General features: G+C 30.0%; 7 protein-coding genes and 1 long non-coding RNA gene across 11 annotated transcripts in view; 4 read left to right on the top strand and 4 right to left on the bottom strand.

The window, feature by feature from the left end:
• The window catches only part of LOC101497211 (integrin-linked protein kinase 1-like), an 8,956-nt gene extending 8,282 nt beyond the window's left edge, over positions 1-674 (bottom strand). Inside the window, exons 1-2 of the mRNA XM_004504146.4 lie at positions 510-674; positions 1-345 (exon numbers count right to left, since the gene is read on the bottom strand). Of these exons, the coding sequence (XP_004504203.1) occupies positions 1-314 (314 nt within the window). The 5' untranslated portion in view covers positions 315-345; positions 510-674. The remainder of the gene's footprint in view (positions 346-509) is intronic.
• A 9,198-nt stretch (positions 675-9,872) lies between these two features.
• LOC101496881 (protein CHROMOSOME TRANSMISSION FIDELITY 7-like) lies at positions 9,873-12,408 on the bottom strand. The gene is made up of 5 exons (XM_004504145.4): positions 11,935-12,408; positions 11,551-11,640; positions 11,403-11,471; positions 10,689-11,029; positions 9,873-10,274 (listed from the first exon to the last, which is right to left on the bottom strand). The coding sequence occupies exons 1-5, from the start codon at positions 12,313-12,315 to the stop codon at positions 10,079-10,081; spliced, it is 1,077 nt and encodes a 358-aa protein (XP_004504202.1). The 5' UTR covers positions 12,316-12,408; the 3' UTR covers positions 9,873-10,078.
• A 2,628-nt stretch (positions 12,409-15,036) lies between these two features.
• On the top strand, positions 15,037-37,151 carry LOC101496557 (acetolactate synthase small subunit 1, chloroplastic-like). 3 transcript variants are annotated; one of them, XM_073370086.1, is made up of 12 exons: positions 15,037-15,369; positions 29,730-29,943; positions 30,083-30,166; positions 30,284-30,352; positions 33,625-33,708; positions 33,837-33,989; positions 34,500-34,586; positions 35,871-35,975; positions 36,060-36,182; positions 36,351-36,503; positions 36,648-36,713; positions 36,838-37,151. In XM_073370086.1, the coding sequence occupies exons 1-12, from the start codon at positions 15,164-15,166 to the stop codon at positions 36,919-36,921; spliced, it is 1,428 nt and encodes a 475-aa protein (XP_073226187.1). In that variant the 5' UTR covers positions 15,037-15,163; the 3' UTR covers positions 36,922-37,151. The 3 variants fall into 3 exon arrangements, with proteins under 3 accessions (XP_073226187.1, XP_073226186.1, XP_004504201.1); XM_073370085.1 differs by lacking the exons at positions 29,730-29,943; positions 30,083-30,166; positions 30,284-30,352 and adding exons at positions 15,512-15,725; positions 15,879-15,962; positions 16,080-16,148 and having other exon boundaries at positions 15,040-15,369; XM_004504144.4 differs by lacking the exon at positions 15,037-15,369 and adding an exon at positions 29,304-29,587.
• LOC101508152 (acetolactate synthase small subunit 1, chloroplastic-like) lies at positions 18,765-22,077 on the top strand. Its single transcript, XM_027336105.2, has 6 exons — positions 18,765-18,916; positions 20,073-20,177; positions 20,293-20,415; positions 21,277-21,429; positions 21,574-21,639; positions 21,764-22,077. Exons 1-6 carry the CDS (start codon positions 18,812-18,814, stop codon positions 21,845-21,847), a joined length of 636 nt encoding a protein of 211 aa, XP_027191906.2. The 5' UTR covers positions 18,765-18,811; the 3' UTR covers positions 21,848-22,077.
• Positions 23,196-27,991, top strand: LOC140920960 (uncharacterized). Its single transcript, XR_012163735.1, has 2 exons — positions 23,196-24,692; positions 26,848-27,991. It is a non-coding gene; the product is annotated as an uncharacterized lncRNA (long non-coding RNA).
• A 4,184-nt stretch (positions 37,152-41,335) lies between the features above and the next one.
• Positions 41,336-48,288, bottom strand: GDI (GDP dissociation inhibitor). The gene is given in 13 exon segments (NM_001279149.1): positions 41,336-41,779; positions 42,539-42,613; positions 42,708-42,918; positions 44,969-45,093; positions 45,353-45,454; positions 45,917-45,979; positions 46,090-46,170; positions 46,305-46,416; positions 47,171-47,343; positions 47,455-47,562; positions 47,714-47,797; positions 47,871-47,933; positions 48,044-48,288. Coding segments are annotated over 13 exon segments (1,335 nt in total). The 5' UTR covers positions 48,131-48,288; the 3' UTR covers positions 41,336-41,728.
• Positions 48,289-51,781: 3,493 nt separating this feature from the next.
• On the top strand, positions 51,782-54,606 carry LOC101495897 (ubiquitin-like domain-containing CTD phosphatase). Its single transcript, XM_004504142.4, has 7 exons — positions 51,782-52,142; positions 52,235-52,379; positions 52,468-52,582; positions 52,952-53,015; positions 53,178-53,343; positions 53,906-54,181; positions 54,277-54,606. The coding sequence occupies exons 1-6, from the start codon at positions 51,877-51,879 to the stop codon at positions 54,149-54,151; spliced, it is 1,002 nt and encodes a 333-aa protein (XP_004504199.1). The 5' UTR covers positions 51,782-51,876; the 3' UTR covers positions 54,152-54,181; positions 54,277-54,606.
• A 1,200-nt stretch (positions 54,607-55,806) lies between these two features.
• Positions 55,807-59,598, bottom strand: LOC101495568 (uncharacterized protein At4g06598-like). Of its 2 annotated transcripts, XM_073369970.1 has the most exons (5): positions 59,419-59,598; positions 57,970-58,723; positions 57,408-57,487; positions 57,172-57,294; positions 55,807-56,511 (listed from the first exon to the last, which is right to left on the bottom strand). In XM_073369970.1, the coding sequence occupies exons 2-5, from the start codon at positions 58,704-58,706 to the stop codon at positions 56,300-56,302; spliced, it is 1,152 nt and encodes a 383-aa protein (XP_073226071.1). In that variant the 5' UTR covers positions 58,707-58,723; positions 59,419-59,598; the 3' UTR covers positions 55,807-56,299. The 2 variants fall into 2 exon arrangements, with proteins under 2 accessions (XP_073226071.1, XP_073226070.1); XM_073369969.1 differs by lacking the exon at positions 59,419-59,598 and having other exon boundaries at positions 57,970-58,737.
• Between the last annotated feature and the right edge of the window lie 6,284 nt (positions 59,599-65,882).

Here is a 65,882-nt window from a genome sequence, read left to right as displayed (position 1 = left end):
AGATCAATGCTATTAACATCGATGCCTTCGTTAAGCAAATCTTCAACACCCTTAACGTCACCACGGCAAGCCATAAATAGAAGTTGCATGGTGGAGTCGAGATTCTCCGGCACGGTGAGTTCAGTCTGGTCTTCACTCGTACTTCTCCGGATCGGATCAAGCGATGATTGACGGCCGAAGCTGAATCGGAGATTGTTCCGGCGCGGATCGAGCGAAGCCTGACGCGTGAATTGACGGCTCAGCGTCTTTCGTAACGAGCCGGAAGAGAATTGGCGCGAGATGCCGCGCTTCAATTGCGCGGCAATGTTTTCCATGGCGGAGATCCAATATAACGGAGGAAGCTATCTACATGTTCATCATATGTTAATTAATAATTGAATCAACAAATAACATAAATAAATAAATAAATAAATATAAAAATGAATTATGAGATTTTAATTATATTGATTGATGGAATATTATATTTGTTGAAGATGAAATGAAAATTAAGAGGAAGAAGAATAAAGTACCTTAGACAACGAGGCATGAGAATGAGAATACAGCGACGGTGCTGTATCCCACACATTTGCGGGAAAAAAGCCGTTTATCTCTCTTTATTTGTTTTCTTTTTTCTTTTTTGATATATTGCCAAGTGCGATGCTTTCGTGTTTTTGCCGCGATTAGATTATACAATAGGTGTAAGAGGATATAGGTCGTTAATCTTGACTTGATTCAACTCGTCACTATTTCTTTTTTAATTTAATTATATTCTATGAAGGAGAGAAAAGATAAGTTAGGAAACGCGAGTATTTTATTTTATTTAATTATGGAAGCTGATGGGACAATATTAGAAATAATGAGTGGATCAATCATCCATTCGTATTTACTCGGTCACATGAGTCGCATTACTTTCCGACAAATAAATAAATAAATAAATAAAATATAAACTATGCTAAAAGTAGAAAAAATTTGTTAAAAAATAATGTTTGAATTACTAAAAGTTAAAAAACATAAACTTGAAAGCAAATTTTCTACCATTTGAGTAATTAACATGGGTATATATTAATTTTTTTCATAAAATATTTATACCACTAGCACAAGTTTTAGTTCAGTTGGAGTATTGTTAGGTGCAAAAATAAGTAAAGAGGAATGCGTGTTCCAAGGTCCAGATCAAGTGGACACGTTAAGGAGTGTAAGTAGAAATGACAAAATTCAGAGGTCTTCTTCAAATGAATAGTGAGTTAAACATGTGGCCTTGATACATTTATATCAAAGGATAGCAAAAATAATTTATTAATATATGTTCTTAAAGCGCGTAATTACAAGATTCAGAGGTCTTCTTCAAATGAATAGTGAGTGCACATGTGCCCTTGATAGATATATTAAAGAATAGCAAAAGTAAATTATTATAATATATGTCTTTGACATTTTACACTTTTCAAGACAATCATATTTTTGTGATAATTTGAAATTTTTGTTAGTTTGTTATTGAATAGATATAATAGATTTATATTTTTATTAAAATGTTTATTATAGATTACACGAGAAAAAATGTAACTTAATTTGGGGTAGATGAGTAAGTATAATTAATGTACTTGAAAAACAAATCCGAGTGTTAAAAAAGTGACAATAAAATATTTTAGAGGGTCTTATATTTTAAGATATATTTAATATTTTTTATATTATTTTTTTTTATGATATCGATAATATTTTATTTTCTCATATAATATATTTATCTTTATCTCTTTAAGTCTTAGTTCAATTGTAAAATGTTGATATTATTAAGTTGGACGTCCTTTTTAGGTTTGAATCTAAACCTCATAGTTGTATAAATTAATTATAGTATAATTTGTCATCTCTTCTAAGATTAAAAAATATATATTTATCTGTAATAAATAACTAAGGATATTATTGACAAATTACTAATTAATATTGTATTGAACTTTGAAAACTTCAAATAAATAGAAATATATTTTTTCTGTAAATATGACAATAAAAAAGGAACGGTTGGCTAAGTAAATTTAATGTGTCAAATTTCTATGTAGATGTTACAAAAATACCATCTATATAGTCCTTTAAGTTTTTATTGACAAATACCGATATTATTAGATTAGACATTTTATCTGAGATTCGAATTTATAATCTCCCATTTGTGTGAGTTAATTACGATAGAATTTATCATTTATTCAAAAATAAAAAAATACCATCTATATATAAATGTATTTAATTTGTCTTTTTATTTTTCAAAATAAATTAAAAGTATTAATAAAAAAATATATTTAAAATAACAATAATAAATGTACATACATACTAATTAGGGTCACATCATTTTCTCACATGATTATTCTAATTAGGGACAAACATATTGCATCTATTTCGAGATATAAGCACAGAAGATAAATCTCCATAAATATAAGTTATCTTTTAAGTTTATTTTTTTATCTTATAAAATATGATAAAATTTATTATAATTAATTCACACAACTGTGATGTCTCGAGTTTAAATCTGTAACAAGTTTAATCTAACAATATCGATATTTATAAATTGAGTTAGACTTAAAGACAATTCATCTTTTAATTTACTAAATGTATTTAATAATTTATTGTTATTTTTCTAAACATATACATAATTAATCCTATTATATTTTATTTATTTATAGATGAAATAATAAATATATAAATAAATAAATAAAAGTTTACATATAAGCGAAGTCTCAATTCAAACATGAAATATGTTTTCAACCTAACAATATTAATATTTTCGATTGAGGTAACCTTAAAATAGACACATTTAGTTATATAGAAGAAAAACACTGAATTGCTACATAAAATAAACACAGCTATCTCATTGAAGAAAAACCATGCCAATCAATTATTATTTGCAATTCATCAATACGTTTTTATTTTAGTTTGTCAAAAGAGACTGTCAATTTTCTTTTAACTATTCAACTCCAATTAACATTGCTATCTCGTTAAAGAAAAATTATGTCTATACTATTACAGTTTTTTTTTTTTTGGTTATTCATTGACCTCCAATATTTACTTAAATATATAAAAGTAAATATTATTAAATTAGAATATCTAATGACATTTTCATCTCAAAAAACACTACTGAAATATAATATCACTATCGGAATGTGACATTAGATAAATCTCAGTATTTTTTTAAAATTATTTTTTATAAATTAATTAATTATGTATTTTATGTTATTTTATATCTATAAAAATTACATTTATCAAACATTTTTATTTTAATTTTAATTAATTAATTTTTTAATTATTAATCATCAACTATCAAGTAGTTTTTTAACTAAAAATAGAGAAAATGATCATTTATTAAAAGTTAATAGAGAAAATGATCATTTATTAAAAGTTAATAAATTACAAATCCCGACAATTAACTATATAATTCAAAATAGTAAAATATGTAAACCTGATTTATAATTAAATTATTTTTGGACACGCTAATGTTTAAAATGTGAATTTTTGTCTACGAATGTGAAATGATTTATAGACTAAAAAATTGCACATTCTAATGACTAATTACTTCAATTGAGATGGATGATATGACAAACATATAAATTTGTAGAAAATATTTGAAAATTTTAAACTGAAATTGATAAAAATATGCTCATTATTATTTCATCAAAAAATAAATAATATGCTCATTATTTATGTTAAAGACTATATATATAGAGAAAATTTTCTTACTTTTTTAACACGGATATTCACTATAAAACTATTTTATAATGACAATTAATAAAAACCAATGACCGATATTCGTACTTCGTTTAGGATTCTCGGCCATGACACTCTTTTACTTCAGCGACATTTCCACTATTTTACACTCTACAACTGTGCTCTCCACACTCATGCTCTATTTTATCCTCGTTATAAATTTGTCAATTAGATATGTTTCTTTTGAATCATCCTTTGGTTGAAACCTGACCATGCTATTATGGGATTTTAATAACCTTATTGGCTACATTTTGCCTTTTCGTCCACTAAATTACTTTATCGGTGCTCATGCTCTCTTTCTCATGTTGCAATTGATTTTTTTATAAAACAAAGTTGATTTTTTTGTATCAATTTCCTTTGTTTAGATTGAAAATTTAATAATGGAGCTATAACACCTCAATCATATAAATATTTTATTTTACTTCTCCAAAAAATATAGTTTCCCTTATATATTTTGAATATGGAAATCTATTTCTAAGAGTTATTTCCATCTTCAAAGATAATTATTTAACAAAAGAGTAGTATAGGGTAGAAGGATTTAAATTTTTATCTTTTATTTGAAAAAACAAAATATATAACCGCGTGAAATAATTGAAGGGGGCAGACAATCGTGTGATTAATGAAAATATTACTATATTTTATTATTTTATACAATTCAAGTAGAATAAAGTTAGATGATTTTCCGAAATATATAATTGTAATTAGATGACATCTGCTCTTTTAAAAAAAATGCAGTAGTTGTATGGCAGGATACATGATTGGTAGAGAAAAAAATGCAGTAATATATGGCAACAAGTTTGTTAGCTGCTCTAGTAATCTATAATAAGCAGCAACGGTTACTGGGTTCCCATTATCTCAATTATTGTAGAGAAGCAAAGTCAACAAAAAAAATATATATACTATCAAGTGTGCATTTCATCTTTAGAATATTTGGGGCAGATCTTGGTAGGGACCAGCGGGCCGCGGCCACCTAAAAGAAAAAAAAAATCAAAATATCTTTATTAAAATTAAGACATTACAATAATACATTAAATTTAAATCAGTATGATATCTCTTCCTTTCTCTCCCTCTTGCTTCCGGGAACGATTACGTGAACCCGCTTCTCGCCTTGCTCTGCCTCGCCTCGCCGCCTTGGCCGTTCGTCAAAACTCAAAAAGTTCGAATTTCAATTTGTATTTTCGTTTATCATCAGAATTGATGTTAGGAGTTTTTCTTTGTTTCAAATTAGATATTAATACTGATCTTTGTTTGAAGTTTTGTCATTGCATATATAAGGTGTTTGATTTTTAAAGGCTAAAATGGTCATGGGGCCCTCTCAACTTTCTAGAATTTTTTCAAATAAAGAGTATAAACTTATAAACTAGTAGAAATGGAGTGAACAATTGTTTGATATGTGTGTCTAGTTGATAAATACAACATATACATATCCGATATATTAAATATCAATTCTAAGTTTTATGTATCCAAGTGTTCAACTCGATAAAAAGTTTGAGACTCATTATACTAGCCGTAATTATTTTATGGAGTGTGAATCTTAGTTTGTTTGGAGTTTGAATTTCAATTTCGGATTTCAATTTTGTTCATCATCAAGATGACAATATTTCAATTTAGATTAGTGCTGATTTTGCTAATTTCTTGAATTTCATGTGTGTTTTGCTGATTTTTGTTGCATACAAGGTGTTTGATTTTTGTTTTCATTTAATTTTCACTGAACAATGTTTTATGTTTCCTAAATTGGTTGATTTATTGAACAAGATATATGAGGTTTTCTAACAAACACTAAAGGCTTGAGTTTTTTTAGTTTGCTTAAAACAAATAAACATAAATAATGACGACCTGTTTTAGAATGCAACTCTTTAGATTTAGAATGTAACTTTTTGTTTTAGAATGCAACCATAATGACAGTTCAACTCTTTTAGGTTGGCCACCCAAACTTTTTAGTCAAGTTTCGCCACTAAGAATATTGTCAAATTCTCAAATGATCTACCACTTGAACTAATAAAAAACTTTTATTAGTGATGAACTCGAAATTGAAAGAAATAGTTAGTTAATACTCACATATATTTTAAATCAATATTGAGAGCCCGAGAATTCATATTATCTACTTGGCTAAATTACATTTGTGGTCCTTTAACTTAACTTCAGGTAACGTTTTAGTCATTTATCTTTTTTTTTTCCCGACTTGGTCCTTTATTTTAATTTTAAGTGACAATTTGATATTTTATGTTTTAAAATTTCAACAATGATATCCTTTTTTATACAAAAATTCAAAAAAAAAAATCAATCAAAACTCATAAAATTAATTATATTCTTCAATATAATACAAATTTCATCAAATTCGTAACGCAAATCTTCAAATAAACTCATATTTTCATACTTTATTTGATATTTTTAGGAATAAAGGACCAAGTCGGGAAAAAAAAAGATAAAGGACTAAAACGTTACCTGAAATTAAGTTAAAGGACCACAAATGTAATTTAGCCTATCTACTTTAAAAGTCAAATATTTTTCAACTGTCTAATATTTTTCCAACTCGATTTGATCAGAAGTAGTCTTCATGTATCCTTGATCACATATAACAGACTCAGACTTTTTGTACCACTGCCTTGGAGTTTGCTTCAAATCATATAGACTCTTTCTCATTCTACATACATAGTCTTTCTTGCCTTCAACAAGAAAACAATCAGGTTCCTTCACGTAAATCTCTTCCTCCAATCACCGTGAAGGAAAGTCGTTTTTATATCCATTTTCTCTACCTCTAAGTCAAGAGTAGTTGTCAAACTCAACACGGTTTTGATCGATGATATTTTGTACCACAAGCGAGAAAATCTCATTAAAATTAACACATTTTATTTGACGAAAACCTTTCACCACTAATTTGCATTTATACATCAGAGACTTTGAGTTACGTTCAAGCTTCACTCTATAGATCCACTTATTTTTCAAAGCCTTTTTGTCTTTTGGCAATTTCACTAAATTGATTGTTTATCATGCAAGGATTTAATCTCATCATGCATTACATTCAACCACTTTTGACTTTCTTCACTCTCCATGACCTCTCAAAAACACTCAGATTTTCCTTCATCAGTCAAAATCAAATACACATCAGAAACATACCTTGTAGATAGTTGTCTCTGCCTCTTAGACCTCATAAGTTGCGTTTGAGAAGATTCATAAGCATCATTAAGATTCTCATCATGTGACAACTCATGATCTTTACGTGTTGGAATATTTACCTCATCTCCAAGTTGATGATCATCAACACAATCACGTGGTTCACCATTCTAAACATTACCATCAGTAGTATCCAAATGAGGAACAAGTGACCGAACTGGATCACCATCAGGCAAAATATTATCTCTCATGTGTTGTCTTATCCATCTTATCAAGTTCTTCAATAGTTTGGTCTTTCATGAACACTACATCACGACTTCTGATAACCTTTTTCTCTATAGAATCATACAACTAGTAGTCAAATTCATCCTCACCATAACCGACGAAGATATATTGTTTTGACTTTGCATCCAACTTGGATCTTTCATCCTTTGAAACATTCACAAAAACCTTGTGACCAAAGACTCTCAAATGATAATATTTGAAATTTTTGTCAAACCATACCTTGTCTGGTACCTCACTATCCAAAGCGATAGTAAAAGTAAGATTAATAACATGCATCGTCGTGTACAGTGCTTCACCCCAATAACGTTTAGGAGACTTAGCTTTAGAGAGCATACTTTTCACTCTCTCAACAAGTGTTTAATCCATCATTTATACTAAACCATTTAACTGATGAGTTTTTGGATGAGTCTTTTCATGTGTTATATACCTTGCTGTTTGCAATAGACATCAAAAGGTCCACAATACTCACCATCATTGTCAATACGAACACGTTTCAACTTTTTGTTTGTCTGTCTCTCAACCAAAGCATGAAATTGTTTAAACTTCTCCAACACTTGGTCTTTTGTCTTCAAAGCATAAACTCATAATTTTCTAGAACAATCATCAATAAAAGTAACAAAATAAAGTGCACCATTAAATGACTTTACCTTTAAAGGGTCACAAACGTCATACTGTACCAACTGAAGCATTTATGACTTTCTAAAGGGAGGGTGCCTTTTGAAGGATACTCTAGTTTGTTTATCAATCATGCAATGATAACATTTCTCCAAATCTACATTCTTCAATCTTGGAAGCACATCTTTTATGGCTAAACAATTTAACCTTTTTTTAAACTAATATGGCTAAGCATTTGAGGTCACAAAGATGATTTCATATCCACGACATTCACATTGTCTTTAGCAACCAAAGCTTTTGTCCAATACAGTTTACTAACTTTCCCCCCTCTAGCCACAACCAAGTTACCTTTGTTGAGTTTCCACTTTTCAGGAGCAAAATGATTATAAAAACCACTATCATCAAACATATGCGCAAATATTCAAATTAAAGTAAACATCTAGAGCATGTTTGACTCCTTTAAGCAACAATTGCATTCTCATGTTGGTTGTCAAGCATACATCACCAACACCAATTACCTTAGATACACCATTATTACCCATCTTCAGAACTCCAAATTCACCTAAAGTATAAGATGTGTAGAACTCATTCCTCGGTGTAACATATAGTATAACACCATTATTAATTATCCACATACTCTCATCAGATACAAGATTGACTGACTTATAATCATAGAGAATAACAAGATCACCGCTAGTAGAAATAGTAACACTATCAACATCACAACCTCTTTGTTTCTGCTTAACCTTCTTGCCTTTATTCTCCTTTTTCCACATAAAACAATTCTTTTGTATGTGTCATGTTCTATGACAATAATGACACTCCACATTTTTGTATCTAGATTTGGACTCGCTTCTACTATTTTCTCTTCCACCATTTGATTCTTTTTCTAACTTCTCCCCCATTTTTCAGTGACAAGAACCTCATATTGAGATGAATAACCATGTGTCTTCCTTCCCATTTCCTCATTCAAAACACCACCTTTAACTGTTGCCAAAGAAACAACGCCTTTAGGAGCTGAACTCGTTATAGAAACCTAAAATATCTCCAAAGATTGTGATAAAGATAACAATAGAAATAGTCTCAAGAGATCATCATCAAACTTGATACCCATTCCTGACATCTGATCAAGCATCCCCTGAAATTCACTCAGATGTTCTAAAATAGATATTCCCTCCTTGTACTTCCAACTTATGAAACTATTCAGCAAGAACAACTTATTATTCGCTTAATTAGAGGAAAACAAAGTTTGTAGAGCACTTGATTAGTAGTTGGATTCAACCAAGGTGGAACTAAGTTTCAGCTGTTTTCTTTTGCAAACAAGTTATTATGAAAATATTAGATTAGTTGCAAATTTCACTTGCCTTTATTTTAGTACACACTCTACTTGGATCTTGAAGTACTGCAACCAAATGAGTAAATAATGCCTTTGCAACTTGTTCCGAATGATATATGCTATGATAGTGTTTACAACTCCACACCTGTGCAACTCAATTTCCAATTGGCATACCTTACAAAGTCATTTTCAGCTAAAAATTTGAAGAACCAACAGTTAGGTATTAAGTTTGTACTCGATTATTTAAGTTCTTGTGATCTTTAGGATGATGGGGGAAAAGTAGATTTTAGTTGCATTATGCTCAAATAGTAAGAAACAAAAGCTTAGTTAGATTAAAGGGTTACCATTTTCTTGAATATCATTGATCACGCAAGAGTAATAATTCATGAGAAAAAGCAATGACTCTTTTACACATAATGTGGTCAATTTTTATAAATCAAATTTTTTTAAATTAAAATAAAATTGGATAAATAGAAAACTATTTTGTTGCAAAAGTGTGATTGCTCATTCACTGTCCTATTAAATGTGTTTATAGTGAACACTTGGTTTGACTTAGTAGTTAAATAACACCAAGTTAAACCATTTTTTATTTCCAGCATACTTATTAAAGGTAGTTTAAAAAAGAGTTTGATTTACAACTGTTATTCTAGTACAACAAATTTGATTCACATTGAGGATAATGTTTCATGAAATGAAAGTAAACAAAATCATTTGCTTCCACCTTATAGGGCACCCTTCATCAATACCCAAATAACATGACAAATGAATGTAGAAATGTGGCTCAGCATGACACACTACAGGGGAATAATCAAATAACAAGCATTTTCATTGATCTTGGCACACACTATAAACGACCAATAATACTTAAATGTCATAACTGAAGAGACACAGCCATACAAACACAATTTCAAGTGTATATGAAATCTGACTCAACCGCCACTACACCACCAGAATTCAATGTTTTGCCTAAGCATTTACCAACAGAAAGAAACGAACATGCTATCTTCACTTTTAGACTTGATTTCCAGCTTCAATGACATAAGCCTCCCGAATTTCACTTCTGTTTCTACTCCTCGATTGAACTGCTTTATACACCGAGAATGATCCAGTACCAGCGTAACTATATGCTAATGCCTTCCCAGCTGAGGTTGGCAGAGAGAATGCTAGCTGACCACGTTCAAGCTCCAATCCCGTGCAGAAACTTTTCCTGTCATAAATACAGTGCAGAAATGAAAATGAATCAACAAGCTGAAAATTGATCGAAGAAATAATTAACCAATTAATTCTAATTCAATACAGCTAGTTAGTATTAAATGCTTAAAAGATGTGATATTACATATTGCCACCCCTCCATTATCTGTGTACTAGTTGAATCTATTTGTTGTTATTGACTCTCACTTGAATCGAAACTATGCATGATTTGATATTCTAGGGTCCTCTACTTGCATCATGCATGATTTAGTGTGTTCGGAAACGCAAATTTTCACGGTGGCAACTCAAGTTGAGGCAAAAGCTATAACATGTAGCGTTCACTGGCCACAATTTTAGCATCCACTAAAAGCTGTTCGAAACATGCTATTAGTTTTCCATGAGAAACACAACTAAAACAACTTTAACTTACCTCACAGCATCCAACAATTGGCTAGCAATGTGTTTTCTTCTGTTGGAGGGAGTGACCCAAATGGCTCTAATGCCACAAACAGCAACGACAGGTTTGGTTTCACAGAAAATTGCCCTACCATCCATCACCTCAGAATCACTCACATTCACAGCTCTTTTTTCAACTTCACTTTGAAAAACAATATTCCCAAACTGGAGAGTGGTCGGACGCGGCTTCGTTTCCCTTTTCCTTGCGCTATCAGAATACCTGACATCTGAGCAAGACACGACTCTGAATGCTTCTTTGATTGGTTCTGCAACCATGCACCCAACAATCCTTTGAAGAGAAACAAACAAATAGACCTGTATATATATCATGATGCCAAACAATAGCATATAAACCAACCTAGCATAATATTTTCATATATTAAAAACAACATCTAGAGTATAAATAATTCAAGAAGTACTTCCAGGAAATAAATAGTAACAGATATCTATCGCTTATAATAAGTAAAAATTAACATTTGCATCTTATTTTATTTATTTATTTAAGAAGCTCTCTTATTTGATATTTCCATGAATATCTACAAGCTTAAAAGCATTTTTCCATAAATGAATAATCATAAATTAGTTTTGATCAGGAAACTTATATAAATTAAAAGCTTATCTAAACTGCACCACAATCAAAATCTAAATTGCAAATAATTCTTTTGAGGTGAAGGAGAATATTATCCACCTTACAGTATTGATTAGCTATCCATCCACTTCCCAACTCAATTTCCACCATCTTCACAACTTCTTCAACCTGTCAGAACAACGTTTTCATAAGAACTTGTTCCACAATGCAAATTATAAGAAAGGGGATTAGAATAGCAATAAATAACCTTGTTTCTGTGAGAAATTGGGTCGGTATCCAACACCAAAATAATTCCATCACCCTTGTGAGATGAAATAATTCTTTCATTCGACCAACCCTGCAGGAAAAAAAACAGAATCAATATGAATAAGAAGAAATTGGAATAGTCGAATACATTATGAGAGTATACACTATCGGTGTAAACTAATTTTGCATTTTACGCCGACAACCAATTTTTTTGCAATTATTTTAAAAAAACAGTTTTATAATGTGCTTATATGGTATGGGATGAATGGTTAATTACACACCTCCGTTAAACTCGGATTATTTATAGAGACTAAGATACAATTTCAAGGAGTAGAAACATTTTTAACCCAATCTAATAATAGAGATTAGAAAAGGGGGAAATTACTCTGAATTGGATTCCTTGCGTGAAACGTTTATGAAACCGCGTGTGGGATTTCTCATCTTCTTCATTGCCGGGAGTGAACTGAAAACCGCAAGTGGAACACACGCGTAAGAGAAAATCAGATTGGCCGAAATCCAAATGAAACTGAACATAACTCCTCTTCTTGTTCTTGACAACCGGTTTTCCAATTATGGTGGAAAGTGAAGCAACTGGGTTAGGGTTAGGGTTAGGGTTCTGACGAGTACGGCGGTAAGTGTTGAAAATATAATATTGTTTGTTCTCCCAGTCCCAGTTGGACAGATCATCATCGTTGTGGTGTGCCGCGGGAGAAGAAATAATTGAATGGGAATCGCATTTGAAAAATTTGCTGATCTTTAATTGCATCTATCTACAAGGTACTACAATATTTTCTGTGAAATAATAGTAACTCGCACCGCCACTCAAATTCCGGTAGCGCCCTACAACTAGAACTACAAGGTGTAGCTTATTTTGCAGTACTTATATTTGCTTTATGTTTTTGGCGGGAATCAAAGTCACAAACAATATATTTCTTTATTTTTTTATAAAATAATATTTTTTTTAAATAAATTATTAATAATAATCTTATGTGGCTTACCAACTCAATATTTTTAAAAAAAATGAAAAAATAATTAATTTGTACATATTTTAAAAAAATCAGAGCTGTTATAAATAAATAAGATATTATTTTTGTTTTAAATTATATGTCACTTTGGCTATTTCATACAAACTAATAAATATAATTAATTTTATATGAGAATAAAAAATTATGAATTATTTTACAAAATTACCACTCATTAGTGATATAAAAAGATAAATAAAATGAATTTGGAGAAGAGGGAATAATAATTAGTAAAGGATAGGATAAGAAAAGAAACCACAATGTTTCATTGATATCATAAAAAGACATGTAATTTGTGATTTATTTTTTTAGGTACAAAGTGAGATATAATTTAAGACGGAGTAGTAATAATTTATAGTATAATTTTTCTTTAATTAAATAATTAAAAGTATTGACTCATTTACCACATTAGATACAAGATATGCAATTATGATAAATTGAAATAGCAGAAAAGATAGAAATAATCTTAACCTTGTTGGTTAGACACCAATGGTACCTTGTCTAAGTTGCCTTGCCAAAAAGTTATAAAAAGATATCTTGAAATTATTTATGTTGTTCAAACTTAGCTAACAATTACTCATTGTTTTTTATATTTTGTTGATTTCATTTATTGTTTTGAAACGACACAACTTATTTTTTATATAAATATTGGTCTCAGTGGCGGATCTTCTTGGGAGGGGACCAACATTCCCTATATTTTTTATATTATTTTTGTATATAGGTTATCAAAATAATAGTAATAAATTATTAAAATATCTTTTAAACTTTGTAGTTTTAAGAAGTATCTCGCATCTCCCTTCTCCATCTATGTATCTCAGTTCAATTTGTTCTTCCTCTCTCAAAATTTATACTAATAAAATATAATACAATTAATACAATAATCTATATATATAGATAAACTATCTAATATAAAATGATAAACTAACTAATAACGAACCGACAACTTCTAACATTTTAGTAACAAGTTTATACATGTTAACAATTAATATATGATATAGTGGGATATTGTTTTTTAATTGTGATTTTTTTAATTAATTTATGTATTTTTTTTAGAAGTTACACGATGTTTAAACATAAGAAAATTGATACATCTTTCAAGAATATAATTTTCGACAAAGACACAAATCGTAAAATAAATATATTTTATTTGATTAAATTGTGTGAAATTCTAAAAACTTGTGTGAATTGTGTGACTGAAAATTGTAAAACTTATAAGAATTGAAATTCTAACTTTTTCAACTTATCGATTATCTATGAATTGTGTAAAACTCTAACAAAAGTTATATAACTTTTAAGAATTTCAATTATAATATTTTAATTAATACTTGTCGCTCACCCGCTTCTCCAATATCTTGTACAACATCTGCCATTGATTTGGGCCATAGCTAACTAGCCTTCAATAATATAATTAATTTTAAGATGTCTTTTATAATTTTTTGCCAAGACAACTTAGACAAGATACCATTGGTGTCTAACCAACAATGTTAAGATTCTCTCTACTTAAGTCTTTCATATATCTTGGGTGGACTCTCACTTTATAAATAAAATACGAGAAAAAATGTGTCACAATAAGACTAATATTTTACACCAAACATATTATTATAAAGTTTAAATATTTTTTCATGTTTAAACTATGAAATAAAACATTTGAAAAATATTTTAGATGAAAAATATTGATTTATAAATCTTTGTTGGTGACTATTTTTATAATGCTGGAAAAATGTCAAATTAAGTGCATTTATTTTTTTAAATATATCATTTACTAATACTTCTAATTTATTTTAAAAAATAAAAAGTCAAATTAAATGCATTAATGTATAAAGAATATTCTAATATATATATATATATATATATATTAAATTGACCCATTAATTTTTTTTAATATATGAGAAAAATACAATAATAATTTATAATTAGAGACAATTATTCAGCTAAAAAATATAAGAAACTTCTATGGTACTTTAACAAATTAATTTTTTTTGGTAAATTGTTTCTTAAACTACTAAATTAAATTAATGATTTTTTATGAATCAAATAATTATTTGTTGACTATTGTATTTTAAGAATTAATATTTCATAAGAAAAAGTATCATTTGATTTTTATAAACATTATACTAATACTTTTTTTATCTATTCTACATACCAAAATAAATAAATAGATATTACTTACTTTTTACATTTTATAAAAAAAATATTCAATATTCACTATTATACATAATAAAAAAAAATTAAAATGCATTTTATTGACACTTTTGATAAATAATACTTAGTGATACATCAAATTTAAAAAATATTTAGTTATTAATATTAAGATCAAATGTCCCAATATATTGAATTTAAGGTAACATAGAAATTCCAAAAAAAAAAAAAAAAAAGAAAGATATTCTCCACAAAATTAATCAACCACTTTTATGTTAAAAAGACTAACTAAGACGAATTTCAGTTTGGTTTCCATAATTAAAAATTAAAATCTAAAAAGCAATAGAAGAGGTAAAAAATGTAGATGCCAACAAGCCACTGAAAAATACACTAAAAACTTCCGTCCCCACTCACTGATATTTCATTTCAATTTGCTTCTCTGCATTTCTCGCTATGGCCGCCACACTAACTCCAATTCATACCTTCAAATTCTCCCATTCTCACTCTCTTTCTCCATTTTCACTTCAACTAAATTCAACCACTCTCTTCTTCCCAACAACATCCACTCCCCGCCGCAACAAACTCACCCTCTCCGCCGCAACTTCTGCTGACACAACCGTTTCCTCCAACGGTCCCGTCACTTCCCCTTCTCGATCAAAGCAAGTATTCTTATCACTTTCTGTTCAATTCCATTACTAATGTAATAAAATAATTACAACTAGTAGCGAGTTAGTTAATATTCTGATTTGTGATTAGTTAATTAATTATGATTATTATAAGGTACGGTGAATGATAATGTAGGGTTCGGAGACATACTATTTCGGTGTTCGTTGGCGATGAGAGTGGAATGATTAATCGGATTGCTGGAGTGTTCGCGAGAAGAGGATACAACATTGAGTCACTAGCTGTTGGTCTTAATCAAGATAGGGCTCTTTTCTCAATTGTTGTTTCTGGAACCAATAGGGTTTTACAACAAGTTGTTGAGCAGCTTCAGAAGCTTGTCAATGTTTTGAAGGTTTCACTCTTATACTTCTCTCTTTCTCTGTGTTTATGTGAGATTCTGTTGTATATTTTTGTCTTGCTTTTTCGTTTTTGCATGTGCTTATTTTATGTAGAATAAATAAAAGTTTAATGCTGAAAATATTGAAGAGTTTGATTTTTGGACTAGGTAGAAGATCTTTCAAATGAACCACAGGTAGAACGTGAATTGATGCTCTTAAAGGTGCATGCAGATCCCCAAAACCGTGCTGAGGTACCTGCTTAGTAATTTTTGGGTGTTGGGATTTGGGCGTGTGGTTCATTTCATTGTTTGCTTCTCTTTATTTATTTATTAATTTATTTTCTTTTTCTTTTGGCTGGGAGTTTACAGATTAAGTGGTTGGTGGACACCTTCAGAGGCAAGATTGTGGACATCTCAGAAAATTCCGTGACAATTGAGGTCATACTTGAATTTTTTTGTAGTTGTTAGTTATCATGTTTTGGTGCATCTTTTTCATTCCTATAAATTATGCAACCTATAAAATTAATTGTAACTGAAAGGTATGCTCTATATGCATTTTCATGTAACTGCTTCCATGAGTTGAACTATCATCAATCTTTTTTGCCTGTTGGCTGTTTGTTTTGCCAAAACTTATTTCATTCTGTTGATTTCTCTTTTAGTTTATGACATTAAGTTATGTGTGGCTATAGAATGTTGCGAATGTTTGCTCTGAGATCCTAGTATTTGTATAAAATTTTATTTCTGCAATGTAAATGTGTTTGTGTTCTAATAACACATTTAGTCTAGGTATATATGTGAACATGATCCAAAGTCATTAAGTTGGCACCATCAAAGTTCTGGTATCTAGCGGCAGAGTCTTTACTTCTGTGGTTATGATTGTTAATTGGCTGTGGGCCTCACAATCAATTGAGTGTCATTTGTAAAAGGGGAAAATTATCACTGTTTGTTTGTTAAAGTAATTATTGATTATTGGAGGCATAAATTGCATTGTGAATGACTCATCTTGGGAATATACTATATGTGTTAATATAGTCATCCTTTCATCGCATAGATAAAAAGTATCGTTAGGATACTAAGGTAGGAACATGACTGTATTCTTGCTGGACTGGCTGTTTTTATGTTATTCTTTTGTTCTTGATTTGTTGTCTTTTATTATTTTCATGAATCAGATTTTGTCTGTCTTTGATAGAGACCCAAGTGAGGCTGATAATGAAAAAGGGGTATAATGTAATAAAGAGTGTGGTAAGGATATTTGGTAAATAAAATGTGGGGTAGACTTCTTAGACGACGTATGTCTTAGTAGTATAAATAGTGGAGTGAATTGGGATGGGTACACAAGCACATTTGAGTGAACCATTATGGTTAGGCAGAGAAAAAATTTCTCCTTCTCTGAGGAGCTTGGCTCTGGGGTAGATTGGGATTCTTCTCGTCTACAGTTTTTCTTTCATCATCAATTAAATACATTCAATATTATATTAGTTGATCTATTTCCTTACTTTATTTTTGCTTCTGAATTTCGATTTCCTATCAGTCTTTAAATAACATCGAGAATAAAAAAATGTGCTGATATGAGTTGGGTATATATATTCAAGCATGTTTGCTCATGTGTTTTGTTTCATATTTTCCTTTCCATCTTACAATTATCCAGTCATCACCATTACCATTTTACGATTTGGTGATACAATCACGTGGTAATTTCAGGTGAGTTATTTGAAATATATTGACAAATCTATCAAAAATGTTAGATTTAAAAATCACAAGTGAGCTTTGTTTCAACTTTCGTGATCTCTGTAGTCGGTCATCCTTTATTTTCACCTGTATTTTCAAACACTTCAACTTCAAATTTGAAATATATTGACAAATCTATCAAAAATGTTAGATTTAAAAATCACAAGTGAGCTTTGTTTCAACTTTCGTGATCTCTGTAGTCGGTCATCCTTTATTTTCACCTGTATTTTCAAACACTTCAACTTCAAATTTGAAATATATTGACAAATCTATCAAAAATGTTAGATTTAAAAATCACAAGTGAGCTTTGTTTCAACTTTCGTGATCTCTGTAGTCGATCATCCTTTATTTTCACCTGTATTTTCAAACACTTCAACTTCAAATTTGAAATATATTGACAAATCTATCAAAAATGTTAGATTTAAAAATCACAAGTGAGCTTTGTTTCAACTTTCGTGATCTCTGTAGTCGATCATCCTTTATTTTCACCTGTATTTTCAAACGCTTCAACTTCAAATTTGAAATATATATTGACTTAAAAATAAAAAAATTGACAAATCTATAAAAAATGTTAGATTTAAAAATCACAAGTGAGCTTAGTTTCAACTTTGTGACATTTCAGCTATTGATCTTTATAATTGACCATCCTTTATCCCTCCCAATTTGGAACAGTTTTTAATAATTTGTTTGAAAGGTTTTGTCAAACATACAAAGGCTGGAGATTTATGGTAGTTTTCAGTTTATGCAATTCTTTTGTGCATCTGAGTAACACTAGTCTTGCCTTTGTATGTTATTTTTTCCTTAAGCTTGTAATGGAATAGGACTATGTTTATGTATTCCCTTTGGTATTCTGCTAATTGCCATTTTAAGCTGAGTTGTGATTTCTAGCACGCACTTGTGCTGGCTGTGCAGCCTTTCAACAGTTGTTTTTCTAAGAACCCTTCAGAGCACTCATATTGACTGTGGGTTGTATGTGGTTTTTAACTCTGTTCTTTATTTATATATTGCTTTTCATTCTCTCCCTCTCTCTAACTTCCCTTTGGTACCAGATTTCAAAGCAATATTGATTCTTGCCACTTGTCTTTGGTAGAAATTCAGTGATGTTTTCTAGGTTACTAGGGTATCAATTTATATTATGTTGAATCTTTGTTGTCTTTGCTTAACATCAACTGTTCTTTTTTATTTTATTTTATAAAATTTCAATGACCAACTAAAGAGGAATACATTTTTAACTACTGCACAGAATGATGCTAACAGTGACTTCAATGCATTCCACTATCGACATGTTCAATGTTATTTGTCCCTTATGTACTTGATTTATTTGGTCATCAGTAAATTCCGATCTAGTCTCTGACCTTCTCTTTTCTTTTGACATGTTTGCTTGTGTGAAGGGGGATGTTTATCCTATAGAGCCTTCAGACAGTTTTACAGTCAATCAAGTACTCGATGCTCACTGGGGTGTTCTCAACGAGGAGGATGTAAGATGGTTTATAGTACTTCATTGTCCTTAGCTGTCTCCCTTTTATGTTTTCTTTTAATGCATTATAATCCTTATTTGCAGGTTCTTGATAGTGTTCTTTTACTTGATGTTCCCCTTTAGAGTGTAGAGTTTTTTTTATTAAACAGAAATTACATTTCTATTTGATTTTTTGTTTGTTTTGCATTTGAATTTTATTGTCAAGTTGTATAGTTATTATTTACCATGACAGGAGCCTTGTGCACTATGCTCATAGTTTGTCATTTTGACGTGAAGTTGTTAGCTTCAGTTTCCAAACACTTCGTAATATTTCTAGCCATTAAAAATAAAAAATACTTAAAATAAGATTAATTAGCTGAAGACATGTGGAACATGTCTTATCCAAGGATGAAGGTTCCATATCTTGTATTCTAATGGGAGGATAAGATCCTGCATCTGATGCCCTTCTGAGAGATTTAGAAATGCCAGCTGGTTCATTCTATTTCTTTTCTCTATCTGGTTGAACTTCTCATAGCTTAGGAGGGTTATTCTTTTAAGTGTGTGTTTGGCTGAGCATTTGAACATTGATTAAAAGTGAGTTTGGCTCAAAGTCAATTTTTACTCAGATGGAGAGTTTAAGTGTGTTTAGGCCATCACCTTTACTCAAATGGAGGGTTTAGAAAAAAAGTCAATTTTGGCTCAAAGCAGTTGTTAGGATATAGAATATATGGAGGGTTATCCTTTCTTGATCAAGTTGATCAAAGAAAGGATCCTAACAGTAACCAAACATTAAATCTTTTTTGTGAAATTGTGTCAAGTGAAGTAAACATTATTTTGGATATTCGCACTACTTTCAATAAGTAGAGCGTGTTCAACACATTTATAAGTTTTTATTGGTAAAACTTAAAAGTCTTTGACTGCTGAAGCTTTTGTTTTTCACATACAAGGTTTTGCTTCGTGAAATTTCTTCTCATTGTTAGAGTAGCACTGCAATTTGTGATTATTTTCTTGTACTGAAATTTATTTAAGTTGAGCTAACATGGTTTTGATTTTCTGAAAATCACGATTTTGTATTTTTTGCTTTTAAAGAGCCAAAAATGTAGCTGGTGCTCGTACACTACCATATAATTTTCTTGGATTTGCATGTAATTTTCTGATCGTTGGGATCATACCTTCAGACAAGCGGAATTCGATCACACACTTTATCCATGCTCGTGAACGATGCTCCCGGAGTTCTGAACTGTGTCACAGGGGTCTTTGCTAGAAGGGGCTATAACATTCAGGTTTTCTTCTTCAGTGTTGTTTTCACTTTGATGTTTGTGTAAAATTGCATACAGACATGTCTGACCATTTTAATTTCTCTGTTCATTCATTTGCTTGAATGTGCTCTCTTTCCAGAGTTTAGCTGTAGGACATTCAGAAGTTGAAGGAGTTTCTCGGCTTACAACTGTGGTTCCTGGTACAGATGAGTCAATCAGCAAGTTGGTGCAGCAGCTCTATAAGTTAGTGGAGCTGCATGAGGTTTAATATCTCTACCCAAAACATGCATCATGCCATAAATAAACTGTTAGCTTTATAATTTTTTAGTACAACTGGTTGCAGAGTTCTCTAGCATTTTAAATGTCGGTCTCCACCATTGTAATAGTGGGCACAAAAGTGTACATAGGGGGCTCAGCCCGACCACATGTGACTCAAGCAGAGAAGTGTACGAATCTGATCCAACTAAGCTTTTATAAGGAGATTTGTGGGGAAACAGGAGGAGGAACGGGAACTGGGCTTGTTGCTGATACTACCATTCCCTTGGCATGATCCTATTATGTTGTTAAGTTCTAACACTAAGTGGCTGTGAGGATTTAGGTGTTGGGTTTAGGATTTGAGTGTGGAATGGCTAATCCTTGTAATCTCTATTGATTGTGTCTTTTCCCTTTGTTGATGCCTATGGACATAGGTCTAGGTCAAACCACATTAAATTCTTTGTTTTTTCTCTGTTTATCCACCTGGCCACAACAGGAAATGTGTTTTGGAACCCGGAAACCTTTATTAGGATTTAACAACCCATGGTAACAAAATTGATTAGTCACAGTTAAATATTTGAACGTACTTTTTAATAAGAGAAATTTGAAATTTATCTTGTACCCTATTATTAATGAAACCTGACTAGTTTTTGAGAGTCCTCTGACTATTAATCTTATTCAGGAAAGTCAACCCAAACAGCTATTAAATATCTTACTTGAAGAATACATTTTATCTTGCTGTTGCACTTTATATTAAGAATCTTGTTCATACATATAGTACAATAATATTTGATCATTTTTATATACATATATATTAAAAAAAAACTGGCCATTTTATACTTGTGCATCTAAACTGATATTTTTCCAGGTCCGTGATATAACCCACGTGCCATTTGCTGAGAGAGAATTGATGCTAATAAAGATTGCTGTAAATGCTGCTGCACGACGTGATGTCCTTGATATTGCCAGCATTTTCAGGGCTAGAGCTGTTGACGTGTCCGATCATACAATAACCCTTGAGGTGAACAATATGTAGATATATGTCAAGAATCCAGTTATGCCGAACTTCTGATGCAAATATAAATGAAATTATTAAATTACTGACTTTGGATCCATTAATATTTTTAAATTGTATCTGGAACTAAGTAATATGCTCTTATGTCAGCTTACTGGAGATCTGGACAAGATGGTTGCATTGCAGAGATTGTTAGAACCCTATGGCATTTGTGAGGTCTGTTTTATTAATCTTTCCCACGTATATGGTAGATATTTTGTTGCAACTGGTTCCATGTATTTCAGAGTCACAGTGGATGCATTTGCTTTCTTTTTGTATTCGTTAATCTTTCTTGTTTCAGGTGGCACGAACCGGACGCATAGCACTGGTCCGCGATTCAGGCGTGGACTCCAGGTATCTGCGTGGATACTCTTTTCCTTTATAATCTCTTCGTTCGGGCAAAGGAAGGCACACTTTTTGGGGTTGTACAACTTTCATTATACTGTACTTGCTAGTTTTTTTGCCTTACAAATTAGAATGCGTTTTAATGTTTGGCAAATGATCAGTATCTACCCCAGGCCACTGTAGCATCATAGACTCTAATACAAATCTAGGCTTCGAAACTGACATCAGACTTTTTTTTTTTTAAATTTTCAAAATCAACAATTTCCTTTCCTTTGGGGCTTGTTTACTTAAGGAATTTCGTTTTTCCGTGTTTACTAATAAAATAAACATTAAAGAAATTTGTGCAAGTTTTTGAAAATTTATTTTAAAAATACATCAAGTGTCTTATGTTATAGGAAAAATTGGTTTTGTAAAATTAATTTTAGTTATAAATGAGCTGAATATAGTGAATTATATTTTGAATACATCTACGTAAAGTTGAATAATAGTAGTTTAAATTTATATTTAGAGTCGAAAGTTACAAATTCTAATTATATCATAATTAATTTTAAATGTAAAATCAAATGAGAAAATTTAAAAATGTCAAAATCAATTTTAAGCATCAAAAATCAATTCGAGGCATTTAAAAATGAAACAAAATATACACTAAATATTTTTTTTTTTAAATTATGAAGAAAAAATTTAAAACATTGTTGTTTTAAATGTTTTTGTAAATACATTGTCTTTAGTTAGTTTTCATCTTCTCTATCAACATTAAGAAATGAAAATCTAGAACTTAATGTCATCTCAATTACATATTTTTTTTTGTCAAAATCCCAACCACTTCATACAAGAAAAATTAAAATGAAAATTATTGTTAGAAATAAGGTCTATGTTAGCAATCAATTTTTTTGTAATAGATTTTTGAAAATTATCTATATTTTTGAAAATGTAGAAATGTCACAAAATTTTCTTAATTTTTTTTGAAAAAGGCACCATCTATAATTGACATTTTATATTCCTCTGACTATTAATATTAGAGTATTGCATCTTATTAACAAATTAAAATATGTTTTAAAAGATAAAAACAATATTTTCACGAGGTAGACAAAATCTAAAAAGTCCTTTCTTTTCGTTTGCATAAATTTGTTCCAATAAAATTACAACTATCTTTGTGCTCGTCATCTTGATAAATGGGTCATAATGTGTCTATTTAACTTCTCTTAAACGAGAACAGAATAGGTTAGATTGTTTGTCAGTGGTGTATAATCCGATTTGTTTAACAAAAATATTTGACTCAATTTTTTTAAAGTTTATTAATTTAAATAGAATAAAAAGGTATAATTTTATTCGTTTTTCTTATGTTTATTAGTTTTTTTTATATATAAAGACTTAATTTAGTCTATTTTTTTTAAAAATATACTATTTAAATGTTTTAATGTAAAATAGGTTTTTAAAAAGACTTTCAGGTAAGACCAGATCGAAAATAAAATTTATGATAGACGGTAGATCAGACTTATACATTTCAAAGTTTGAACTGACATATTCTTACCCCTAATGAGAACAAATCGTTTTAGATAATAAAGTGAATAATATTAATAATTAATTATTGGCTATATATGTAATAGATTTTAGAGTGATATTTGATTTAGTTTTTTTAAAGTGAACAACTTAACAAATCACAAATTTGTTGAAATGACATTTAATTTTCTTACTTTATCCGTTCTAAAAAATTCAAATTTCAGCGATCCCATAAATACTTATCATGTCTCGTTTGCAAATTTGGGCATTGATATAACAAATGTAGTACACACAATCGAGTATTATTTGGATGAGAAAATGTTATGTTTCCCCTCAAAACATATTTTCTATTAGATTCAGACTCTGTTTCCAAAACAAAACAATTTATATCATTTTATAATTTATTATAAACTAATAACATACATCGTCAAGCCAATGTATGGACTCCATCAGCAACATAACAAACACAAAGGAAATCACCCTGCTTTCTTTACTCTTCTGCGGCACCGGCGGCACTAAGATCCACACTGAGGTCAATAACCTGTTCAAATTCACCACGTTAAGAATACAAAAATCAGGAAAATAACCAATTAACCACATACATCAAGAGAATATGATGAATGTTCTATGTTCTGTAAATCTCCAAACCCGACTGCAAGGCCAGACCAGGTATAAATTATTCATATGAAGAAAATATGGTTGAGTAAAGAACAATGAAGTTCAATTTATTCACAAACTTTCAGCCATACAGCTATTGGCATCCGGAATAGAAAGATGGTGAAATTCAAAAACTTTGTAAAAGCAACAAAAAGAATCTTCAAAAACAAAAATTAAATATCCAATACATCCTAAACAAGATCAAACTAATTTTAGCTTTGAGGGGAGGGGAGAAGTAAATATTAAATTTTGCAGAAAATTGATTAACAAGAACCAAAAGCCGTGTAAAAAACCAAAGATGGTGATTTATAATTGATTATATAATATATATCAATGCTCAAAATATTATTAATTTTTCAAGTTCAAGATATGAAATTATCTTAGCTTTTTGCTATACCTTTTTTTATGGAGGATGATTGCATAAAACCACAGGCCTCACTAGGTAATAACTTTTTAACAAGCAGCAACTTTTGTTAACATTAAATTTGTAATATCATTATAATACAAATTTAATATTGAATGTCTTATTATCACAAGATCTCCTTGCAATAACATGTTCTCTATCATCCAATTGGACATCACGGTGGTTAACCTGCAGTGTTGAAGGATTATTAAAGATGATGAATGCATAAGGATTATAGAAAATGCCCAACACCATCACACGAGAGAAAACATGTTTAACAGATTAAGTAGAGAAAAAAGCTCCAAACATTCATGTGTTGGACAAGGTAATTGAGTCAACACTTTTAATTATTTAATTAAAGAAAAATTATACTATTAATTATTACTACTCCATCTTAAATCATATCTCACTTTGCACACCCAAAAAAAATCATAAATTACATGTCTTATATCAATTAAACATTATGGTTTCTTTTCTTATCCTATCCTTTACTAATTATTATTCGCTCTTCTCCAAATTCTATTAATTTATCTTTTTTATATCCCTGTAAAATTAATTTTGTAAAATAACCCATAATTTTTTATTTTCATATAAAATTAATTATATTTATTAGTTCGTGTGAAATAACCAAAGTACCATATAATTTAGAACAAATACAATATCTTATTTATTTATAACAGCTTTGATCTTTTATTTTATTTTATTTTTTGGTCTTTTTTTTAAATATGCACAAATTAATTTTTTGTTATGATAATTACTATTTCAAATAAAAACCTTGTGCTTTCTTTAATAGAATTTACCTTTTTATTCTTTTTTTTTATTCTTTCTTTAATAGGTCAAAGGACAAAAATTAATTTTAGTTATATAGAATGATTTATATTTTGAATACATTTATATAAAGTGGGTTGAATAATGAAAAACTTTTTTAGAAATAAGGTCTGTCTATTATGTTAGCAAATAATTTATTGTAATAAATTTTTATACTAAATAATTATCCATATTTTTTAAAATATACAAATATTACAAAATTTGCTTTATGTTTTCAAAAAATGCACCATCTATAATTGTTATTTTATCTATCTTCCTATCACAAAAATTCGCTTTTTATAGTATCACATTTTTTTTTTGTCTAAAAGAGTATTACATCTTATAAACAAATTAAAATCAATACATATTTTAAAAGATAAAAACAATATTTTCACGGTGTAGAAAAAATCTACAGTCTTCTTTCCTTCGTTTTCATAAAAATTTGTCCATTAAAATTACAGACTACCTTTTTCGCAACCTGCTAAATAGGTTATAATGTGTCTAAGTAAACATAATTCGTTTTAGATAATAAAGTGAATCATATTAATCATTAATATTAAATCAATAGTTGATATAATATATTAAAAATTAATCTTCTTTAATTATTGATTTATCTTGCTGTCTTGCCAAAAAAGTTATAAAAGACATCTTAAAATTACTAACAATGGTTTCATATTTTGTATATTTTGTTCCTTTCATTTCTTTATTTGAAATGGCAGAGCTTGTTTTCTATACAAAACAGGGGACATCTTAAAATTACTAGCAATGGTTTCATATTTTGTATATTTTGTTCATTTCATTTCTTTATTTGAAATGGGTGTTTTCTATACAAAACAGGGGACATCTTAAAATTACTAGCAATAGTTTCATATTTTGTATATTTTGTTCCTTTCATTTCTTTATTTGAAATGGCACAACTTGTTGTTTTCTATACAAAAGCTTGCTTTCTGACCGAATTGGTACGGAAGTTGTAACATGGGAAAACCACAGAAAACACAACTTATTTACAAAAGCCTGTTTTCTATACAAAACAGGGGACATCTTAAAATTACTAGCAATGGTTTCATATTTTGTATATTTTGTTCCTTTTATTTCTTTATTTGAAATGACACAGCTTGTTTTATACAACCGTTTTATATTTTTAAAAATAAATAAATTTTTATTTGATAAAAAAGCCTTCAAAATTTTGTTGTAGTTAATAAAAAAGTCTCATATTTTAAAATTTAATAAACTTGATGTCAGAAAAATAATTTTCATAAAAAATTTAATATGTTTTGTAAAATACTGTTATAGACTCTGAAACACCTCATATTTTAAATTTGCATTAATCTTTCACAGTGTTTTGGGTTGGCTCTGTCTTAAAAATAAAATAAAGTATGAGTTAAAATATATTACACTAAGACTAATATTTTACACAAAAACATGTTATAATAAAGTTTAAATATATTTCATGTTTAAACTATGGAATAAACTTTGGATATTTTTTCATATTTTAGATATAATAAAGTTTAAAATATTTTTTCATGTTTAAACTTTGGATGAAAAATATTGATTTATAAATCTTTGTTCGTGACTATTTCTATAATGCTGGAAAAAAAAAAGTCAAATTAAGTGCATTTTTTTTTTCCAAATATATCATCCAACTCACAACTCACAAATGTCTCGTGTTCCAGGCTTGCATGTCTTATTATCACAAGATCTCCTTGCAATAACATGTTCTCTATCATCCAATTGGACATCAGGGTGGCGAACTCTAAAACTTGGGAAACTTGAGTTCCACAACTTGAACATAGACAAGTAAAGGATTATTAAAGATGATGAATGCATTATGATTTTTTCACCTATCTACGCATTTTGCCTTCCATCCTTCGGAAAGGATAGCAACAGTGGGTTTACTTGAACATATAATCAGATTGCTAGATGAATCCTACCGATGATCTGCTAGGCTACAAGATTGTTGAGACTGTGGTTTAGCACTGATTGATTGCCCGAGACTGAGAGTGAGTCAAACAGGTCTGCGCAAACAAGAAAAATCACTGAACAGCACTGGGGTACGTCAGGAGATAGAGAGGTAATGAAGTATGTGGACTGTGAAAACTCCCAAAACCTAGTGATTACATGTGACGGTGACAGTGTTTGCCTGAGGTTGATCAATTTGGGGATACTGCACGCATAGGAATCACTCGGAAGAACATAACATTATGAATGAGTTAGTATTTGGCACAGCACGGGATGAATTAAGTGGTAGCAGATAGAATTTGTCCAACACCATTAGATGAGAGAAAACATGTAATAGGTTAAGTAGAGAAAGAAGCTCCAAACAGTCATGTGTTGGACAAGGATCCAATGAGCAGCATCGGTGCAACGCAGGCAGGAAGAATATAACAAAAAGAGAGGACAGTGGAGAGAAGTTCCAGGAACTTAGCAGTGCAGCAGTGACAGGATTAGGACATGGAGGATGATACCTCCATAACAGCATGTGGAAATTAGAGTTTAAGTGGGAAAAAAAAAAAAAAAACACAGGTGAGCCAATATTATGTCTAAAATGTTTTCTGACCAAATTGGTAAGGAAATTGTAACATGGAAAAACCACATAAAATGTTTTCTGACTGAATTGGTTTGGTAAAACAGTGGACATCTTAAAATGGCGAATTGGTAAAGAAGTTAACATGGGAAAACCACATAAAATGTTTTCTGACCAAATTGGTAAGCAAATTGTAACATGGGATGACCGAATTGGTGTTTTGTAAAACAGGGACATTGTAACATGGGATGACCGAATTGGTGTTTTGTAAAACAGGGGACATCTTAAAATGACATAGCTTGTTTTATACAACTGTTTTATATTTTTAAAAATAAATAAATATTTATTTGATAAAAAAGCCTTCAAAATTTTGTTATAGTTAATAAAAAAAGTCTCATATTTTAAAATTTAATAAACTTGATGTCAGAAAAATAATTTTCATAAAAAATTTAATATGTTTTGTAAAATACTATTATAGACTCTGAAACACCTCATATTTTAAATTTGCATTAATCTTTCACAGTGTTTTGGGTTGGCTCTGTCTTAAAAATAAAATAAAGTATGAGTTAAAATATATTACACTAAGACTAATATTTTACACAAAAACATGTTATGATAAAGTTTAAATATTTTTTCATGTTTAAACTATGGAATAAAACATTTGAATAAAATATTTTGGATGAAAAATATTGATTTATAAATCTTTGTTGTTGACTATTTCTATAATGCTGGAAAAAAAAAGTCAAATTAAGTGCATTTTTTTTTCCAAATATATCATTTACTTATACTTCTAATTTATTTTAAAAAATGAAAAGTAAAATTAAAGCATCAATGTATAAATAATATTCTAATAATATCTATATGTTAAATTGACCCATTAAAATTATTAATTAATTTTTTTAATATATGAGAAAAATACAATGATAATTTATAATTAGCGAGAGTTGTTCAGCTAAAAAACATTATAAAAAAACTTCTATGGTACATTCACAAATTGAAATTTTTTGATACATTATTTTTTAAACTACAACTTTAATGGCCAATTTTATGAATTAAATAATTATTTATTGACTTTTGTATTTTAGGAATTAATCTTTTATAAGAAAAAAACATCATTGTATTATTTATACACATTATACTAGTTTTTTTTTTATCCCTTCTACATACCAAAGTAAATAAATAATACTAATTTTTTACATTTTATCAAAAAAATATTTAATATTCACTATAATAAATAATAAAATTCAAAAAAAATTAAAATATATATGTTTCATTGACACTTTTAATAAATAATATTTAGCTATTATAATTTAAAAAAAATATGAAATAGTATTCAATTATTAATTTAAAGATTTAAATATGCGGATACATTAAATTTAAAAACTATTTAGTTATTAATTTTAAGATTAAATGTGCCGATACATTGAATTTAATGTAACATAGAAATTCTAGAAACAAAATAAGAAAGATATTCTCCAAAAAATTAATCAACCACTTTTATGTTAAAAAATACTAAGTACGACGAATCTCAGTTTGGTTTCCATATTAAAAATTAAAGTTTAGAAAGCAACAGAGGAGGTAAAAAATTTAGGTGCCAAGAACAAGCCACTGAAAAATACACTAAAAACTTCCACACCAACTCACTGATATTTCATTTCAATTTGCTTCTCTGCATTTCTAGCTATGGCCGCCACACTAACTCCAATTCATACCTTCAAATTCTCCCATTCTCACTCTCTTTCTCCATTTTCACTTCAACCAAATTCAACCACTCTCTTCTTCCCAACAACATCCACTCCCCGCCGCAACAAACTCACCCTCTCCGCCGCAACTTCCGCTGACACAACCGTTTCCTCCCACGGTTCCGTCACTTCCCCTTCTCGATCAAAGCAAGTATTCTTATCACTTTCTGTTCAACTCCATTACTAATATAATAAAATAATTACAACTAGTAGCGAGTTAGTTAATATTCTGATTTGTGATCAGTTAATTAATTATGATTATTATAAGGTACGGTGAATGATAATGTAGGGTTCGGAGACATACGATTTCAGTATTCGTTGGCGATGAGAGTGGAATGATTAATCGGATTGCTGGAGTTTTAGCGAAAAGAGGATACAACATTGAGTCACTAGCTGTTGGTCTTAATCAAGATAAGGCTCTTTTATCAATTGTTGTTTCTGGAACTGATAGGGGTTTACAACAAGTTGTTGAGCAGCTTCAGAAGCTTGTCAATGTTTTGAAGGTTTCACTCTTATACTTCTCCCTCTCTCTGTTTCTGTGAGATTCTGTTGTCTTGCTTTTCCGTTTTTGCATGTGCTTACTTTACGTAGAATAAATAAAAGTTTAATGCTGAAAATATTGGAGTTTGAATTTTGGACTAGGTAGAAGATCTTTCATATGAACCACAGGTAGAACGTGAATTGATGCTCTTAAAGGTTCATGCAGATCCCCAAAACCGTGCTGAGGTACCTGCTTAGTAATTTTTGGGTGTTGGGATTTGGGCGTGTGGTTCATTTCATTGTTTGCTTCTCTTTATTTATTTATTAATTTTTTTTTTCTTTCTTTTGGCTGGGAATTTACAGATTAAGTGGTTGGTGGACACCTTCAGAGGCAATATTGTGGACGTTTCAGAAAATTCCGTGACGATTGAGGTCAAACTTGATTTTTTTTTAAATATAATAGATTACATATTTTATTTAAAAAAATATACAATATAAAAAATATTAGATATTTATTTTAAAAAATATTTTTCATTATAAAAAAACTATTTAAAAAATAGTTTTTAATTATTTTATAACTAATTAATTATAAAAATAGTTTTATTTATTATTTTAAAAAAATTGATTTCAAAATTTATATTTTAAAAACTATTAGATAATAATTAGCCCTTCCTTTAATTTGAGGTTGTTAGAGACTTATTAGGACTTAGTTATTTTTCAGTTTTTATAGTTAATTAGATGAGTCTACCTACACAATCTATACAAGTCAGATTCTGTTCTTGTAAACTAATTTAATTTTCAACAATAATTCTGATGTTATTCATTAATTTTTGCTTTTACTCTAATATGGTATTAGTTGATTTTCCTAATTTCCTCTCAATCCTAAAACTTCATTTCTCTTCTCCCTTCATTCATGGCATCAGAATCTGCTTCTACCGACAATTTCACCCTTCATTTTTCCCATGAAATAAAAGATGAAAAAGATGCACTCCAAAATCCCTGCAATCCTTATTATCTTCATCCCGACGAAAATTCGGGTGTCATTCTTGTCGCTCCACCTCTGAGCTACACCAACTACTTCAACTGGAGCAAATCGATGAAACACACTCTTTTCCAAAAACAAACTCGCTTTCATCAATGGCAGTTTACGACAACCACCGTCAACGGATCCAAATTTTGAGTTGTGAGATCGGTGTAATAACATGGTCCTTTCTTGGATCACCAAGACCTTGTCACCTCACACTACTCAGAGCACGATTTGCTTTGATAGTGCACAAGAACTTTTGTCCGATCTTGAAAATCGCTTCACGAAAGGTAATCATTTTTGTTTTTCTGATTTACTCAAAGATTTGTTGTCATTCAAACAAGGGGTTGTTCTTGATAAATATATTATACTAATTTGAAGACTTTATGGGATGAATTAGAGTTTTTACGACCTACCCCTTCTTGTTTTTGCCCTACTCGTTACACATGTTCTTTAAGCTCTATCGTCAAAGACTATAAGCACAACGAGTACATCATCTGTTTTCTCAAAGGCCTCAATGACAACTACAATAATGCCCTAACACAAATTCTCCTCATGGGCCCTTTACCATTATTGAGCAAAACTTATTTCCTTACTGTCCAACAAGACCCAACTCCTACTCTGAATCCTCACTCTAATTTTGCTTCTAATATCACTTCTTTAGACTATGTTGTTTTTCTGTAAATTCTGGTAATTCTAATCATCCAAAAGGTCATAATAGTCAACCCAAAGGTAGAGGATGTGGCAAAGGGAAAATGTTATGTAGTCATTGCAACAAAGCTAATCACACTGTTGACAACTGCTATTTTAAACATGGATTTTCTTTCGGTTACAAATTCAAGACTCGACTCAACAATGAATCATCTGGTGATGGGAAGAAACCACAACTTGCAAATACTTTTGTTAATGACTCACTCACAATAAAAGATTATCAGTTCTTGGTCAATTTGCTAAAATCTTCAAAGGGGGCAAGTTCTACCTCATCCATTAACAAGGATAATGGAGTTGATCATAAGTCTTATGTGGTTTCTAGTACTTCCAAGACAGGTAACACTTATAAACCTCAAAACATATGGATATTGAACTCTGGTGCATCTAACATTAAGGCTTTTTCAACTATCAAACAGATTGCTCATGTTTTCATTATGTTTTCATTTCATGAACGTACCAAGCACATCGAGCTTGATTGTCACTTGGTCCATGAAAACTTCAACAAAAATTGTTCCAAATTTTTTCCTATCAAATTGTCTCAGCAATTGGCCGACATTTTTTCTAAAGCATTGGATCCAAGTCCATTCCATTCTTTTATTCCTAAGCTGGCCTTAATTCACATATGTGTTCCAGTTTGTGGGAGGGTATTAGACAATACTTCGTCATTCCTTTAATTTGAGATTGTTAGAGACTTATTAGGACTTAGCTATTTTTCTGCTTTTCCAATTAGTTAGATGAACCTACCTACATCGTCTATATAAATAAGATTTTGTTTATGTAAACTAATTTAATTTTCAACAATAATATATCTGATGTTATTCACTAATTATTGCTTTTACTCTAATAAAAATTGTTTTTAGAAGAATTTTTAGTTATTATTTTTATTAATTCAAATATGTTTTTAAATTAAAACATAATTTTTATTATATTTTGAATATATTAAAAACAAGATTACGTATATTTTTAATATATTTTTATCATATTAAAAGAAAACCGAATTTAAATAAAAATTTATTTTTATCATAAAACGGAATTTTACTAAAAATACGATATTTTCTTAAGAAAAAAAATTATATAAAAAACAGAACATAAATTTTTTACATTATTTAAAAAAATCATAATTTATTAATCATTATTTTAAAAACATATTTGAACTAATAAAAATAATAATTAAAAATTCTTCTAAAAACAGTTTTTAAAATAATAAATTTTGAAATCAGTTTTTAAAGAATAATAAAGTTATTTTTAGAATTAATTATTTTAAAATAATTAAAAAATATATTTTAAATAAATATTTAATATTTTTTTAATATTGGATAACTTTTTAAATGTAATACATTAGATTTTATTAAATAAAATATGTGATTCATTATATTTACAAAATGTCTAAATTTTAAGAAATATAGAAATTAAAATTACAAATCACTTAAAATAGGACGAACAAAATTGAGAAATTAAAATTAGAGGGACTAAAATAGTGAAATTAAAAATAGAATGGCCAAAATTATAAAACAATTAAAATATAGAGACCACACTTACAAAATTAAAATAATATGACCTAAAATTAAGAATCACTTAAAACAGGGGTGTAAAAGTGCATTTAAGTCTAAAATTAACTGTAACTGAAAGGTATGCTCTGTATGCATTTTCATGCAACTGCTTCCATGAGTTGAACTATCGTCAATCACTTTTGCATGTTGGCTGTTTGTTTTACCAAAACTTATTTCATTCTGTTGATTTCTTCTTTTAGTTTATGACAGTAAGTTATGTGTGGCTATAGAATGTTGCGAATGTTTGCTCTGAGATCCTAGTTTATGACAGTTTTTATGTTATTCTTTTGTTCTTGATTTGTTGTCTTTCATATTTTCCTTTCCATCTTACAATTATCCAGTCATCACCATTACCATTTTACGATTTGGTGATACAATCACGTGGTAATTTCAGGTGAGTTATTTTGTGTATGTTACAGGTTACTGGAGACCCAGGAAAGATGGTTGCAGTTCAAAGAAGTTTACGCAGGTTTGGAATTAAAGAAGTATCTAGAACTGGAAAGGTTAGAAAACTCAATTGAGTACCTAAGAAATTTCGTTAACTCCTTTGATCATGTCCACTTTCTCATTCATTGTACTGTAATTTGTAAGACTGCATATTTTACTAATCTGATGATGTAACTGTACTTAGATTGCATTAAGAAGGGAAAAGATGGGTGCATCTGCGCCATTTTGGCGGTATTCAGCTGCTTCATATCCAGACCTTGAAAGAAAAACAACTATTAATGCCCTTGTTGGATCGAAAAGCGTGAATCCTGTTGACAAAACTGATATGCCTTTGGCGGTATGATGTTACATACTCTATAATCCTACCATTTTCTTATTTTCACATGTATTTTCAAACACTTCAACTTTAAATTTGAAATATATATTGACAAATCTAAAAAAAATGTTATTTTCAACTTTGTGACATTTCAGCTATTGATCTTTATAATTGACCATCCTTTATCCCTCCCACTTTGGAACAGTTTTTCATAATTTATTTGAAAGGTTTTGGTAAACATACAAAGCCTGGAGATTTATGGTAGTTTGCAGTTTATGCAATTCTTTCGTGCATCTGAGTAACACTAATCTTGCCTTTATATGTTATTTTTTCCTTAAGCTTGTAATGGAATAGGACTATGTTTATAGGACTATGTTATTTTAACTACTGCACAGAATGATGCTAACAGTGACTTGAATACATTCCATTATCGACATGTTCAATGTTTTATGTCCCTTACGTACTTGATTTATTTGGTCATTAGTAAATTCCGATGTAGTCTCTGACCTTCTCTTTACTTTTGAAATGAAGGGGGATGTTTATCCTATAGAGCCTTCAGACAGTTTTACAGTCAATCAAGTACTCGATGCTCACTGGGGCGTTCTCAACGAGGAAGATGTAAGATGGTTTATAGTACTTCATTGTCCTTAGCTGTCTCCCTTTTATGTTTTCTTTTAATGCGTTATAATCCTCATTTGCAGGTTCTTGATTGTGTTCTTTTACCTGATATTCCCCTTTAGAGTGTAGACTCATTTCTATTTGATTTTTTGTGTGGATTTTTTATATATATCTCCTTTTAAAAGAATAATTATTAATTTAATAAATAAAAATAATAAAAATATTTAAAAAACCAAAATAATATGAATAAAATAAAACAAAATACATTTAATAAAAAAAAAAATAGTAGATGTGTCAAAACAAATCATGTGTCTCTACTATGTTGAGATAAAATAGCAACACAATCTTATTTTGTTAATAATTTCCTCCTATTTTTTCTTTGATCTAATAAATACAAATAATAATAATGAAAATAAAATATTATTAATTTAATAAAAGAAAAATAAATTAAAAAAAACAAAATAATATTAATAAAATAAAATACATTTAATAAAAAAAAAATACATCAAATTTATTGTAAGATAATTCTATTTTATTAACAACTCTCTTATATTTTCTCTAATCTAATAAATAAAAAATAATAAAAGTAATAATAATAAAAATAAAATATTATTAATTTAATAAACAAAAAATAATAAAAATATTCGAAAAAAACAAAATTATATTAATAAAATTAAAATACATTGAATAGAAAAAATACATCATAGTTAATGCGGTTTAGTAGATGTGACAAAACAAATAATGTGTTCCTACTATTTTGCAAATAAATTAGCAACTTAATTCTATTTTGTTAATAACTTCATCTTATATAATAAATAAATAAGTAATTTGTTAATTTAATAAATAATAAAAAATTTAAAAATAATATTATATTAATAAAATTAAATAAAATACATTTAATAGAAAAAGAATACATCAACATTAACGCGGTTCAATAGATATGCCATAACAAATAACATGTCGCTTCAATTTTGCAAATACATTAGGATCTAAACTGATATGCGACCTCATGAAATTTTGATATATATTTTTTTTAACGTGGAGTATAATGGTTAAGTTTTTTGAAAATGGAGATTTATATATATATATAATCCTTTTTTCTTTTAGCATTTGAATTTTACTGTGAAGTTGTATAGTTATTATTGTGCACTATGCTCATAGTTGGTCATTTTGACGTGAAGTTGTTAGCTTCCGTTTCCAAAAATGTTGCTGGTGCTCGTACAGTACCATATAATTTTCTTGGATATGCATGTAATTTTCTAATCGTTGGGATCATACCTTCAGACAAGCGGAACTCGATCACACACTTTATCCATTCTTGTGAATGATGTTCCCGGAGTTCTGAGCTGTGTTACAGGGGTCTTTGCTAGAAGGGGCTATAACATTCAGGTTTTCTTCTTCAGTGTTGTTTTCACTTTGATGTTTGTGTAATTTCTCTGTTCATTCATTTGCTTGAATGTTCTCTCTTTCCAGAGTTTAGTTGTAGGACATTCAGAAGTTGAAGGAATTTATCGGCTTACAACTGTGGTTCCTGGTACAGACGAGTCAATCAGCAAGTTGGTGCAACAACTCTATAAGTTAGTGGAGCTGCATGAGGTTCAATATCTCTCTACCCAAACAGCTATTAAATATCTTACTTGAAGAATACATTAAGAATCTTGTTGATACATATAGTACAATAATATTTGATCATTTTTATATACATATATATTAAAAAAAAACTGGCCATTTTATACTTGTGCATCTAAACTGATATTTTTCCAGGTCCGTGATATAACCCACGTGCCATTTGCTGAGAGAGAATTGATGCTAATAAAGATTGCTGTAAATGCTGCTGCACGACGTGATGTCCTTGATATTGCCAGCATTTTCAGGGCTAGAGCTGTTGACGTGTCCGATCATACAATAACCCTTGAGGTGAACAATATGTAGATATATGTCAAGAATCCAGTTATGCCGAACTTCTGATGCAAATATAAATGAAATTATTAAATTACTGACTTTGGATCCATTAATATTTTTAAATTGTATCTGGAACTAAGTAATATGCTCTTATGTCAGCTTACTGGAGATCTGGACAAGATGGTTGCATTGCAGAGATTGTTAGAACCCTATGGCATTTGTGAGGTCTGTTTTATTAATCTTTCCCACGTATATGGTAGATATTTTGTTGCAACTGGTTCCATGTATTTCAGAGTCACAGTGGATGCATTTGCTTTCTTTTTGTATTCGTTAATCTTTCTTGTTTCAGGTGGCACGAACCGGACGCATAGCACTGGTCCGCGATTCAGGCGTGGACTCCAGGTATCTGCGTGGATACTCTTTTCCTTTATAATCTCTTCGTTCGGGCAAAGGAAGGCACACTTTTTGGGGTTGTACAACTTTCATTATACTGTACTTGCTAGTTTTTTTGCCTTACAAATTAGAATGCGTTTTAATGTTTGGCAAATGATCAGTATCTACCCCAGGCCACTGTAGCATCATAGACTCTAATACAAATCTAGGCTTCGAAACTGACATCAGACTTTTTTTTTTTTAAATTTTCAAAATCAACAATTTCCTTTCCTTTGGGGCTTGTTTACTTAAGGAATTTCGTTTTTCCGTGTTTACTAATAAAATAAACATTAAAGAAATTTGTGCAAGTTTTTGAAAATTTATTTTAAAAATACATCAAGTGTCTTAGGTTATAGGAAAAATTGATTTTGTAAAATTAATTTTAGTTATAAATGAGCTGAATGAATATAGTGAATTATATTTTGAATACATTACGTAAAGTTGAATAATAGTAGTTTAAATTTATATTTAGAGTCGAAAGTTACAAATTCTAATTCTATTATAATTAATTTTAAATGTAAATTCAAATGAGAAAATTTAAAAATGTCAAAATCAATTTTAAACATAAAAAATCAATTCGACGCATTTAAAAATGAAACAAAATATACACTAAATGTTTTTGTAAATACATTGTCTTTAGTTAGTTTTCATCTTCTCTGTCAACATTAAGAAATGAAAATCTAGAACTTAATGTCATCTCAATTACATATTTTTTTTTGTCAAAATTCCAACCACTTCATACAAGAAAAATTAAAATGAAATTTTTTGTTAGAAATAAGGTCTATGTTAGCAATCAATTTTTTGTAATAGATTTTTGAAAATTATCTATATTTTTTAAAATGTAGAAATGTCACAAAATTTTCTTAATTTTTTTTTTGAAAAAGGCACCATCTATAATTGACATTTTATATTCTTTCTATAACAAAAACTCACATTAAGAGTATCACATTTTTTTAATGTATTAGAGTATTGCATCTTATTAACAAATTAAAATATGTTTTAAAAGATAAAAACAATATTTTCACGAGGTAGACAAAATCTAAAAAGTCCTTTCTTTTCGTTTGCATAAATTTGTTCCAATAAAATTACAACTATCTGTGTGCTCACTATCTTGGTAAATGGGTCATAATGTGTCTATTTAACTTCTCTTAAGCGAGAACATAATAGGTTAGATTATTCAGTGGTGTATAATCCGATTTGTTTATCGACGACTAATCAGCAAGCTCATTTACTTAACAAACGCAATGCCAAATATTAGTCTTGTTGTCCAACAACTCAGTCAACATATACATCCTCCTTCAAATACTCATTATGAGGCAGCTATAAAAGTATTGAAATATCTCAAATCTCCTCCTACATTGGCCATTTTTTTGTCTACAAATTATGCCCTCCAAATGAAGACCTTTTATGACTCACACTAGGCAACCTGCCCTGATACACCAGATCAGTAGACGAGTTTTGCATATTTTTTTAGGACTTTCTAATCTCATGGAAATCAAATAAGCAAGCCACCATTTCCCGCAGTTCCTCATAAGCCGAGTACGGAGCCATGGCCACTACAGTCTGTGAAATACAATGGTTGACTTACTTACTCACTGATCTGAAAATTGATTTTGTCAATCATGTTCTACTATATTGTGATAGTCAATCAGCAAGGCATATAGCGGCTAACTCCTCATTCATGAACGTACCAAGCACATCGAGCTTGATTGTCACTTGGTCCATGAAAACTTCAACAAAAATTGTTCCAAATTTTTTCCTATCAAATCGTCTCAGCAATTGGCCGACATTTTTTCTAAAGCATTGGATCCAAGTCCATTCCATTCTTTTATTCCTAAGCTGGCCTTAATTGACATATGTGTTCCAGTTTGTGGGAGGGTATTAGAAAATACTTTGTCATTCCTTTAATTTGAGATTGTTAGAGACTTATTAGGACTTAGCTATTTTTCTGCTTTTACAATTAGTTAGATGAACCTACCTACATCGTCTATATAAATAAGATTTTGTTTATGTAAACTAATTTAATTTTCAACAATAATATATCTGATGTTATTCACTAATTATTTGTAAGACTGCATATTTTCTTTATTTGAAATGACTGTTTTCTATACAAAACAGGGGACATCTTAAAATTACTAGCAATGGTTTCATATTTTGTATATTTTGTTCCTTTCATTTCTTTATTTGAAATGACACAGCTTGTTGTTTTCTATACAAAAGCTTGCTTTCTGATCGAATTGGTACGAAATTTGTAACATGGGAAAACCACATAAAACACAACTTATTTACAAAAGTCTGTTTTCTATACAAAACAGGGGACATCTTAAAATTACTAGCAATGGTTTCATATTTTGTATATTTTGTTCCTTTCATTTCTTTATTTGAAATGGCAGAACTTGTTTTCTATACAAAAGCTTGTTTTCTATACAAAACACGGTACCATAACTAGCTACCCTTCAATAGTAAAAGTAATTTCAAGATGTCTTTTATAATTTTTTGGCAAGATAACTTAGACAAAGTACCATTAGTGTCTAACCGGTTAAAATTATCTCCTATTCCATTCTAGTTTATCATAAATTATTACTACTCCATCTTTGTTATTTAATTAAAGAAATATTACTATAAATTATTTCTACTCCATCTTAAATTATATCTCACTTTGCACACCAAAAAAAAAAAAACAAAATCATAAATTACATGTCTTATATCAATTAAACAAGTATTACATCTTATAAACAAATTAAAATCAATACATATTTTAAAAGATAAAAACAATATTTTCACAATGTAGAAAAAATCTACAATCTTCTTTCCTTTCGTTTTCATCAAAATTTGTCCATTAAAATGACAGACTACCTTTTTCTCAACCTATTAAATAGGTTAGGATGTGTCTAAGTAAACATAATTCATTTTATAATAAAGTAAATAATATTAATCATTGATATTAAATTAATAATTAATATAATATATTAAAATTTAATCTGCTTTAATTATTGATTTATCTTTTTTGAGGAATCAAATTCACAACGCCTATGATAGTTGATTATTTCTGCGAGTTAAATGAATCTGACTCCCATTATTTCGCATGTTGGTCTCTAACTACAATCATTTTTTTCTTATTATTTAAATAAAAGTAATCTTCAGGTTAAATCCTCACTCAAAACTTCAGGTTAAATCCTCACTCAAAAGTCTCTAACTCATATTCATAACCCACACTCCTCACTCATAATTTACTCTTCATAACTCTTCAGTTCTTATTATACTTAAATCCTCACTCAAAATTTACTCTTCATAACTCTTCACTTCTTATTATGCTTAAAACCAACAAAAAAAGATATGTTTACTGATTTGTTGAGTTTGTTTTTTTTCCTCCAAAATCTCCTAATTTTACGTAATTTAAGTTCATGTTGGTAAATTATACATTATACACAAACTTAAATCACTTACCTTTACGTATTTTATATTCAAATAAACGAAGTTAACGTACATGTCATCAATTGAATTCAAGTACATATAAAATTTTGCAATGAGTAGGAAAAATACATACTTAAATTCAGTTAACGTAAATGTAAGTAAATTAAACTCATGTACAAGTAAAATTTTGTAGTGAATAAGAAAAATGCAATCTTGAACTCAGTTTAAGTACATAAAAAATTTTGATAAGTAAGAAAAATACATCCTTGAACTCAATTCACGTAAATATACTAAGTTTACATACATGAAAAACTTTACGGTGAGTAGAAAAATTACATACTTGAACTCAATAAATGTACATGTAAAATTTTAAAGTCTATATAAATAAAAATGCATACATAAATTGTGAACTGGTATACGTACGTAACTTAGTTCACACATAGTATATGTAATTTCAGTTCAAGCAACAAAACGTTAAAGAAAATAGTTTGAATGGGAATGAGAGAAGATGAAAATAAAGGAATTTTGTGGATTTCAAACTGGAAGAGAAAAGGAAAAGAAAAGTTAACAAATTTAATTTAACGACAGACAAATTAATATTTTCAACAAAGACAAGAGTGTAACTAACAAAATAGGAGGTGTAAATGGCAAAATTATTTTCTAACATATAGAGAAAGTCCAAAACCCAAGTTTTTTGCCCCCATGCCATTAAATTGTGAATGAGATTCTCAGATCTAAAAAGAGAGGAAAAATCTATATGAAACAGACTTTTGTACTAATTTTATTTTAGAGTGGAAATATCTAATTGAAACTAATTTGTATACTAATTTAAAGTAGTCTGTTGTTGAAATTGTAATCTATGACTGAACTCACTGACTCCTAATCAAATGGCTATATATGTCATAGTGATATCTAATTTAGTTTCTCCAAAGGGAACATCTTAATGTAGAAAATAAAATAAATAAAATCAATCATTAACAAACGATACAATTTATAGAAAATGACACTTAATTTTCTCACTTTACTCATTTTAGAAAATTCAAATTCAGTGATCCCATAAACACTTGGCATGACTGGTGTACAAACTTCAGCATTGATATACCAAACGTGCAACTTGCAGTATGAAAATAAAACTCCATTTCGAAACTAAAACCAGTGCGGCGCACATCATACATACATGTCTAGATATAACAAATGTAGTACGCACAATCAAGCATTCAGATGAGAAAAGGTTTCCCTATAAAACATATTTTCTACTAGATTAAGACTCTTTCCAAAACAAAACAATTTATATCATATAATAATTTATTATAAACTAATAACATACGTCGTCAAGCCAATGTATGGACTCCATCAGCAACATAACAAACACAAAGGAAATCACCCTGCTTTCTTTACTCTTCTGCGGCGCCGGCGGCACTAAGATCCACACTGAGGTCAAGAACCTGTTCAAATTCACCATGTTAAGAATACAAAAAATCAGGAAAATAACCAATTAATCACATATATCGAGAGAATATGATGAATGTTCTATGTTCAAACCCGACTGCAGGGCCAGACCAGGTGCAAATTATTCATAAGAAACAATTTTAGCAGGTATAAATTCTTCATATGAAGAAAATGGTTGAGTAAAAAACAATGAAGTTCAATTTATTCACATACATCGGTGAAATTGTAGAAATCAAACTTTCAGCCATACAGCTATTGGTATCAGGAATAGAAACATGGTGAAATTCAAAATTCATCTCAACTTCGAATTAACTTTGTAAAAGCAACAAAAAGAATCCTAAAAACAAAAATTTTAAAAATCCAATACATCCTAAACAAGATCAAACTAATTTTAGCTTTGAGGGGAGGGGAGAACTAAATATTAAATTTTGCAGAATATTGATTAACAAGAACCAAAAGCCGTGTAAAAACCTAAAGTTGGTGTGATGCCAATGATTCATGAATGTAGTTCCATAATTTTCTTGTAGCTAAGTGACTATTAGAGAGTTAGAAGGTAAGCGATCATTAGAGAGTTAGAAGAATTAGATTCCAAAAGTTTGTAGGACTTGTATGCAAATGATATGATAAATTACAATGGTTATAGTCTTAACTTTTGGAGTAAATGGCTATGGTAGAATAATGGCAGTTGTCATTTGTGGCACTGCCAGGTAAAATCAAGCACAAAAAACAACTGGTCATCAGGGAACAAAAGTTACCTTTCCGGTTATCAATGTATACATGTTGAGAACGTCCAGTACAGTTGACTCAAAGTGAGTGGTAGCATCATAGCTCTGTCAAAAAAAGTTATATATTTTAGTCGACTTCTTGATAGCATGCATAAATATATAAATGTATTAAACATATGTAAAGACAAAGTAAACTCACTGTTGATACAAAGCAGTTGTCCAGGGTGGGTTCATTGACTGGTTCAAATCTATCATACATATCAAAAAAGATCTCATCAACAGGTCCTAGAAGGTCAATCCCAGGTTTAAGTTCAATTGCAGGCTGATCTGTCTCTGCCTCAGTTGATACAAATGCAATAAATTTTCCCTTTGGAGCAACATTGTGAGAATACGAGCAACAGAATAGGTACCTGCCCAGAACAACAAATTAAAACATTCAGTGTAACAAGGAAAAATATAATCTATAACTGATTAAATAATATATATCGATGCTAAAAATATTATTAATTTTACAAGTTCAAGATACAAAATTATCTTAGCATTTTGGTATACTTTTTACATTATCTTAGCATTTTGGCATTGTTTGCAAAACATTAATATTGAACTTCATGACAGGTAACCACTACAATAACACCAGTTCTCAAACAGGAATGCTATTTAAAATTGTTTCTTCACCTTCATGTACAACTTTTGCGTTGGAGAGCTCCACAAATACAAAAATATGGGGTCACAACTCACAAATGTCTCGTGTTCCAGGCTTGCATGTCTTATTATCACAAGATCTCCTTGCAATAACATGTTCTCTATCATCCAATTGGACAACTGTTGGGTTGGAGAGCTCCACAAATACAAAAACATGGGGTCACAACTCACAAATGTCTCGCGTTCCAGGCTTGCATGTCTTATTATCACAAGATCTCCTTGCAATAACATGTTCTCTATCATCCAATTGGACATCAGGGTGGCGAACTCTAAAACTTGGGAAACTTGAGTTCCACAACTTGAACATAGACAAGTAAAGGATTATTAAAGATGATGAATGCATTAGGATTTTTTCACCTATCTACGCATTTTGCCTTCCATCCTTCGGAAAGGATAGCAACAGTGGGTTTACTTGAACATATAATCAGATTGCTAGATGAATCCTACCGATGATCTGCTAGGCTACAAGATTGTTGAGACTGTGGTTTAGCACTGATTGATTGCCCGAGACTGAGAGTTAGTCAAACAGGTCTGCGCAAACAAGAAAAATCACTGAACAGCTGTACAATTAAGGAATGATGGGAAATGAACAGCACTGGGGTACGTCAGGAGATAGAGAGGTAATGAAGTATGTGGACTGTGAAAACTCCCAAAACCTAGTGATTACATGTGACGGTGACAGTGTTTGCCTGAGGTTGATCAATTTGGGGATACTGCACGCATAGGAATCACTCAGAAGAACATAACATTATGAATGAGTTAGTATTTGGCACAGCACGGGATGAATTAAGTGGTAGCAGATAGAATTTGTCCAACACCATTAGATGAGAGAAAACATGTAATAGGTTAAGTAGAGAAAGAAGCTCCAAACAGTCATGTGTTGGACAAGGATCCAATGAGCAGCATCGGTGCAACGCAGGCAGGAAGAATATAACCAAAAGAGAGGACAGTGGAGAGAAGTTCCAGGAACTTAGCAGTGCAGCAGTGACAGGATTAGGACATGGAGGATGATACCTCCATAACAGCATGTGGAAATTAGAGTTTAAGTGGGAAAAAATAAAAAAGACAGGTGAGCCAATATTATGAATAATACGATATAAGATTAATATTGAGACATAATATAACTTATTAACCTGAAGGTTCTATTTTTACTAATCTATCTTTTGCACTAAGTTGAGTACTAGTGCAGTATAACTAGCAGTACAAGCTCAACTCAGTTGAGTAGAACTAACATCGTAAATTTCTAACATGATGAGAATCATAACATTCTAATATTTGGCATTTTAGTAATTTTATTGAATCCACCACAATCATATCAGTTGTCATCTTTCACATTCCAAACCAACCAATTGCATTATCATTCAAAAACTGAACTTCTATGCCTTCATTGAATATGGTTAAACATCCAGTATGTCTAAAAATGTTTCCATTCTTAGGCATTCTCAATTTTTTGGATATCAGTTATGATCATAATCATTAAATGATTTTCATGTATGAGTGATCACTAAATAGTAAATATCTCACTTGGTATCATTAGTTATTGGTTACTAGACTCAAAGTTCTCAGAAATATGGCCATTACAATCCCTAAGAAATCCCAAGTCATTGGATGTACTTAGAATTGAGTATTAAACTACTTTTTAACGTTCCTAATAGCAGGATATAATATATATTGTTGATCAACCGGACATTCATTGCAATAGATCCTATGAATTTAACTCAGTATCTATTTTAAAACTCATGCTAGATGATAACTTACATGTCTGACTTGCGACCCAATTGCTTCTGTGGGAGAATAACTTGCACTGAATGACTGTCATTGGTGTTTGGGATTGGGTGGCTCATGATGGCTATTGCCCTTGCAACCTTACCAACTTTCCTCACCTGTTGAAATAGTTGAATTTTTGTTTAAAAGAATGGTGCAGACTCCCATCAAGTGTCATTTTAGAAATTAAAATCAGTTCAACATTTGCAACTAATGTTATTTGTTTCTAACTGCAGTAAGAACAAACTTCCTTCGTAAAGAAAAGTGGTAATATATTATTAGCATAGCAACTTTGAGAGCAAACAAATTTTCACTCTCACTATAACCTGAACTGGTTGCAACTTGCAAGTAGTCAAAACAGGAATTGATTTCTATTACCTTGTTGGGCAAGTATGATGGATCACAAACAACTTTTTTGCACTTGGCAGTTTCCCCTTCAGACGACACACCAATAACCTTTCCTTCACCATCAAATTCAACCTGGAATTCAAGCAGAATAAACATCAATTCCTAAAATAAGAACTTATACTTGCAGATTTTCAAATCAAAATCATAGTAACAACTAGAATAGAAAGAAAGGGGTGAGAAATTCCAACTGACTGCGAGTTAACAAAATAAATAACAAGTTCAACGAGTTTAAGAGGCTATGTGTATTGGGATAGGATTCAACTAGCAGTAGTGTAAATCAAAACCGAATAGCCCAATGAACAATTTTTCACATGTTATTTAGCTCAATGTGCAAAAAAATTACATGATTCAATATTGTTTCATACTCAACAAAAGTGTCTTCAAACTAGCATTTAATAATTCAAAGAAATGAAGAAAATAAATAATGTTCTTAGTTGCAATTGTGCAAGTGATCCAAGTCCTACACTGCACTAGTGAGGATTAAAAGAGAGCAAGAGAGTATGGATGTATAGTAGTGTATAACTGTATATCTACCTTGCATTCAGGTTTATTCAACATATATGTACCGCCATAAACAGCACTAAGCCGTGCAAATGCCTGAACCAACAAAAGATAATGAATTAAACAACATGAGCAAAACAAATCCAAAACAGTCCATTTTCAAAAGGAGATCAAGCAGGCAGGTGGTTATATAAAGACAGGGATACCTGAGGAAGCTCTCCTAAACCATACAAAGGATATATGTACGGTGATCCTCCTTGAAATCGTGCAAGAGACTCTGCATATAACTACAAGTAGGAAATATAGGCCCATGAATAAGGATAAATAATAAAGCTAAGGATGCAAATGGAATAGGTGAAACTTTAAAGTAAGAGTAATCCATAACTGAGAAAGAATAACAAGTTCATTATAGTCCACTAACCTTCATTCTCTTTACAGTGTCCAGGGCTGGCTCATTCAAGTAGCGATCATCTCTATGAAGCGCCAAAGCATGACCAATGAAATCCACGGTGTTATCATCAAGGCCAAATTTCCTGTCATGGGTCAACAAGAAAGGCAAAAGGATCTTAAAATATTCTTTCTGACCATCCACACAAAGTTATACTTTTCTTCTTAGTAAAGGAATGAAGAGACCTACTCTACAAACACACATGAAATATATAAATACTCCCTCTGACCCTTTTTATAAGCACCCATTGGGTATTTCACATATTTTAAGAAAAGTGGTTGGTGTAATTAATATGTATATTTTGTGTGTAGCTATAACTAAATTGTCCATTGTATATAGATGTATATCATGTTAACTTTTCACATTTCAAGATAAATTAGAAGTATTAATAGGGATAGATTAGGAAAAATAATAATAAATGCATCTAGTAATTTGCACAGGGACTTATATTTGGGGACGAGTAAAAATTTCAATGGGTGCTTATAATTAGGGACAGAGAAAGTATCATAAAATGCAAAATGTATGTGACAAGCAATTTTATATGTACAAAAACATAAATGCCAATTTATAGTAAATTACCACACACTTAGAATTTGAGCTCATGAATGCATATATATATATATAAGACGGACAAAGCAGTGTCCACACAATAACATTTCACTATTGACTCTGACAAAAATAAAGATGATACCATATTAAGATCAACAAGACATAATACTTATTCCAAAACCAATTTCCAAATGATTATGCAAAGTATTATGGCAATAAAAAGGGTGGGTCATTGAATTGAATCTATAAATGGAAATATAATGGAGACAAGAAAATGAGTGTAGACATACGCTATCAGTTCCTTAGTAGTCACTCTTGTCAAGTCCATCCCATCATGAGTTTTAGGATCACTCTCATTATAATCTTGAACATAAATGAAAAACTTGCGTGCCCGGCGTTTTTCAAATATTCCCATAAGTGGGGACTTCAAGGCTTCCATGTCATTAGAAGGTACCTTGTGAACCTATAACAATGGAATTTCCCACCAGCAAAACAATCAACACGTACATCACCAAATATCTAAAATCCAAAACAGATTTTCCAATGCAATCAATGAGCAAAAACACAAAGATACCTTTCCTTTGTTAAAGACAAAGCTTCCATCAACAGCTTTAAAATAGAGATACTTTGTAACATCAGTATGAATGAGAACCCGCACTAACATGCCATTAGCCATAATGAACTAGCCAACCGAAAACAAAATTAAAAAAAAAAAAAAAGTCAGATAAATTGAGAACCATATCATAACATATGTGCATGTAATTAACATATCATATGAATCAGTAATGTACCGAAAGAATTAAAAACAAAAGCAAAAACAGAAAATGAATAACCTTAGGGTTCATATCAATATTATAGTCTTTGCTAGAGCCCAAATGTGGTGGAGGCTTGTCATCTCCCCTAAATCTCTTCCAAAGCTGAATCATCACACAGATAAATCAAATCAAATCATAATTCTTTCAGAGTTCAAAAATAAATAAATAAAAATACCTGAATAAGATTGAGCGAGGTGGATTCTCCTCCGTAATAGTCATTTCTATCCATGTGAAGAACCTAAGCATGAACATGAACGAATCAAACATAATTCAGCGACGATTGGATCTATCATCTATCTATGAATCGATAAGAGAATAATAGTAGTTGTGAAGTGTTTGCGTTGTTACCTTGAGGCCGTCAACAGAGAGAAGACCACTGAGAATGCATTCCTTAAGACCAGTTCCCAAAACGATAACGTCGTACTCTTCATCCATCTTCCTCGATCTCCGATCACAATGAAAAGGGGGTTTAGGGTTTCAAGTTTATCTGCTTAAAATCAAAATCAGAAACCGACAATGAACGAAGAAGAAGTGGAAATGGATCTTGATTTGATTTGATTTTATTGTCAACAGACACTCTTAACGCAACTCGCTTTGCCTTCCGCACTCCTTCTACTCGGTGATGATGCAGAGCAATTTAACGACACTTGTTTTACTTTTTTATTTTATTTTATTTCATTTTTATTCCTTTTATATTCTTTTCTTTATAACTTTTTTTCTTCTTTTCTCTATCTGTTTCTTTTATTAAAAAATAATAATAATCTTTTGCCGTAAACGTAAACTAATGACGGAAATGATTCAATTAATATTTATTTTAAGTGTAAAATATTTACACACATTATACAGTTGTTAAAGTGTCATAAACTAATTTATACTTTTTTTTATACGAATCCAGCATTATCACTACTAGAGTTGATATGACTGCCATATGCATAAAGAGAAAAATTAATTTATGTTGATAGTTAATAAAAACTATAAATTTTTATTATCTTATTATATAATTATAATTTTTATCATAAAATAATTAATTAATCAACTACTTGCGTTGCGTTGATTGCTAATATAAAAGTGTTTATATTGAAAATACATGTTCATTTAACTTAATTCATTTTTTTATTTATCTTTTTTTAATATGAATCATATTTATTGGATATGTAATTCATTTGTATTAATCTTCTTATTGTACATTCATTTTTTGTTGTCGTGAATTTTTAGCTACTTCTCTACTTAAATTATCCACTACTTTAAAAAACATCGGAGGTATTTATATTTTGATTGTCATTTATATTTTTTTACGAAATTTGTATTAATTTTTTGGTTAAATTACATCAGTGGTCCCTTAACTTAATTTCAAGTAACGTTTTAGTTATTTATCTTTTTTTTTTTCGATTTAGTCCTTTATTCCTAACAATATCAAATAAAGTATGAAAATATGAGTTTATTTGAAGATTTGCGTTACGAATTTGATGAAATTTGTATTATATTGAAAAATATAATTAATTTTATGAGTTTTCATTGAATTTTTTTTTTAGAATTTTTGTATAAAAAAGGATAACATTGTTGAAATTTTAAAACATAAAATATCAAATTGTCACTTAAAATTAAAATAAATGACCAAGTCGGAAAAAAAAAAGATAAAAAACTAAAACGTTACCTGAAATTAAATTAAGAGACCAAATATGTGATTTAGCCTAATTTTTTTTTATTGCATATTTTAAAAAATGAGGTGTTAGGTTTGTTTACGCATAAGAATTTATCGACGATAAAGGATAGATACTGTGTTTGCCATAACAATAAGGGATAGATACTTTACTTTGATTCGGGAGCAAGTTTATCATTTGTGCCTCACCTTTGGTGTTTGATCTAAATTATGACAATTAATTAGTATGAGGCAAACACTAAGAAACAAATATTCCAAATACATTTGTCAATAAACCAAAAATAAAAATGTCAACCCAAAATAATTAATATTTGTGTTTTTAAGTATTTAAAAGTTTAAGAATTATTATTTTCAATAAAAACTATTTTTGTTTCTATAATAAGTGCTCTCAAAACACTTATTAGTAAGACTATTAATATTAGTACACCTGGTTAAGGACAATAAATACTTTATTTTGGACGGGGAGCAAATGGGTTGTATCTGCAATAAATTAAAATAAAGGAAAAATACTTAACTTTGAATTGGCATTTCATCTTGATTGTGGCATTGGTGATCATGGCATTTTTCTCACGGACGAGTGAATACTTCATGTAACCAAAAGAAGATATTAAGGAGTAAAGAGACTTCTTATTCTTCAGTGAAGCTAAGCTATCTATTGGGAGTCAAATACTAAGGGCAAGATGATAATTGCTCCATCAAAAGATGTGTATTTAAAGGGGGTCAATTTGGTTTAGAAGAAGGGAAAAAGATAAATTTTCAGTTTAAAAGCACAAGAGAAATAAAATGAGCACAAGAGAAATAAAATGATGTGTAATGATTATATCTTTGATTTAAGAATAGAATAAAAAATTTAAATAATTTTGTAGTTATTTTATTTTATCTGTTCGTCTCCAAAATTTTTAAAAATAGAAAAAGAACAAATAAATCAAATATATTTTTTCTAAATTATTCTCTCTACTCCCTTCAATTATATCTACTTCCAACTAAATATACTTTTAAAGGAACAAAAAATAATATAAAAAACACAAATGACCAAGAACTCAAGGTAAAATTAAACTAACTTAACTATACATAAATTACAAATTAAAAATATAATAATATTTAGTAAAAATTAGTACTAATACTTTTATTTAATTTTCTCGATATAATAATAAAATAACTACAATTCCCAAACAATTATTTTCTATGAGATTTTTTATTTATTTATAGACGATTTATAATATTAACACTGACATTTGAACTAATCTTTATAGACTTGCATAAGAACTTTTATAGCCTGTTTGTAACATATTATTTTTTAAATGATCATTTTCTTTTAAAAATATTTGTTTTTAAAAAAAGTTACTTATTTGTTATAATTTAAAAAGAAATTAAAACATAAAAAAATTAAAAATTACTAAAAACGATAAATTATTTTGAGTAGTTTTTTGTAAAAATCATTTTATATAATATAACTCGTTTATTTTAAAAAAAAATATATTACAATAGATAAACATAAAACAACTTTAAAAAAAAATGTATAATAGATAATTTATAAATTATTGAATTATGAACACCATTTTTTTCTTCATAATTCATATCAGACGGTCCTTTAATATTTAATAATTCAAAATAATAACATTTTTGTTTGGGATTGAAGTTTATTAAATATAGTTTATGTATTTGTTTGTTTTTATTAAAAAAATATAATATTCATTCATTTAAATTAATAGCACACGTCAATAAAAAACAATATAAATTTATAAAATAAAAAAATTTACAAACAAATTCACGATAAAATACCACAAACGTGGAAAAATTAAAGTGGTTATAATACCTATATATTCGAATTTGTAATATTAAGAACGATAAAATCATTAATTGAATATAAAAAAATTAAAGTAGTCGGAATATTCACACATCCAGATTTACAATATTGAGAGGAATTGATTGAATTATTTATACTTTATTAAAGTTAATATATTAATTTAAATAAAATAGACGAAATAAAAAAACTAATTATTGCATTTAAATGATAAAATAACAAATTACTTAGATAAAAAAATATAAAAAAAAAATGACATAAAACAGTGATTATTAACTAAAAATTGGTCCAAAACCACAACTCTTATATAATTAATAAGAAAAGATACCGAAAGAAAAAAAAAAGACAGCATTAAATTAAAAAATCATTAAGATTCTCTTTATTTATTGCATCGAGAGAAAATAAGATAACATTATATTAAAAACACAATAAAACTATCTTTAATTTATCACATCTCCATTTATGATATTTTAGAGAAAAATTAACACAAGTAAATTAAAAAATCAATGATTTAGTAATGAGATGTACTAAGTAGAGAGATACTATTTTGAAATAAAAAGGTTTTTAATTTTTATTTTTACATGCCGTTTATATTTTGGTTAAACAAATATGACTATTTTTATATTCAGTTGATTCGAACTAGGAAGCGAAGTGAAGTGAACGTGTTTAGGTTGGAGTGAAGTAGTAGTGGGAACAGTTACAGAAGGAGGTGTTACAATGGCGGCTTGTTCATCTTCTTCATCATCGGAAGAAGAGATAACACTGAAAGTTAAATGGAGCGGCAAGGAATACACTGTACGAGTATGCGCCGACGACACTGTTGGAGAACTCAAACGTCGAATCTGCGAATCAACCAACGTCTTACCTATTCGTCAGAAGCTTTTATACCCTAAACTTGCTTCCAAACTTAACGATGACTCTCTCTTACTCTCTCAACTCCCTCTTAATCTCAACAATTCATCTCTCAAATTCACTATGATCGGGTTCGCTCAGTTTGCTTATATATCTCTTAGGGTTTTGTTTTCTTTTTTAATTTAATAATTTAATCATTTAGTGTTTACAATGACATCAACAGTACTACTGAAGAAGATTTGATAGTGGATCCTGTGGATTCTCCTGAGATTCTCGATGATTTTGAACTTCCTCAACAAGAAGCTGTTGATATCAAAGACATGCAAGTCAACCAACTCAAGTTGACCAGACGCATTAATCACTTCAAGGTGGTAGCCACTGCTATTATTCAATTTCAATTTCATTTCTTTCGATGTTTATTTATTTATTTACAATGCTGTTATAATTATAATGTAGGTTGAGATTCAAAACCCTTGTCGCCAAGGAAAGAAACTCCTTGTTCTGGATATTGATTACACTCTTTTTGATCATCGCTCAACTGCCGAAAACCCTCTTCAACTCATGAGACCTTGTATTGCACTCTCAGCTATTTATTCAGAAAATTTCATTTTGGTTTCTAAATATGTATGAGACAGTATTACTATAGTCCTTGAATGAATCGAAATTACTAAATCAAATCTTTTCTTAGTAATTTCGTAAGTGATTTACAAAAGACACATTTGAGGACCAAATAACTGATAAAAGTTACATTCGTGAACTTAATTGACAAACAAAATACATAGTCAGATATATTTTTGTAATTTTGATTCATTTGAGGACTATAGGGATAGGGCCTCACACATTTAAAGAACAAAACAGGTTTTTACTCATTACTTAATTGTGTAATTGCTATTTTTTGTCCCTGCAATTTCCAAATGCAATGGCTTTTTGTTCCTTGTAGACCTTCATGAGTTTCTGACAGCAGTCTATTCTGAGTATGACATTATGATATGGTCTGCAACCAGGTAGGTACCTTCATTTGCTCTCCCGTATATCAAGTTATTGTTCTTTTTTGGCGAATGTATAACCCTTCTGTGATTCACTACTACTGGGATGCATATATTATGTTTTCTGTAATTCAATGAATGAATGAATGCATGATTGTTGCTTCACCCTTTGACTTGCAGCATGAAATGGATTACCCTCAAGATGAGCCAACTTGGGGTTCTGGACAATCCTAACTACAAAATCACAGCACTTCTTGACCACATGGCTATGATCACAGTTCAGACACCTTCTCGTGGAGTCTTTGATTGCAAGCCACTTGGTTTGATCTGGGCTCAGTTCCCTGAGGTATGTATAATGCCATTTTTCTTCATTATGCAAACCTATGTAGCATGGACACTTCGATCATGTATAGTGTCTGACATTGACACGACACACCACTCAGATAGTTACATTCAACCTCTTCCATTACCTCAAATTATTGCTGGTGTCATTGTCACGTCCGGGTCAGTGCTTCTTAGATGCTAAGAAAATAATAGAATTATGGGTAGTATGTTTGTTTTGTTCTATCATTGTCATTGTCATACTTTTCCATCTACAGCTGAGTGGAAAGCTTACATTTTTATATGGAAAAATAAAGGACAACTATAACAGTTTTTGTTTTTATTTCTTCCTGATAAACAAAAAAGATGTTCAATGCTTGTCAGTGTAATTATACATTATATAATCGTAGGTGGACTATGGAGGTATTTGATATAAGTTAAATAAATAGCAAACTGTAACGATTTGACATACCGAATAGTTGTAATCAACGTCTGTTTTTAAGTGATTCCAATATTGTTTCAATTTTTGTCAAAGTCGGCCATGATCTGTTTGTCTTGATGGTGGTTTCTTTCTTGTTTTATTTCAGTTCTACAGTGCTTCAAATACTATTATGTTTGATGACCTTCGAAGAAATTTTGTGATGAACCCGCAGAATGGTTTGACAATTAAACCATTCAGGAAGGCTCATGCCAACCGAGACAGTGATCAGGAGCTTGTGAAACTTACACAATACTTACTGGCCATTGCAGAGCTTGATGATTTGAGTCACCTTGATCATAATAAATGGGAGTCATTCGCGGAGGACACTGGTAAAAGGCGTAGGCACAAATGAGTGATAAAGGAATGCAATAAGAGGAATTTGGTAAGCAAAATGCAGCATCGCAGCTTCTAAACTTATACAAACGGTAGTTTAATGAGAAATATTGCTCAACCCGAGGATTTCTGTTTTTATTTCAGATATTTATGTTAGAAGTTAGAGCAGAGTGAAGGACAGAAAGAGAAATATTCCTTGTGGTAGCTGTGTGTGGAATTATCCAAGATGGTTAATACTGCTTGTGCTATTTCTACGCACCAATTCCTGAAGACTAATAATGCTTTTTGCACGAGAAATTTATTTATGTATTTTCTTAATTTGATGAGAAACTAGTACAAAGCTTGGATCAAAGCCAAAGAAAGGTCAAAATGCTCTTGGAAAATGAGAAAATTGGTGGCAACTGTAACTAACATCCAAAGTGATTAATTTATTCTAATTCTCGGCAGTGCTAAATATGCAAGTTCATTATTTTCTGTGGTTTTTGGCCTATTCTTACTGTTCTTGTATTTTATACTTACGTGTTTTATTTATGAGAAAATGTTTTCCATCTGTCAATAATTCTCTTTTAAGTATAGGACAAGGATTTATCGGGCATACATTATCCGTGTAAAACTGTTTTCTCTGATATGTAATGAATTTTTTTTTATTCTATCATATTATTCTACATTTGTAAGATTATTTGAAATTATGACATGAAAGAATAGTAGTTTCTCATTTGAGTACAATGCCAAACTGTTTTTCACCACTAACAGTGACATCGCCATTGTTTATTACGTGATTTAAAAAACATTGGCTCATTAGGGAAATGAATTAGTTCAACCATGAAGTTCATATTCACAAGGGTGATCTTAAACTTTTATTTTGGTGCTTTAATTGGATAGATCAGTTCACTTCTTGTCTTGCTTGTGTATGAACCCGTTCATAATGGTGGATGTTGATTTCAAAATTTAAAAGGTCCATTTTATGACAAGTAATGTATTGCTTCCAGCCGAACGTATGTTTAAGTGTTTGATTGGAAATGTTGCCAAGCATATCATGTGTAAATTTAAAAATATATATTTTGTTTCCCCAATGCATACTTGTATTATTCTTTCTTCTAATTATAAAAATTACACTAATGGATGGGGTCAAAATATAAATTACACTTACAACCTGAAATTTAATGTGAAAATACTTGTATTCTACATTTCAATGTATTTTTTTAGCCATATTATTGATGTGAAATATCTGCTGACTTGCCCATGACATTTTAGTATATTCTAGTAAAATTAAGTTTGTAAAGAATATATTTCTTTCTCCCTACGATTCTAAGTATGGTTGATGGTTAATTTGGTACTCCTACCATTAAGTATGGGACATAAAAAATCCTAGGCAAAATTTCACAACTCTTGAGGGGAAAGTGTATTATTAAAATTAGGAGAATAATATAATTTAAGCTTCTTTGAAAACAATATAATTTAAGCATCATCTAGAGAAACATAACTGACCCAAACTTAGCATATATGTTCTAGCTGCTATTTAATACAGTATTAGACCCTCAAATGAAAAGTTGGAGTGACTGTTATTGCTAAGAACCTGTCAAAATGAAAATCAATAACACTCTAAGGCTTTCTAGCCTTGCTTTACAATTGAAAGCTGAATTTATTTTTAATTTTATGAAATAATAACAAACAAAAGAAAATCCCAAGTCAATCTTCTCATTGCAATCAGACAACATTGTTTAGAAAAAGAGGAACTTCATTAAAATCATATTACAAACATTAGCTAAACTTTATCCATACAAATAATAATGCACATAGCCCTGAGATTATCTGCTATTTGCACTGGGCCAAATTCCACAACAATGAAGATTCACAAGAGGAGGTATTCAGTTACATCACTGAAGAAGATTCAGTGTTGAGCGAAAGCTTCGAAACCATTGAGTTACCACCTCCGGCAGGTCAAGTGGCAGAAACAGAATCAAGATTTCGGCAATGACCACCAGGTGCACATTAAATAAATGGTGATAGTTGAAGTAAAATAGATAACATAATGACTTAATATGAACGTTGAAATATCAGCAAAGCGGGCAGAGAGAGAGGGCATATCCTGGAAATCTCTACACAATCCCGCATGTCGGAAGGAAAACAAATTCTATCACAGGTGTGGCAACACCAATTGGCAGAGCTAAATTCTGAGTGCTCCATTTGCAGGGTCATGCCCTGAATTGGCATCCTTGTGCTTCAGAGAAAGGTTAGCAAACTGAGACTCAAGGTCTCTGCTGTTTGTGCGTCTATGACTACCAGATGGTTGTTGTTGAGGCTGATGTGTCTGCTGCAGCTGCTGTTGATACATGCTACGTAATCTTCCAATCTCTCTTTCCAGTACTTCCTGCTCCACTGAATTTCACATAGCATAGTTTTTAGCAAAATTATAACTCCAAGAATCCTTAAATTGTAATTCTACCAATATTATAAATAAGAAAAGGACTTGACAGCAATAACTTCGACTAACAAAGAATAGCATGGTCGGCAAATATTTTGATGAATCCTAGTTGAGTAGTTCTTCCGCAAATACATAAGAAAGTGATATGCATGAAACTTGTGGTTATACTCACATGCAATCAAACAAATGCTCATATGTTATCTATATAATCCACTTTGAGTAACAAATTTGTTACTTCTCTATGTTATGTAACGCAACACAACCTTTGAGATCAAACCTCCCTTTCCTTTATATATCACTCAAGCAGTTATTCTCGCAATCAGGCTCAGGTTCATAGAAGATAGAATTTCAGTAACTTTGAGCTTTATTGCCCACTTACATGCTAGAATGAAACTTAAATAATAAACCTAATGTGTTTCTCATCTATCAACGTAAAGAATAAAATGCATAAAAAATTCACAAGGATTTACCAGCTGGCATATGCAAACATATATACAGCATACACATTCTCTTGTATGCAGAACACCCAAATTAACATTTCTAATTCCAAGTAAAACAAATTTCCATTACTTGAAACATAAATGGATAATAATTCTCATACAATTGAAACTTACAATATTTGATAAGCTGCTCCTGTGCTAAACTTTCTAAACGTTGTTTGAGTGCTTTATTCTCCATACTCAGGATAAGATTCTGCTGGTTAAGAAACTCAAGCTCAGCCGACACTTCAGACCCTTCTACCTATGAATTGAAATAAAAAGAAACAAACGGAGTTTTCAACCTTCCAACAAAGTATATATAAGCATTTAAAAATAAAAATGTCACTCATAATATTGCTTTATGTTGAAACTTGCCTGTAAAGCATTTACATTTCTTTCCAGCTCGGCTATGTACTGAAGCTTACGGACCCGCGAACGTTGAGCAAATTGCCTGCATTACAATTGTTTTAGATTTTTTTTCCCATTCCATATATGAATTTGATTGATTTTTATAAATTTTCTGTAAAACAAGTAACAGAAAATAGCCAAAGAAGTTTCTTTACATAAAGAGTTAGAGAAACATGTAGATATTTTTCAACACAGGAAATAGTATACAGATGCAGAGTTCACTTTTGTGCCATACACGAACATCATATATTTTCCCTTTCTAAGTATAATATTGAATTTGATACTATAATCATACACAGTGTATGTGGACAAATTTAAAAAGGTCAAAGAGAGTGCATACAACTTCATGTGATTGCTATGAAACCATTTTGCATGGATCAAAGAGAGTGAGAGAACAGAAGCAGATAATCAAACCATTCATTCACCAAAACATGCAGCCACCAAGTCAGATAAAAGTGATAAAATTAAACAATTACTATAATAGCCAAAAAATCTGAAACTAGAAAGAAAGAAAAAACAGCATACTGTTTAGCACGTTTTGTATCTGTTTCAGAAGCAGATGACTTTGCATATAAACCATCCTTTCTTTCAGAAGATGATCTTATGTCTTGTTGTAAGCCAGATTCTACTGAATCATGATTTTCATTTGCAGTCTGTAGGATCCGATCTGCTTCATATAGTGTACATGGGGTAGGCGATCCTGATCTCTGAAAAGCAACATTGTCTTTTCCAGATGGAACACCACTCAGATTTGTCGCAGCATTTGAAAAAGAGTCCCATGATCTGTTTCTCTGCTTTGCAGCATTTATTTCTGCATACATCGGTACATGACGAGCATCTTTGTTGCGGTCAAAGTCAGGAGGGGACCAAGCCGGAATTGATAAGAAATTCTTATATTTATACTCATCCTGATCTGCATAATTGATGTTAGACGCATTAATAGTGTCAATATACGCAAAAGAATCACTTGACGAACGCCTATGACCACCCCTTCTGACAGGTGTCTCTGGCTCATTTAGGAGATCATCAAGCCATGATGGTTGCTCCTCAATAAGATGGCTCTCAGATGAAGTACGTTGATGATGTGTGTTTCCTTCTCTTGGCTTATTAACAGGTTTCGAACCAACTGTAGGATTTGAGACATAATCAGCATATGGTTGAGAAATACTAGGAAACGGGCTTTTGGGAGGAAGCAGAGCATGAGCATGTTTTCCAGGATACACGAAATTTCTGATACCCGACGAGCTCTTTGAATTTGCCATAGAAGCAGGATCAATACCTGTCAAATAAAAACTATATGAAATATTAGCACATTAGCTATCCTCGCGCATAAGAATCATCAATGGTTTTAAGTTAGAAAACTTAAAACCACTCCTATATTACAAACAAATTGGCATCTTTATTGAAGTAAAAAGTCAAACTGAAAGAATTTGGTCTAGTAAACCTGCCAAGGCAACAACAGTTTGCTACCAATGTAACAACAATTTCAAAAACAATCTGCAGAAAGAAAAATCTGAAGCTTGGAAGCCACAAGCTACTACCTGAAGGATGAAAAAATCCAATCCGCAGAAAGAAAAAAAATAAAGACAATTAAAAAACAAAATTAAAACCTTGCATCCATTTACTAATTTGTTTTATTTTTCCAGGACCCAGATGATGAAAAATCCAAAGATAGAAACTTTAATCAGCTACTTTCCCAAAACATTCACATCCACACATACTTTCAGAAAATTAAGACTAAAAAAACGGTCAACAAAAAGGGGGAAAACAATTGAATCCTAAATGATGCAATGTGTGACTCTACGGTATCAACTGAACAACAAATTCCAGCTGATTAAACAAATTTTGAACAAATTAGGGATATTAAAAAGCGATGGATTCGTTTTACAAACAAACAAAAATAAAAAATCAAGAAAAAAATCGAAACGAAAAGAAAGAACCCAAAAAAGGGAAGAAAAGAAGAAAAAAACTCGCCTTTGAAGATTGAAGATTCTAGATCCCTAAATGCAATGGTAAAAGGGGCTTGAAATCAAAGCAATGTTTGAATCTTTCTTTCTCTCTCTCTCTCTCTCTCTTATGGTCGTGTTAGGGTTCGTTTCTTCAACTACCTGTCTCTCTTGTCGTTGAAGCTGTGGCTTGATTGTAAAAATCCATGATGAATGACCAAATAATACTTGTGTTGTTCCAAAAACTTTTGCGTTTTCACGTTTTCACCCCCCTTTATTATCATTTTCTTCTAAAAACAATTTTTTTTTTCTTTTCTAAAACCATTTTTTTGTCAGTAATTTTATTTATTTTTATCCGTAAATGAAATAGTGAACACGGATACACAATCTAATAATATTAATATTTATTGATTAAATTAAATTTTATAAATAAAAAATAGTATTTTTTTTACTTAACAATAAAAGATCAACTTACGGTGTCACTCTTTAAATTGTTACGTAATTTAGTTAAAATAAGATTAAATTAATATAAAATAATTTTAAATATTCGTTCATGCAAGTTTATGTTGTTTTCATTTTTGTCTTTGTAAGTTTTTTTTTCAATTTAATCTATATAAGTTCAATTTATTTTGAAAATCATCTATATCATTAGTTGTTAACAAAAAAACTTGCATGGCAAACAGATGAATACTATGACAGATGAATAAATTAAATAATTAAAAAAAGTGAAACCAAATAATTAATTTGATTTAAAAAAAAATGAAAAAAAATAAATTAAAGAAAATTGAAGATGTTATGTTTTAGTTCCTCCATCTAAAATCAGAAATAACATTGGGGATTAAAGTTCTCTCATTCTTTCTTCATCGTCATATGACCATTATCAGATCACCAACATCGAATCACCAACAAAAAATTGACAACTATAAGCAATCTACAAACAAAAACAAAAAATTAATTATTAAACTTAGTAAACATAAAATATAACTAAAAAAAAATAAACTTAAAAATAATAGATTTAAGAAAAATTACTCATATCCCAATGACATCTCTAAACTTGCCATATAGGGTTTTTATCAATGTTAAAGATTAATATACACATTGATTTTCTACACCCATATTCACGCAATTGAAAACAAGTTGAGTTTGTTGCATACGAAGATGACATCGTGGTTGAACGACGGAGAATCAGGTGAAAATTCGAAGATGATGATGCGATGATGGTGATTCAAAGATGGCAATTCAAGGATGGTGATTCGAATATGGTGATGCAATGATGATAAATCAATGTTAGGACTCTGGTAATGGTGATGCAATGATAGAGAAATGATGAGAGAACTCTAATTCCCAACCTATTTTTGATTTTGGATGGAAGAATTAAAACAAAACACTTTTAATTTTTCTTAACTTATTTTTTAACCAATTTAATTACTTAATTTCATTTTTTTTATTATTTAATTTATTCCTCTTCCACATCAGATGCAACGTCACTCTTCAATTTGCCAAGTAAGCTTTTTTAAAACAACAAATATGATTTTAATACTAAATTTAATTTACTAAGTTTAAATTGAAGAAAAAAAAAACTGACGGGGACGAAAATGAGAAAGGCCAAACTTATAGGGACATGATATGTGAATATGTACACATATGTGAACTGAGTTTAGTATTTTGTATTACCCTAGTATACATGAACTCAATTTACATTGACAATATTTCTTAATTTTTGATATGTTCCTATTGGATGTAGATAAATGGACAAGGAGAAGACAATAGTGACATAATGTATGAAAGTTTGAAACCTAAATTTGGCGGAATGTACGATGGCTTAGAACCTAATTTTGATGCAATGAATGACAGTGTTAAACCCGAAATTGAAGATACAATGAATTATGGTGTCGAACCAGGTATGGTGGATTTAGCTGATATATTTTACCAATAACATGATGTTTGATTCATAATATGATTTATTGAGATAGACTAGATATGACGAAAGGAAAAATGAAATTGTTGATGTCATCTTTAGATATGAAATCTCCACAACACGATTCAGAATAAAGACAAAATTAATTATTGGTTATGAAAGACGCGACAATTACATACCTTGGAAGAATCCTAAACATGTGAGGAGTATTTGGTGATATGACGAAGAACATGATTAAACCAAGAAAAATATTGATGACATTAAATGATCATAATGTTGAAAGTTTAACAACAATCAAGAAGGTTTACAATGTACATCAAACATATCATTCATCACTTAGAGATAACGTAATTGAAATGGAACATCTAATAGCATTGATGGAATGCAACAAATATGTGCATCAATATAGAAAGATAGACGATTCAAATGAGTTGGGAGACATATTATGGACCCATCCACATGATATCACTTTTGAAAATAAATTTCACATAGAAGTGATTATGGATAACACATACAAGACATGCAGGTGTCGAATGTCATTACTTGAGATTATTGGTGTTACTTCTACTAAAATGACGTTTTGTGTGAGATTTGCATATCTACAACATGCTTGTAACTTCGCGTGAGCACTACAAATGTTAAAAGAACAAATTACTTATGGTGAAGTTCAAGTCATTGTTATTGATAGAGACATTGTTTTGATGAACGTGGTTCAATATCTTTTTCAAAAAGTGGTCAATTTATTGTGTTTGTTTCATGTATGCAATAATGTTAAAGTCAAATGCAAGACAATTGTGTTTTCAAAAACGAAAACAAGTGCATATAATTGAGGCATTAGAGGATCTTGTTTATAATTATGATGAGACTTAGTATTACATGAAGTTGACTATGTTTGAAGGAATTTGTAGTGACTCTTCAATTTTTTATGATTATGTACATGAATTGTGGTTAAATCCTCATAAGAAAATATTTGTTGAGGCGTGACAACACGACAACACAAATGGTCGAATATGCACATTGGAGTTTGAAAGAGATATTAGAAGACAATACGAAGATATATGTAGTGCTTGATAAACTATTTATAGTATAATTGTATTATAACACTCTAAGATAATAATATCATGGTTTAAATATGTTTTTAGTCCCCGTAAATATCACAGATTTTGGTTTTAGTCCATGTAAAATTTTTTGTTTGGATTTCATCCCTGTAATATCAAAAAAAAATTATTTTTTGTCTTTAACATCAAGTGGACGTTACAAAAAACGTTAATTGACAAAAGGAAACGTGGACTAAACGTTTAAATATGTTTTTGGTCCCCGTAAAATATAACAATTTTCAGTTTTAATCCCTGAAAAATATTTGTTTGAACTTCTTCTATGCAATATAAAAAAAAAAATTATTTTTGGTCTTTAACATCAAATAAACGTTACAAAAACGTGAGCCGATAAATAGAGGAAAACGCGGACCAATCGTAGCACTCCAAAGGAAATATTAATTTAAATATTAGAATAATTTGTATACTTATTTTTATCTGTTATTTAAATATTGTTTCAGTTAAACTTGTTTAGTATAATTATTTAAATTTGTATTCTCATTGGGGTTTGTATACTTATTTTATTAGAAATAAGTATATAAATTATTTTTATTTGTTATTTAAATATTATTTCAGTTAAATTTGTATTCCCATTGGAGTTTGTATACTTATTTTATTAGAGATAAGTATATAAATTATTTTTATTTGTTATTTAAATATTATTTCAGCTAAATTTGTTTAGAATAATTTTTTAAATTTGTATTCATAGTTTTCCTCTATTTGTCCGTTCACGTTTTTGTAACATCCATTTGACGTTAAGGATAAAAAATAAAGTTTTTGGATATTGCAGGTAGCGGTGGGAATAGGTCAGGTCATGCCAGACTTTGAAAGGCCTCAGTCTAGCCTACGATTTATTTTTTAGGCCTAAGCTTGGCCTACGGCCTATCATAGGGTTTGTTTTTCGGCCTGGCCTGACCTTTTTAAAAGTTTGATCTGGCCTGAAAGCCTATTTAAAAGCCTATTTAAAATAATTTTTAAAAAATATGAAACAAACATCCTTTAAACCCTAAAAAATAATTATTTGTGTCAAATAATATTTTTTTTTCTAAAACAAATACACTCATTATTACCTCTTAAACAAATATGAAACGACTATTGAGTGATTGACTTACTCAATATGGAATGATCACCGAGTGATTGCCTAATTGATAGAATTTAAAATAGAAAATAATATTATTAATATAATAATAATAAATAATATTAATAAATAATAAAATATATATAGACCGACCAGTCAGGCCTAATAGGCTTTTTTATAAGTCTGAGGCTGACCTATTTAAATAAATAAGCTTTAAAAACAGTCTGAGTCAAACCTTTTTATTAAATAGGCCATGACATAAGTAGGTCAGGCCATAGGCCCCTGACGGACGACCTAGCCTATTCTCATCCCTAATTGCAAGGATGAAATCCAAACAAATATTTTTTAGGGACTAAAACTGAAAACTGTTATATTTACAAGGACAAAAAACATATTTAAATATTTAATTCACGTTTTCCTTTGTCAATTAATGTTTTTTGTAACATCCATTTGACGTTAAGGACCAAAAATAAATTTTTCTAATATTACATGGATAAAATTCAAATAAATTTTTTTAAGGGACTCAATAACATATAACATATTGTAAGGTGCATCGACACAATAACATATTGTACAATCATTTTTGTGGTGTTGTGTGTAAAAATACAATAGATCAAATTGTTGTTGAGTACGATCACATGAAGTATTTGGGTATTATAAGTGTGAATGTCATTGCACTATTCAGTTAAGACATGTTATATCTTGTGCATGTGAAATAAACATGTATATATGATACCACATCCAATTATGTTAGATGTTATTCAGAGGCAAATGCAGTAAATGAAGGAAAGGAAAAAGACACAAATAATGATTTAATATCTTGCTTCACTACCAACCCAATAGCTACGTCTAGTTCTTTTCACCCATAATGATTTAAGTAATTCAAAACAAATTACAACCACTCAATATTCTTCTTCTTCTATCGTTGCTTTTGACTTGTCTCTAGATTCATAGATGATTGTTACCCCTAAATTAGATCTTGATCATAGCCTGTAATTTTCTGATTGTTTTAGACAATTGCAGAAATTAAATTGTCGACCGTTGTTGGAGTTCAATTTTGACCTACACTTTAATTCATAATTTTGTTGCTAAATTTAATTATGATCTAAGCTTTAATTTATAATTTCATTGCTTGATCGTTGTTGGGATTTTCATAATGGTCATTTATTGATTTGCACATTTCAGTTGTCGTGAATTTGAATTGAATTGTTTTTATTTGATGAAATATTCAAATATTCAATTCGGTGCAATTAAGAATGTAACTGACTGAACACTTTAATCCTTTCAAGTGTGTACAAAAGTAACCGCTTGGATATTTAATCTTTGGTATCAAATTAGAGGTAGTGAACATTTATCAGATTTTGTTTCTGAGTTGTGTGTCTTCAGAGTCAACTTCAAAAGTCATGATCTTTTATCAAAGTCAAATCCATTGACTTTTCCATAGCAGTTGACTTTTCCAAAGCCATGAGCCGTGTTTATGTGACACGTTGACTTTTCATCAAACATTGAACTTATCCAGAGTCGTTGACTTTTCATGTTGCATTGACTCTTTCATCGAAGCCATTGACTTTTTACAAAGCCATTGACCTTTTCCTTGTTGACTTATTCGTTAGAGTCATTGACTTTCCTCACACGCATTGATTTTCCTCAAAGTCATACACTTGCTTGTGTTGGAGGTAAGTCTAATAATCAGAGTCATAGGTAGTATGAAGTTCATAGTTAAACTTAATCATCTTTTGAGGTTGAATTAGCAAAGGCAACTTAGTAGAGACAAAGTCAGTGTTGCATATTAGAGTTAGATGCTTGCATCTGAGTTTCTTTATTGGAAGCAACTTATTTGAACATGTTGCGCTTGACTTCAGAGTCTCCTCTTCAGAGACAAAACCTTGGAGGCAAATCATCATATTCAAATCCCTAGACTTAGTTACTTAGAGGCAGATCTTGAGATGCATCTCGTTTGAAGAGTGTGCAGTTCATTTTATTTGATCCGTCATTTTATTTTGTTTCCTCTTAATTTGCTCGCTTCCTCTTATTCGAGACACTTCATTTGATGGACGCGCTTCCTCTAATTCGAGGAGCTTCCTTTGATCTTGGACGCTTCCTTTTTAATTTATTTTCTGCATACTTAATTAAATTATTAGTGCATTAAATTGTTCTACAAAATACCTTTTGTTATCATCAAAACAAGATGAACAATTATTCTACAAACCATCCAGATTTTAACAATTTCCCCTTTTTGATTATGAGAAAACAATTATCTTTGCGAACAATTTAATGATAATAACAATAGAGAATAATTCACAAGGCTCTAAAAATAACTAAGATGCATACATTGCAAAGCTCCCCCTAACTCTAAGCATATTTAATTATAAAGCATAAGGTGACATTCTAACTGTTTAGGA

This window comes from Cicer arietinum, chromosome 6 (genome assembly GCF_000331145.2).
Source record: "Cicer arietinum cultivar CDC Frontier isolate Library 1 chromosome 6, Cicar.CDCFrontier_v2.0, whole genome shotgun sequence".
NCBI lineage: Eukaryota > Viridiplantae > Streptophyta > Magnoliopsida > Fabales > Fabaceae > Cicer > Cicer arietinum.
This window is presented reverse-complemented; position numbering and strand designations above follow the sequence as displayed.

Coding starts and splice junctions, on each gene's coding strand:
- LOC101496881 (XM_004504145.4), bottom strand. CDS start 12,315: ATGCAATTAAAGATCAGCAAATTTTTCAAATGCGATTCCCATTCAATT. Junction 11,641..11,934: donor CGCAAGGAATCCAATTCAGA/GTAATTTCCCCC, acceptor TTTTTCCTGCAG/GGTTGGTCGAATGAAAGAAT. Junction 11,030..11,402: donor TAGCTAATCAATACTGTAAG/GTGGATAATATT, acceptor ATATATATACAG/GTCTATTTGTTTGTTTCTCT.
- LOC101496557 (XM_073370086.1), top strand. CDS start 15,164: ATGGCCGCCACACTAACTCCAATTCATACCTTCAAATTCTCCCATTCT. Junction 30,353..33,624: donor AAAATTCCGTGACGATTGAG/GTCAAACTTGAT, acceptor TGTATGTTACAG/GTTACTGGAGACCCAGGAAA. Junction 35,976..36,059: donor GAAGGGGCTATAACATTCAG/GTTTTCTTCTTC, acceptor CTCTCTTTCCAG/AGTTTAGTTGTAGGACATTC.
- LOC101508152 (XM_027336105.2), top strand. CDS start 18,812: ATGTTTGCTTGTGTGAAGGGGGATGTTTATCCTATAGAGCCTTCAGAC. Junction 20,416..21,276: donor AGTTAGTGGAGCTGCATGAG/GTTTAATATCTC, acceptor ATATTTTTCCAG/GTCCGTGATATAACCCACGT. Junction 21,640..21,763: donor AACCCTATGGCATTTGTGAG/GTCTGTTTTATT, acceptor TTCTTGTTTCAG/GTGGCACGAACCGGACGCAT.
- LOC101495897 (XM_004504142.4), top strand. CDS start 51,877: ATGGCGGCTTGTTCATCTTCTTCATCATCGGAAGAAGAGATAACACTG. Junction 52,143..52,234: donor CTCAAATTCACTATGATCGG/GTTCGCTCAGTT, acceptor TGACATCAACAG/TACTACTGAAGAAGATTTGA. Junction 52,380..52,467: donor GACGCATTAATCACTTCAAG/GTGGTAGCCACT, acceptor ATTATAATGTAG/GTTGAGATTCAAAACCCTTG.
- LOC101495568 (XM_073369970.1), bottom strand. CDS start 58,706: ATGGCAAATTCAAAGAGCTCGTCGGGTATCAGAAATTTCGTGTATCCT. Junction 57,295..57,407: donor TGTAAATGCTTTACAGGCAA/GTTTCAACATAA, acceptor ATTCATAGGTAG/AAGGGTCTGAAGTGTCGGCT. Junction 56,512..57,171: donor GGAGCAGCTTATCAAATATT/GTAAGTTTCAAT, acceptor TGTGAAATTCAG/TGGAGCAGGAAGTACTGGAA.